The 59,231-nt window shown below is 41.7% G+C and overlaps 1 protein-coding gene across 1 annotated transcript; it reads right to left on the bottom strand.

Moving 5' to 3' along the window:
* Window positions 1-6,458: 6,458 nt before the first annotated feature.
* On the bottom strand, window positions 6,459-42,648 carry Kiaa1210 (KIAA1210 ortholog). The gene is made up of 11 exons (XM_029568832.1): window positions 42,588-42,648; window positions 38,023-38,191; window positions 34,252-34,375; window positions 29,802-29,957; window positions 23,282-23,458; window positions 18,927-19,032; window positions 15,881-17,442; window positions 13,138-15,775; window positions 11,911-12,089; window positions 8,732-8,819; window positions 6,459-6,736 (listed from the first exon to the last, which is right to left on the bottom strand). The coding sequence occupies exons 1-11, from the start codon at window positions 42,646-42,648 to the stop codon at window positions 6,567-6,569; spliced, it is 5,430 nt and encodes a 1,809-aa protein (XP_029424692.1). The 3' UTR covers window positions 6,459-6,566.
* Between the last annotated feature and the right edge of the window lie 16,583 nt (window positions 42,649-59,231).

The raw sequence follows: 59,231 nt of genomic DNA on the forward strand, positions 1-59,231 counted from the left end.
ATTTTTATTTTATGTGTATACATGTATTGCCTGCATGTAGGTAAGTGCACCCATGTTGTGCAATGCTGGCAGAAGAAAGAAGAGGCCATCAGATCCCCTGAAACTGGAGTTACAGACAGTCGTTAGCTGCCATGGGGGGTGCTGGGATTTGACCCCGGGTCTTCTGCAAGAACAACCCATGTTCTTAACCACTGAGCCATCCCTCCAGCCCCAACAAAGGCTGCATTTTAAGCTGAAATCTAAACTTGATAATATGTAAGTCTCCCATGTGGCACTGGTTTCGCCAATGTGAAAGGTGCAGAGTAAAATTGGCTTGGAGAGAAGCTGAGGCTTTGTGCACTGAGAGGCCAGGAGAGGCCGTTGGTGAAAGTGCAGCCTCAGCTGCAGTGGGAACCCCACCAAATTAGAGATGACAGAGTTGTGGGGGCACCACCACGGACAATGTCAGGTGTGGAGTGGAGCTGGCCTAAGTCTACTGAACTAGTTGTGTATGTTGTGGATGATAGAGCCAGAGAATTGGGGCTGCCTTTTAGAACCCAGAAGATCATGAGTGAATCCCAGATGTTGGATACTGAGGTATTGACACTGTTTGATTTTGATTCTACTTTAATCTGATTGTGCCCTGGTTCCTCTCTCTGGGAGAAAGAAACATTTAACATATTTACTTTATAGGAGCCCACAGTTAAGAGACTTTGGATTATTTTAAATACGCATTAAACTTTTAAGGTATTGAAATTTTTAAGGACTGTGGGACTTTTAAAATTGTACTATGTTTTATATTGTGATATTAATATTAACATGAGAGCTTGAGCATAAGAAATGGAAAGGTTATGGTTTAATAGTGATGTTTTTGGTGTATCAAGTTGACAAGGGGTCAACTGTTCTGGATAACTTCAGTTGCCAACTTGACATACCAGGGAAGAAGAAACCTCAATTGAGGTATTTCCTCCATCAGATTGGCCTGTGGCCATGTTTGGGAGGCATTTTCTTAATTGCTAGTTGATGTGGGCAGGCCCAGTCCATTGTAGGTGGTGCCACCCCTTGGCAAGTGGTCTTAGGTTATAAAAGAAAGCAAGTTGAGCACAGGCCAGAGGAGCAAGCCAGTGAGCAGTATTCCTGGGTTATCTGTGCCTCAATTCCTGCCTCCAAGTTCCTGCCCTGAGTTCTTGCCTGATTGCCCTCAAAGATGAACCTTCATTTAGAAGTCTAAGATGCAATAAATCCTTTCTATCCCAAGTTCTTTTGGTCAGAGTGTTTTATCACAATAGAGAACCAAACTAGAACACAAGACAAAAACATATCCTCTGTCAGTTAAGATTAAGCAAACAAATGTATAAAAATTGTTCTAGTTTGCTTTCTATTGTTGTTATAAAACACCCTGACCAAAAATAACTGAGAAGGAAAGGATTTATTGCATCTTACAGTTCCAAGTGACAGTCCATCATTGAGGGCAGTCAGGGCAGGAACTCAAGGCAGGAATCTAGAAGCAGGAGCTGAAGCAGAGACCATGGAAGAATGCTGCTTACTGGCTTGTCCCCCTGGCATGCTCAGCACTTCTTTTATACAGCCCAGGCCTACCTGCACAGGCATGGCATTTTTCACAGTAAACTAGGCCCTCCTACATCAACCAGCAATCAAGAAAATGCCCCACTGGACAGGCCAGTCTGATGAAGGAAATTCCTCAGTTGTGGGTCCCTCTTCCCAGGGATCTCTGGTTGTTGTCAGGTTGGCGAAAACTAAGCAACAGAGATATACAGAGCTGTCTGCTTTCTTAGGTTTAGAAAGTCATTGCTGCTGGCGAATGTTTAATTACTCACTTTCTCTCATCTGATTCTGCAGTTAGAAGATATCAAAGAAAAGAAAAAAAGAAGACTGCTGTTCATTGTTTTTAGGGTTTTTGATTTTCAGAAGGCCTCAGAGATTTTGACACTGACATCATTCCATTTTTCGTCACCCAAAAAGTGGTTTACAATGATAGATGCCTTTTTACTAACCTGCTACAGATGCATTTGACAATGTCTGATGTTAAAAAATTTAATCAACAGAAATGCTGTCATATTTTGCTTACATAATCTCAACTCAAATCTGCCTTTTTCCTTTTTGGACACTTTACTCCCATTGAAAAGTAAACTTGTTTTAAATTATTTTATTGTAATCCAAAGTAAATTAAAATGTCATGCTTAAAGCAATTTTGTAAAGAAGGAGCTTTGCTGTTAACTACATTAGTCTCTAACCACATGTGGCAATTGAACGCTTGAAATACAGCTCCTCGAATTTGAGATTTGCCCTTTGGAAAATAATGTAATTAAAAAAATTAATTGTTTTAAGTTAACATACAAAATGGTGTGTTTCATTTTGACTTTGCATGTGTCTGTGAGTGTGTGTGTGTCTGAGTGTGTGCCTCTGTGTGTTATGCTAATCCATGAACAGAAATTCTATATCCTAGTATTTTCTTTAATTTCTTTCTTCATTGTCTTAAAGTTTTCATTGGAGAAGTCTTTTCCCCTTTTGAGAAAATTTAGCCCTAGGGGTTTTTAAAGGCTATTTTGAATGTGATATTCCCCCTGATTTCTTTCCTCATAATTTCACTTTTAGTAAATAGAAACAGCACTAATTGTCATGTATGGACTTTATAACCTGCTCCTTTCCCAAAAGCATATGTCAAATGTGAGAGTTTTTCTGATGGGGCATTTCAAGTCCTTTAAATAGAAGATTGTGGAATCCGTAGATATTTGTATTACTTTTATGCTGATCTCCTTCTTACTGCTCTAGCTAAAAATTTGAGCATGATGTAGAGAATGACCATCTTCGTCTCATTCCCAATTTTAGAGAAATGCTTTCAATTTTTCCCCATTTAGTATAATGTTGGCTATAGGTTTGTCACGTGTCGCCTTCATTATGTTGACATATTTTCCTTCTATTTTTATTTTCTTCAGACCTTGTATCAGTGAGACGTTGAACTTTGTCAAGGCCTTTTCTATGGCTATTGAGATGGTTTTGTGATTTCTGTCCTTAGGTGGATTTGTGTTGTCACATTACAGGTTTTGATTTGTGCATGTTGAACCAACCCTGTACCCCTGGTATGAAACCAAATCGGTCATGATATATGATCTTCTTAATACGTTCTTGAATTCAACTTGCCAAGATTTTGGGGGGGGGCTGGATTTTCGCATCTCTGTTCATCAGGGAATCTTGTTTATAGTTTTCCCTTTTGGTTATACCCTTAAGTTCTTTTGATATCAGGGAAATACTGGCTTCACAGAACATGTTTGTAGGTTTGCTCTCCACTTTGTGGAAGTTTGAGGAATATTGGTATTAACTCCTCCTGAAAGGTTTACTATAGTTTGGCAGTAAATTCATCCACTTGTGGGCTTTTCCTTGTGGGGAGACTTAATTACTGCTTCAGTCTCATTCCATGTTATGGGTCTATTAAATGCTTTTATTTGTTTTCCCCTCCTACAACTCTAGGCACTGAGTTTTCCACTAAGTACTCTTCTCCTATCTCTTTTTATTATCCCTAGTGTTGACATTTTATTTATTTTTATTTTTAATATTTTATTGCATGTTTGTACATTTCATATAATAGATCTTAATGAAATTTAGACCCCCCCTCCTCTATCCGCATCCTTCATGGCCCCCCACCAGATTTCATGCATTCTGTCATATATGTTAAAGCCTATAGGGTCAAGCATTTGTATCCTGATAGCCCTCGGTGCATGTTCATCCACTGGAGTCTAGTCAATCTATCTAGAGTCACTCCCTGACATTTTAAAATGTACCATTACATAGTGTTTCTTATGGCTAAACCATATAGGAAGGCAGAAGCACAGAGCCCCTTGTCACAGTTAAATGAAAAGGCAGGCCAACTGACATTTTTCACATAGTGTAATTTGTCTTAAGCTCCATGCTTTTGTGGTCCCACCTTGGTCATCTTCCAGCCTTGGTCCTCTCTAGAGGGCCAGGAACCCATGGAGACAATATCTCCTCTCCTGCTAGACTATACTCCAGGTAGCTAATGCCTCTAACTAGTTTTGAGACTACTTCTAGGTCCTACAGTCTGTTCTTGGGATGGGCCATCCTTAGGAAGTCTATCTTACCAGACATAAGTGTGATTACGTGTCTGAAATAGGACCTAGGGCCTGGTCTAGTATGTAGGCTGGGGCCCAGAGGGTGACCAGGAGTGTGAAAGAAGGTCCACATCATGAGCAGAAGGTCTTTAGCAGTCTGAATGGTCTAAACTCCATTCTGGCCTCTGGCCATTATTAAGATACATGAAAAAAAGAAAAGTTACTGTATTAAAAATGTTTTATTGGTTGGTTTAAATGTAAATTTCCCCAACTGAGCTCCTGTTCTGATCTCAGCTAATTGTCTCCTTAGCCAGACCAAGCAAATGTTGGTGCTGTTAACCCCTTTCTCTCCCTCACAGTATACCATCCTTTCTTGTCTGAGCACAGTGACTCCATGATTTTGAAAATGGCTGCCTTCAGAAGCCCTTGTTGGCATACAGCCACCATGGACCATGTCCCTTCTCACTCAACCCCACCCCATTCTCCTTGTCTGAGTGTTCATACAGAAAGCTTCTCAAAAGTTCTTCTCCCCCTCCCTTAAGGCCCGTTTAGGGGTCATCAGCTTTGTCAGCCATGCTTGTTTGGAGGCCTTTTGTGTGCAAGGCAAACTCTTAAGAATATTTTGCTCTCGTGACAGCTTTCAGTCTGGGTTGTCAGTATTCTATTTCCCTTCATCCCCCATTTCCTAGACAAAGTGAGTTGGACAACAGGAAGAGCTTTATTGAATTTATTTCCTTTGCATGCATAAAATGCTAAGAAAGTGAAAAGAGACTGAAAACATATCAGAATACATTCCTAGGCATTGCAAAAAACCAAACCTTATCGTTAAAAATTGAGCCTTGTTAGTAGTGGAAGAGATATAATTAATGGGAGTTCTCATAGTGAGCACATCCTAATGGAGGTGCAGTCAAAAATGGGGAAGGGTGCTGTTAGGGTTAATCTACTGGAGTTACTCCTATGTTAGAAACATCTATTTAAATGAGCTATTCACTATGGGACCAAACAGGGAATGGAAATTCAATCAATTAAAAACTTAACATTATCAAAAAAGCAAAGCTACAGTATCAGAATAAGTGAATGCTTTACAAAGTAAATGGACAATCCAGCATGTGGCTTACAGTATGTTATTGTACCATCATCAGCAAAACTCAGCATCAACTATTTAAATTAGCTTGAGAATCCCATTGGTTTTCTAGACAACTTTTTTACATGGGGCCTCATCCTGCTCAGAATATAAAGCCACAGAAAGATGTCCAAGGCTGCATTTCTGTTTAAGCAAAGAAGGCACAAAGTGAGGGAAGTAGATATTCTTTAGTTTCTAAGTAAATGAACTAGGTTTAGTGTTAAGGCAGCTAAAAGGAGCTCTCTCTTAATGTTTGCTGGACTCAAGGATTAAAATAAATGGGTAGGATTTGAAAATGGAAGGGGGACCACCAGGGGTAGGAGGGGTTAAGTAGGGATGGGGGATGGGAGACAGAGATGGGGGAAAGGAGAGGGCCAGGTGCAGGTTGAACAAAAACTAAGTATGTATGAAAATGTCATAAAGAAACCTGCTGCCTTTAAGCTAATTTTTAAAACTTTTAGGGCTAAGCATGGTGTTGGATACCTTTAATCCCAACACTTGGGAGGCAAAGGCAGGCAGCTGTCTGTGAGATAAAGGCAAGCCTGGTCTACATAGGGAGTTCCATGCCAGCTGGAGCTACAAGGAGACCATATCTCAAAAAAAAATTTTTTAAAGAAAAAAATTGATTAAATGAAAAGGATATTTAACTTCTGGTGAACGTGACTGATACTCCAGGGCCCCTATACTTTGGATCCTGGCTTCTTTATTTCTGGCTTGAGAACCATATAGAGTAGTAGAATAACATGCAAACAATGATCTTCCCATAGGGAGTCAGTGACAGGTAGGACGGGCACATGCTACTATCACCCAAGTTAAAAGCACTGGGGTGTCACCAGGGATATGTGGAAGCTGTTTCAAGGGGTAGTGGGCTGATGAGTGGATTACTTGTACAAAATTTTTCTTACAAACCTAGAATTGACCCTTTCATTGTACCTTCTCCAAGCCTTTGCAAAACTTGGCTCTTCAACCACATAATTCAGCATTTATTTAGGCCTATAAAACATAAAAGCCAATCTCTAGGCTAAATCACTTGACTCCTCATTAAAATTAATTTATTGGGTTGGGATAAAAATGTTTTAGTTGCTGTAGCAAAATATGATTGCTGTCTTCCTTCTAAGGCACATTGACTAAAGTTAATGAATTCACATTCTACAGCACAGTTTTAATGGTGAAAATGCTGGATTTGAGGATGTTGGCAGTGTCTATACAAAAAGATATTTATGGCTTTTATTTTACTCAGATAATTAAAAGTGTTAAGTCCTATATCCAAGATTATTTTACTTAATAAAAACTGGTCCTAGTAAAGATTATTACATGAGATTACCATAGCTATTTGCAGTTATCACTGAAAATAGGATGCTCCACCCAAAAGCTACTTATTGCATGATCTCTGCTATGTGGCTCCATGCCTTGGCTTTCTTCTGGGCCATGGAGAACCAGACAGGCTCCTCAGGCTGTTGGAATCTGGGTGGAAGATTTAAAGATCTCTTGGTATCTCTTTCCCCAGTAAATGGGCTGCGAAGCATCCTCTGATCTTGAAATGCAACTGGAATCACAGCAAATAACACAAATAAGAAACCCCAGAGGTGCTAGAGTATGTTTAAAAGATAAAATGACATTCACCATGTTTTCACGTTTCCTCTGATCACCCAGCCCTTATTACTTTCTAACTCCTGATCTCTGGAAGTCAGGCTTCTAAAAGTCAGTGCATGGGTAATGTCGTAATCAGTATGTCACAGGGGTAAAATCAGCACGGATGTGGCTACAAACATGGGACGGGCTGAGACATAAATCTTGTAGTTGTAACATTCAATCTTTTGATGGTTATTATTTGATTATCTTTCACTTTAAAATTGTTTTGAATTTTAAAATTTTTATTCCATGGGTATGAGTGTTTTGCCTGCATGTATGTAAGTGCACCCATGTTGCACAATGCCCAGGGAGGCCAGAAGAGGGACTTAGATTCCCTGAAACTGAAGTTACAGATGGTTGTGAGCCACCTTGAGGGTGCTGAGGACTGAACCTAAGTCCTCTGAAAGAGCAGCCAGTGCTCTTAACCACTGAACCATGTCTCTAGCTCTAATTTTCTGACACTTTCCAACTCAGACTAAAAGGGAAACGTACTGTATCTATTCATTTTTATAAATTTCAAATTTTTTTGCCAATCTATGATATTGTATGACATTAAATGACTGAATATTCAATAGATCCACCTTATAAAAGTCCATGCTAAACAATATTATGCCTACTACCCTTGCCTAACAGACTGCTCTATTTCCCAACTCCACTCCCTCCTTCATCGTATTATATGGTTTATTAACTCAGTGGCTTAGAGTAAACCAGTGCCTTTCCATTCTAGTTACACATTAGAATTACCCAGGGCTCTTTTAAAAATGCCAATGTATCTGGGTATGGTGGCACATACCTATAATCCCAGTTTTTGGGAGGCTGAAACAGGAGGATCAGGAGTTTGATGCTCTTACTTGGCCTACATAGCCAAACAACAACAGCCACGTCAATGAAAAACCACAAACACAAAAGAGCAATGCTCATGGCATTCTTGGAACCAACTGAATTAGAATCAGTAGGGATGGGAGCAGGGCCACCTGTCGTTTTTACAAGCTTACTGGTGATTCTGATGTTTAGGAGAGTTGAGAACCACGTGACAGGAGTATATTGCCCATGAGGCATGGAACAGGATAATGGTTGCTGTTTCGTGGACAAACAATGGGTTCCTGAGTTTCTAAGTCTAATTTCTTTGTGAAGGTGATTGATGGAGAAGACAAGGTTAAATGTAAATCCATCTGCTTTTCTTTCTGCCCCTGATGAGAACATCCTTCTGGCATACAACTCTCACTGATGAGGTCACATTCTTTTGTTTAGAATGTAAAATTCATCTTTTATTGTACTTTATCATGACTATGTCCACCCAGAAGTCCATCCTATTTTTGACTGTGCATGTCAGACAGTAGTTGACATTGGTATATTACCCTTGGAAATAGTCAAGCACGCATCTTGATGTGGTCATAGTCTATTATATCCTGTTAATTTTTTTCAACTGTCCATATTTCCCCACACGTCACATGCCTGCTCAGAATATGGAGGGTGTGAAACAAGACTTTTAAATAGTTAAAAAATGATTCAATGGTATTGGGCCTTGAGAGTGGATATTTTTAACAGTTTCATTGAGGATATAGTAGGTAAGAAAACACTGCTTTGCTGGAAAGTAACTTGTCACTTTCCTATTGCATACCTAGCCACAGACTGTTTAAGGGAATGACCACAGTTTTGTGCCTTGACAATTTCTTCAGTGAAGTGAAAGACTAGAAATGCCTCTAGATATTTCCCACTGGACTTACATTAGTTATAACAATTAGATTTTCCTAAAATGACCTAATACCTATTTTTTCTCATGGGACACAAGAAACTCATGAAACTGATTTATATAATAAGAGAAATGTATTAACTTATCTTGAAACCACAAAAGTTTCACAAAATTCCTCCAGGGCTATTTTTGGTGGATCAGAATTTATGCCTTTACCTGATATTTCAGATTTAGGCTGCTTTGTCTGTAGCCTATCCTGTGCAGGGACAGAGGAAGAAAATCTTCTTGGTAGGTCTTCAATTTCCTGTAATACAAAATGAAAGTGAAACCCTTGTAAGTTCTGACAATAAAGACAGCAAATTACTTAGGTGATCACATGGTGCAAGCCCTGCCCTGGGTACTATATGGTCAACAGTAATAATAATAATAAGATAAACAATGTACATATAGATATTGATGCAGAAGTACATCTAGATAGAAGTATATAGATATAGATTATATATCACTGTACAAGAAAGGGCAGCAATAGAGTTCTTTGGCTTTGGAATGTATTATTATTAACAAAATCTAAGTTGGCTCAAGTTTAACACCTTTTAGACTTGGAAGAAAAGGTTGTGTAATTATACGAATGGTATAAATAAAATAATTATTTAGATTGAGCACAATCGTCTCCAGCATTCTACCACCACCTAACAGTAAGCTAACAGAATGTGATAGTTAAGGACAAATACGATCAGTTCACTGAAGTAAGCTCTGTAGGATTTCTGCTTTCTACTTGTCGCTATATCAGTCACCTTCACAAAGAAGTGCTTTTTCCATTAGGAAACGACATAACTGTAGGTCTTTAAAAAATATTTTCTTTTAATTATTTTTATTTTACATGTATGAGTGTATCGCACCCATGTCATGAAATGCCCATGGAGGGCAGTGGATCCACTGAAACTGGAGTTAAAGAGAGTTGTTAGCTGCCATGTAGGTGCTGGGAATCAAATCCGGGTCCTCTGTAAAAGTAATAACCACTGAGCCATTTTCCCTGCCCAGAACTGTAGGTCTTTAAAACCTTTTTATAATTTAGGCCTTTTTAAAATTTTTATTTGTTTATTTATTTGTTTATTTATTTATTTATTTATTTATTTTTTACACCCACTTCCCAGACAGCACCCTCCTATAGCCTCCCTGCCCCCACTAGATCCCTTATACTCTGATATCCCTGCTACTGTCTGCTGTGTTGTCAGCACCCCCAGTCATTCCCCACTACTTACCCTTCTCGTGAATCTAGTCAGCCTATCTAGAGGGCTTTGTTTTAGGAGGGTCAGCTGTTCCTCATCTAGCGGTAATAAGTTGTCAATATTCCTTTGGATAAGATTGGGGTCTGCTGTTCATTTTCCCAGATCTGTGCTGGGTTACTATCTGGGAATCCCTTTGGCCGCCCGGCCAACAACTCAAAAGAAAGTATCGCCTGTCTGGCATTGTTGCTTGTTATGTTGCCTTTAGGTATACATATGGTCTCTTATGAAATTATATTGGCCCCTTTAATCTTTGGTTATACTTTCCTTTTTGGTGTTTAAGGCCATACATTTGGTCCAGATAAACCGATTTATTTTTACTCTTAAGGTCATTTGAGGATCTGTTCCTCAGGGGTCACATGGGCTTGGGAGGAGCCCCTGGCTCCTTTCTTTTACCAGTTCTGCCTATGTGAAGATAAGTCAAAGGTCCTGCTCAACCATGGTTGGCTTCACTTGGAAGCATGAAGGAAATGATTCCTCTGTGTTGACCCTCCTCTTTATAGACTGGACACTGGTTCAAGTCCATCTGGTGGGGTCTCCTCGGCCTCCTTGATCAAGAGGACAGGTGACCGACCACCATTATAGGACATTTTGAGAGATTCTCATAGTTCCCTGGAACTAGTCGACCTAGGAGGGCAAGGAGCAAAAAGTGTCCTTTATGTCCCTCTGACCAAATTATTATATCTACATGACAAACAGTAATTAAAAATACCAGACTGGCGGAACTAACCTTGGGTGTTTAACAGACATACTTTGAGGCCTATAATAATTTAGGCCTTTTAAATTAACCTCTACACAATTATTTCAAATCAATGAGTTTATACATACTAGGGTTATTTTCCCCCTGACATAAGATTTAACTAAATTGGACTTTACCCTTTTATGATCTCTCTTTCACTTAAATACCAATGATATAAAAGAAAAGATCCTTAAAGCAAAAAGTTAAATTAATCCACAATTCCCTCAATAAATTTAGTAAACACTTAAAATTCTAGACCCTTATGTGTGTGTGTGTGTGTGTGTGTGTATGTATGTGTGTGTAAATTTAATGTTTTCTTGAGTCAGTTTTTTGTAGTTTTTCTAAGAAGAAAGCAAGGCATCATTCCATGCTCTCTGATCCACATCTAGTCTATTATGTAACATTTAAAAACTTATGAGTAGGTGCTAAACTAAACCAAATCAATATATAAAAATACAGACATCAACACATAAATGTAAATATTTAGGGACTGATATGGAAAAACATTCATAAATGAAATGTTGGATGAAAAGAAACTACGTGGTCACCATTTCTCCACGGTTTCACTTTCCAGATTTAGTTATCCATGGTCAGCCACAACGCAAGAATATTAAATGGAAAGTTCAACAAATAAACAATTAACAAATTGAGCACTATTCTATCCCATACCCATTGTGTTGTGAGTCATCTTGTCCAGCATCCCGACACTGTGTATCCTAATGCTACCTGTCTGTTACTTAGCTGTCTTAAGTATCTGATGGCCTGTGATGGTATCAGACTACTTGTGTTAAAATAACCATTATTTATCTTAGTAATGGCCCTGGAAAGTGCAGGAGTACTGATGCTGGCCATCACAAAACAAGAGAGAGGACCTATAAAATGCTTCCATTAGTTGAACAGGCAAAAATTCTCTACATACTAAGGAAAGAAAAAAAAATCTTGTACTAAAGTTGCTAAAATCTATGATAAGAACAAATCTTCTAATTTTGAAATTGGGAAGAATGCTGGTTTTGAAGCTCAGATTTGAAAAACTACAACCACAGTGCATAAGTGTTTAATAATTCATTACTATATGCAGTTATACACAGCCACAGGAACTCTTGTAATGTATCCTCTGCGGTTACAGGGACCTACTATATTTATATATTTATAGTTTGATTTAAAGTTATAAAAATCATATGCACATACTTATAGGCATAGTCATTCAATTTTTATCCCAGTGGTTATCTTTATTCTTTTCTGTTACTGGTTTTTATGGTGGTGGTAAAAATTAGGACCCTTCCTTCCTTCCTTGCTCCCAAACAGAGAGGGCAGCATGTAGCTGGCATATGTCTGGCATTGCTGCAATGGAACTTAGTGACTCCACCAACCTTTTCTAGTGCTTGCAGGGTTAGCTCATATGCTACCTCACATCTAGGTTCCTTGGTCTCAGCCCTGGCTTCAGCTCTGCTCCTAGGTCTTTCCCCATAGCTCCTCTGCTTCTGTTTTGCCATGGATATCCAAGATGGTTCTGTAGTGGTATAATCTGACTTTGATCCAGGGGGCTTTCCTGAGAAAGGAATGAAAGAAATTAGAACCGAGGCAAGGCAGGAATGGTCTTCAGTTTGGTTGGAGTTTGCCCATAATAATGTTCTAAATAAACAGGACCCTTGTTCATTGTAAAACCAAAAAGAAAAGAAAAAAGTACCAATTAAAGAAGGGCTATTCTCTTTTGTACCCATCCTACAACCTGGAAAGCCAGTAGTTCCTTGAATAGTTAAGTAACCATACATAAAAGTGGGCATACTGTCCCTTAGTGAACCCTTTACTTCCTTTATCTGTCCCTCTTCCCATCTCCAAATCAGAGCAAGACAATAGTTGACAGGTGGGCTGAGAAATTTCCCAAGAGGTTAGAGGCTCAGACCATTAATGTAATTCATCCAACTTTAAGGAAAATCATATAGAATTTGTTACTTTTTTATCCCTCATGAAAGTGTGTGGTGGTGTAGTGATATAAGTGTGATCAGAGGTACAGACAAGATTGTATGTGGACAGAAGTGAAGGTTCAAAGGTGTTAGGAGAGAGTAATACTCAAAAGTCCACTTTGCTCTGGATTCTTAGGCATTTAAGGAGGCATTTAAGGTGAATGAAGCCAGGAAAGTACACGTATTTACAGTAAATTGAGATCTTTAGGCTAAGAGTATGAACATACTGTTTTTAATGAGCCAGATTTTAGTGATGCATGTGCTTGTTAAAAGGGACATAATAGCAGGAAAATTATTTTGAGGAAAGCACAAGATTCCGCCCAAAAGTATTATGTATATCAGACAGATGGAGAAGGAAGGGGAGATGATCATGTGCCTATTAATGGGAAGTAAACAGATATTCTGACTGGTGCTTCTGTGGGAAAAGGAAGATTCAAAATGAGTTACCTCCAAATCTATTAATGCAGAATGGGGCACCATCCCACCTCCAAATTCACAAACCAGGCCTATCAAAGTAACAGTGCAGTTGGAAGGCTAAAATAGACTTCAAGGCCCATCTATTCTAAGGCTTTGCCTTAGAGTTCTTCCCTCTAATTGGTACCTATTTGCCATCTGGAGAGACAGAACTCTCACCTGGAAGCCTGTAAACTCCTTGCTTCTTGACACTGCCTTCTGGTTTGAGTCTGCCCTGCAGCTTTTCGGCAAAGCTATCTGTTGAGCTGGGCTTCTCCAAGGTTCCATGGAACCCTTGGGAAGAACTTTTTCTCATGCTCTGTTCTTTGTTTATTAAGGATAAAATTGGGCCAAAGGGCACCGAAGGAGGTGGGGTTACATCTTCTGTTTTCTCATAACCTTTCTCACTCTTCCGTGGGAGGACTGGTCTCAGTCGGACTCCAAAGACATTTTCTATATCAGCTTTGCTGGTGCTTAGGATTGGAGGACTCTTATCTCCATTAGGACTCTTAGGAACTTCCTCCTTAAAGTAAATGTCCCTAGAAATAGATGCTTTCTGGGTAGGAACAGCAGTGAATTTGCCAGGTTTGATAGTAGAAGTTGGGGTGCTCTTAATGAGCTCTTCAAAGGCTTGGATGCGTTCCTTGGTTTTCTTTGGAGAAGCTGAGCTTTTTGGCATGTACCTGCTACCACTACCCTTCTCAGAAGTGGTTCCTTCAGCAGCAGCACTGGTGGAACTTGGAAAAACATGTTGCTTATGATACTCAGAGATTCTGAAAGCCTGAGTAGGCTGACTGGGAGTCAGATGCTCCTCAGGAGGGCTCCATTCCACAGGAACATTCACAGAGGCTGCTGATAAAATGGGTGGCTGCAATTCAGACACATTTAAGGCTTGAAAAGGCTGTGTGGAAGGCAGCTGTCCTTCAGCTCTCTTCCAATCTTCAGGATAACTGACAGAAAGTGAGGCTTCCTGCCTGTACTCAAGCATCTCCAATGGCTGGGAGAGCTCCCTCGCAGACATCTGACCTTTTGAACTGCTCCACTTCACAGGGACACTCTTGGAATACGACAGAGCTTCTTCTGGCTCTTCAGGCCTTCCAGATGACTGGAAAGGATGCTTCATAGGCAGTTTCTTCAAAAGAATGTCTCCTTTGGAATCATCACCCCAGTGAGATAAGAATTCTTGCTCCTCACGTTTAGGCTTTATCAAACCTTTGGGAGGGTGACTTTGAGGCAGAGGTTTTGCATAAATGGCCGTGTCCTCGGGAGGGCTCTCTGAAAAGATTTGCTCTGCCATAAACTTCACATATGTCTTGGAAGGAGCTTTAGTAAGCTGTGGTTTTTTAGAGCTGTCTTTTTGAGCAGTGGCATTCTCTAGACGTGCGGTCAGCTCTTGAACTTTCGATCTCATTAAGAATGGGGTGGGACATTTGGGGGGAAGCGGCTTCCAAGAACTGCTTCCCTTAATAGCAGAACCCTCAAAACTTGAGGCTATTTTAAGGACTTTATGTTTGATAATGGCTTGGGAGGGATGTCTGGAAAGCTGCACCTCCCTAGAAATGCCCTCTTCTGTGGCAACACCCTCTGGATTTGAAAAGTGTTTCTGCTCAAATTCAGGACCCAGGCATAGCTGAGAAGGGTATTTTGAAGGCATTGGCCCCACAGGACCACTCCATTCTCCAGAAGCTCTCATTGAACCTGGGGCAACTTCTTTGGCTTCTGAACTCATTGGGGGCTGAGAATGATGTCTGCGTGGCCTCAGCTTCACAGACGTGCTGTCCTCTGCTATATAGTTCTCTGGATCTGCAGATACTCCCTCCTTGAACATAGGGATTCCTCTTGACTGTGAAGGGAATCTGGAAGACATTGGTTCCACAGAGCGTCTCTGCGGTGCAGAAGTACTCACTGACTTTTCAGAGACTGGTTGCTTGATTACTGATCCCATCAAGAGCTTAGGGGGAATTCTGGGAAGTAATGAAGTGTCTGGGGAGTCAGAGATTTGCTCAAATGTAGGGGTTGGCCTTGGCTGTGAAGGGCATCTGGGAGGAACTGGCTGCACAGAAATGTTCTCCTCAGCCTCGGAGCTTTCTGTAACTGCAGAGACGTGTTTAAATTTATGGGCAGAGGTGCTCATTGAATCTTTGGTCATCTGCAGCTGGGATTTGGTCTTCACTAAAGGCTGAGAAGGAGACAGCGGTTCCATCAGAGTAGCATCTTCAACAGAGGTGCTTTCTGAGATTTCTTGGCCTTGAGGATTTGGTAAGGCCTGGGAAGAAGGCAATGGGTTTGTGGAAATGACCTTCGCAGCAATGCTCTCATATTCTGAAGACACACTTTGGTAAACTTTAGGTTGTATCATAGACTGAGAAAGATGAGAGAGCAGAGGCTCCATAGAGCTGTCCTCTTCAACAGCTATGCTTTCTGGCAATGAAGGCAGCGGTTGATTTGCTTGATGTTTCACCCATGGCTTGAAAAGATGTGCATGAGGCCTTGGATCCAGAGAAATACCTCTCTCAGAAGCAGATTTCTGATACGGAGGATGTTTCTTAGAAGACAAGGGCTCCATAGGAACACTTTTCTTAAGTGCAGCACTTTCTGCACCCAAAGATACTTCTTTGATTTTGGGTCTCACTGAGGGTTGGGGAGAATATCTGGGAGGCTGGGTATCAAGGCTTTCCTCAACAATAGCAATCTCTGGGCCTGAAGAGACTTCTTGCTCAAATATTGGTCTGGTTGGAGGCTGAGAATGATGTTGGGGAGGTGGTGCCTCCATAGAAACAATTTCTTCCATGGTTGTGCTGTTTGGATTTGAGATGTCCTGCTCAACTTTGCACCTTATTAGGTGCTTAGAAATCTTTCTGGGAAGCACTGGCTGCATAAAAGTGTTTCCATCATCAGCCATGCTCTCTGGATCTGCAAAGGCCTCACGTTCAGATTTAGGATTCATCCATGACTTCACAGTGTGGCTGGGTGGCACTGGCTCCACAGCTTGGCTCTCTCCTGTAGAAATGCTCCTTGAAGTAGAGGCTTGCTGCTGAATAGTAGGACTCACGGTGGGTGGAGAAGGGTATCCGGAAGGCTTCATCTTGCCAGAAACACTCCACTTTTTTGAAGTGCTCTTGGAAACCAAGGACACTTTGTTTTGGCCTCTGTGCTTAGGCTGCTTAGGGTGCTCAAGAGGCTGATCTCCCTCTGAGCTGCTCATATCCTCAGAACTTTTGTACTTCTCAATGTAACTACTTGATTTGGTGGAGACTTCTTTTTCTTCAAACCCCTGTAAGGCCTGGAAATGGCTTTTGGGGGCCAGCTGGTCTTCAGGGACAGAAGCCATGATAAAACGTTTTGAGTCTGAGCATTCTTCAAACTCCAAGGACTGGGAAGAGTGACCAGATGTCACTTCTGCAGAACTTTTGTGCTCTTCTGAAGAACTTCGGGGATCTGAGGAGGCTTCTTCAGTTTTAGGTTTTCCTACGAACTGGGAAGAATATTCAAGAGGCACCTGCTGCTCTATATTGCTCAGTACCGTATCTAAACTTCTTGTTTTAAGGAGGATTTCTTTATCTTTAGGCTTCCGCGTGGCTTGGGAAGACTGTCCAGGAACCAGCAGTACCTCAGAACTACTCTCGTACTCTGAAGTACTCTTCGACTCTGAGGAGGCTTCCTTTTCTTTAGACTGTGTCAAGGACTGGGAAAAGGTTCTCTGAGGCCACCTCTTCATGGAAACTTTACCTTGTGCTGTAGTACTTGTCATTCTGGAAGCACTTCTTGGAAAGGTCTGTAAAACATTTCTGTGATGCTTTTCTTTGTATACACTTGGGGCATCCAAGGCTAACTCCTTTCTAGAGTGAAATTTGTGCAAACCAGGTCTGGATGGTTCTTCCTCTTCTGACGAGATATTAGAAGGATGCATATGAAGCTGGGCCTCTGCCGCCCTTGAGACTGTGGTCTCTTCCTGGGTTGTACGACTTCCTGCCCATGGCAAGAAATAAGCTTTATCTTTTATCTTCTTGGTTCCAGAAGCCTCATCTCCATGGTGTGGTGGTGGAACACTCGCCATGGACCCTTCCACATCTTGAGGGATAGGTTGTGCTGCTGATCCTCTTTTGGTTTCTAAATCTGCCCTTTTTCTTTCAATATCTCTTTTATCTGAAAACACCTTCTGAGAAGCAGTGGTTTCTGCCTCTGGAGCTGTGAGCTGCCCTGTGACTTGCTTTTCCATTACATGTTCCATGGAAGAGTGCTCCCCAGAAGCCTTCATTTCGGTAGGTGTGAACTTAGCTTTAGGACCCATATCATGCATTTGAGTGGACTGTGAGAGGCCTCTTTCTATGTATCCCCACTCATCTTTTGTCCTTCTATGTCTTCTGCCATTTCCTTCTAAAATTGAGTACTCTGTGCTTATGGCAACATGTGTAGTTGGAGCCTGATCATGTGTTCTCTTTTCCTGACTCGCAGTTTTGCTGCTCTGCTCCTGGTTTGAGGTTCCTGTGGAAAATACGAAAAGGAAAGGAGAAATGCATGTGCTTTAGCCTTCCTGAAAGAAGGAGACTCTTCCCTGACTATGTTTGCTACCTAATTCCCTATTATGAAGAAGCATCAGCTATGCAGTAGAGAGAGTGATACACATGCAAACCAGTTCTTTGAATATATGCAAAGCAATACTTTGAACACCAGCAATTGCATCAAGTCCAGCACATGGTAGGTAGCAGGGGTATAGACTGCTGCTTTCTCTTTTTAATTCCATCTCCAGGTGGCAGACCCCCTGTGGCTTTTCTTCCCTCAACAGTCATTCAATCTCTAGCTCCACCTAGTGGTTTCATATGCAGCCTACAGCACTGAGAAGAGCTGGTTATGTTCTGACTCAGGCCCTTTTTGTGGAACACCATCCAAGGTATGTGCCCCTATGGGTATTGACTCAGTTTTGTGTATGAAAGACACAAGTATAAAAATATAGATTACAGGGCTAAACAGATGGTTCCGTGGTTAAAAGCACTGACTGCTCTTGCAAAGTACCCGGGGTTTTGATTCCCAGCATCCACGTGGTGGCTACGAACTGTCCTTAACTCCAGTTCCAGGGGAATCCAACGCCCTCTTCTGACCTCTGTGGCATTGCATGACATGAGATTACTTTCTTAGTCTATCTTCCTTTCTCCCTCCCCGCTTCTCTTCCTTCTTTGCAAGTTTTGTGGGGGGGGTGTTTTCCTTGGGAAAATGTGTTTAAGGATACCCTGTCTCTGAACCCACATGTAAAATCATTTGTGACAAAACTCTGAAATAACTGCTCAAATTAATTGATGGAACCAAAAGTTTATTTTATAAAGTATTGCATGAAATTAGCTTGCAGTTAGATGAAGTCAAAATCCACCTGTGCACACATACAAACACACAAATTTTTCACTGTAGTGGCATTTGTTTGGAAATTGGATAGATGGTAGCTGCCAAGAACACCTGGCTGCAGTAGTGCAGAGCCCTTGTAGCCATGGATATGGGAACCGGTCTCACTGGGAATACAAAAGCACTTGCTCTGTATTGGAAGAGAAAGGTAACATCTACTAAAAAAATTTTTTTTGGCCAATCCGGTTATTCCTTTCTTATTCTGTTGTTGAATTTGAAGAATGATGAATGGCACCTCACTAGCTGCATTCACACCTCTGGGCTTAGGGCAGAATTCATCATGTACATTAATCTGAAAGGACTGAACACATTTACAAACAACACCTCTCTGGTTAGAAATGCATTTAGATAGGAAACAAACCCATGTGTGATCTTTCTCTAAATCCTACACAAGTATTAATTTGCCAATTTAGATAAAGAATCCTGGACTACACTTGTGTGCATCTTAAGTTGAAAGCCCTAAGAGGATCACGGGCAGCAGACCTGGGGCCTTCTTGTCTGTAGCTCCTGCCACACTGCTCTGTGCAGTGAAGCCTGTGATACACGTTTCTGAGTGACAGTGAAGATGTACCAACCTGTGCCATCTCTTTTCTTCTCCTTTTGGTCAGCCTGTTTTGACTTGGTTGTAGCCTTTTCTTTAGAAATCCCTGGAAGGTGTGGTTCTTCCTGCTTTGATTTCACCTAAAACAAAGGTGTTTTGTTTTAAGAGCTTGAATCTAACAGACGTGCTCCTCAGGGGTCCTTGGAGAAAAGCTCATTCATGCTAGGTTAATAACAATACCTATGAAGACGGAAATTATTTCCAAAGACATCCATCAAGAGGACCGTGGGGGATCATTTACCTATTGGAAGTGATTCATCCAGATCTGGAGTTCCTATTCTCCAAAGACATGCTATAGGATCACTCTAAAACACTTCTGAATCCCACTGGAAGGCCATAAGTCTGAAAATGAGGCTTCTGGGCCTGACAATAATCATGCATCTTGGCAACATTAAAATCTTCAGGTTTACTCCTTTGGACCATGAACCATATTCAAATTTTATTTGGCTTATTTTCAGGAAATTTAGTGAAAGCGTGAATTACATATGCCTTTCTCCAGCTCAAGAGAACAAATTGCACTGGGGTCTTTTTGGGTGGGAAGATGGAAAAAAGATGAAAGACCCCTACACTGGTTTAGTAGGGAACAGAGTTTTCTTATTATTATAGTGATGCTCTGGGAATAGCAGAGTAGCTGCACACTGCAGTGTTGGGAATATGCTTAGCATGAGTCCTTATGACAAACATCTAAAGGCTAAAATAAACTTCTTTAAACTTCCATTCAAAATGTTTGTGCAGGGGCTAAAGAGATGGCTCAGTGGTTAGGAGCACTGGTTGCTCTTGCAGAGGACCCGGGTTTGAGTCCAGCTCCAGGGGATCCGATGCCCTCTTCTGACCTCTGCAGATATTGAGCAACATGGGTGCACTTATATACATGCAGGCAATACACTCATGCACCTAAAAATAATAAATATTTTTAAATACCTGTGCAAACAAACGTGGCTCAAATCATTTAATTTTGAGTAAATGAGGTCAGATGAAACTAGAACCAGATTCAAATCTCTTCCCTATTATTTACCATTTGGGTGACTTTGGACAAGTTGTTCTCTAACACTCTGTATCTACATCCTTAATATCATGAATCAAGGTCAGGACTCTTGTGAGATTTTCAGGAAGAAAGTAGTGGTGGTCCTTGTACCATGAAGAATTCCAGGTGTATTTATATGCATTCATGTGGCAGGGACAGAGTCACAGGGACAAAGTAGATGTTCTGGCCTTCTCAGAAGGTGCTGCTCAGACCTTTGCTCAAGTAGGCTATGTAGAAAGCAGAATTCCAGAAGGGTTATATGAAGTCTTTCATTGTCAATACCCTGTCACCCAAGTTGTGGCGAGGTCTCCAGGAGCATAATGCATATATAGGTTTGCCACCTAGGTCCCCCTACTCCTGTAACTGCCCTCTCAACTCATATTTCATCCATGTTTTAAAAAATACTATTTATTATTTTTATTTTAAGTGTATGAATGTACTTCCTCCTTGTATGTAAGTGTATCTGTATTGTGCATTGCCCACTGAAGTCAGAAGAAAGCATTGAATCCCCTGGAACTGGAGTTACGGATGGTTGTTAGCTGCCATGTGGGTGCTAGGAATCGAACCCAGGTCCTCTTCAAGAGCAGTCAGTATTCTTAACTCCTGAGCCATCTCTCCAACCCTCATCCATTTTTGAAAGTAAAATTGAGATGTCTAAGGTAGGGACAATTTTGGTTGAGTACCTGAATTTTTGTACATTAAAGTGTCTGTCCCTATAAAATGTGCTACACAATCTTTTCATCTCTTCCATCTGTGATTTTTTTTGTTGTTGTTTTTTGAGACAGGGTTTCCCTGCAGCCCCAGATGGCCTAGAACTTGTTATGTACACCAGGCTGGCTTTAAATTCACAGAGATTCACCTGCCTCTGCCTCCTGAGTGCTGATATTAAAGGCATGTGCCGTCATGCCCGGCACCTGTCTGTGATTTTAGATATCTTAGTTTTAGCCCAAAATACTCAAGAAATTGCTTGTTTAAAGAGTTAATTTTTCAACTGACACATCCTTTTATTTAGACTCTTAATTTTTTTGGTCTTTTTGAGACAGGGTCTCCCTGTAGCCCTAGATGTCCTGGAACTCACTATGTAGACCAGGCTGGCCTTGAACTCATAGAGATCCACCGGCCTCTGCCTCCCAAGTGCTGGGATTAAAGGCATGTGCCACCATGCCACTCTTAATTTTTATTGAAAATATTTTACAAAATCATTGGCTCTCTATTTTCTTTAAAGTTTTACTATATTTATTTATTTAATGTGTTCATGTGCACATAGCCATGTGTGCATGCAGTTCAGTGTGTGTGTGTGTGTGTGTGTGTGTGTGTGTGTGTGTGTATCTATATGCAGAGGACAACTTGCAAGAGTGAGTTCTCTCTTTTTACCATGTGGGTTCTAGGGATATAATTCAGATTGTCAGGCTTGGTGTCAGGTGCTTTTACCCACTGAGCCATCTTGCCGGCCCCTAGCTAGTTCCCTATTTTCTTTTTTGTAATTTATCTATTACTTTTGTCTTATGTGTGTGTGTGTATTGCCTGCATGTAGGTAAGTGCACCCGTGTCGTGCAATGCCCATGGAGGATAGAAGAGGCTGTCAGATCACCTGGAACTGGAGTTATGGACACCTGTTAGCTGCCATGCGGGTTCTGGGATTCAAACTCAGGTCTTCTGCAAGAATAGTCAGTGTTCTTAACCGCTGAGCCATTTCTCCAGCCCTAGTTCCCTGTTTTCTTAAATATCAATTGAGGATTATAATAACATTTCTTGATGAATTGGACAAATAATGCGCATGTTCTACTACACTAGAGTATGACGTAGTGGCATCCTGAGGGATCTACTGAGGCAGCAAGATTCCTGGCCTCCTAAACTAAATGACTCCAGGTTGTTTCTGTCATTTTTTATTGTCATCAGCTGCCATTTCTTTTTCTTGTCAGCTCTCTCTCTCTCTCTCTCTCTCTCTCTCTCTCTCTCTCTCTCTCAGGAGCCGTTTACCTTGTTTTTTGAGACAGGGCCTTGTGTTTACCAATGGCTTTGGGTTTAACAAGGAGGCTAAGTTTGCAGGCCAATGAGCCATTAGGGATCCTCTTATCTCTGCCTTCCCAGCACCATGTTTGTAAGCATGTGCCACCATGCCCATCTTTTTTTCATGGGTGCTGGGGAATCAAACTCAGGTTCTCATGTTTCGTGATAAGCACTTTACAGACTAAAGAATTTCTGAGCCCTGTTGCCATGGGGTTTTTTTGTTTTGTCTTTTCGAAGCAGGGTCTCCCTGTAGCCCCAGCTGGCCTTGAACTCACAGCGATCTGCCTGCCTCTGCTTCCCAAGTGCTGGGACTACAGATGTGTGCCACCACACCCGGCTGCCATGTTATTTTTAATTTTTAAAAAGGTTTATTTTTTATTATATGTATATGAGTGTGTCTGCGTGTGGGTCTGTGTATGTGTGAATGCAGGTACCCACAGTATTTAGAAGAGGATGTCAAATCCCCTGGAGCTAGAGTTACAGGTAAGTTGTGAGCCACCAGACATGGGTACTAGGAACTGAACTCGGGTCCTCTACAAGAGCAGTATGAACTACTAACCACTGAGCCATTTCTCCAGCTCCTATTGCCATATATTTAACTCAATATATTTCTTTAAATATAGCTCTAGCTCTGCTTGCTAGAAAGTTCTGTAGCACAGCTCTGTGGCTACCAAGTGGAGGAGGCCTTTGGAATTGCTGGAAGACTGGTCTTCAAATGAGTGGAACAGTGCTATAATTTGTGACTCATGAGCCTTATGTGATTAATAAGTAATATAATCCTCATCCAAACTAGGCTTGAATATCCTCTACAAAGAAGACTAGGGGAATTCCAGATGGTAAAACAGTAAGCAAATTCTGCAGGGTTAAGTCAGCATTTCTGCTTTCTACATTCCCTTTCATGGACGTTCCAAATGGGATGTCCCATGCAACATGTGCAAGCTTGCTTACCCCCTGGGAGTATCAAGGCTAGGACAGTGCTCTATACATTGCCCTCTCTACTTAGGGTATGGATCATCCATCAATCATGTCCAACCTGTGGCAGGCTGCATGTAGCCATATGTGGCCAAGGATAGCTATGAATGTGGCCCCACACAAAATCACATGTTTATTTAAAACACTGTGAGATTTGGGGGGTGGGAGGCTAATAGTTTGGTAATTCAATAAATGATGATGGCACTTCACAATGTCAAAAAAAAGTTGAATATACCTGTACCCATTCATTTCCTAGGAGCAGTGAGCATAGGTTGGACTCATCTTTTCTTATAGATTATTCCAGGTTCTCTTAAAAGACTTACAGTTGTGTAAGTGGCCTTCTTCTTTTGTTTATGAGGATTTAAAGTCATCTTGTGTCGAGCAGCTGAAGAATCCAAGCACTTCTGTGTACTGGCTGGAGTACTGAAATCCAAAGGCTGCTGGGCGCTGCTTGGAGAGGACTCTGATTGATCAGGCTCTGATGCTAGTTCAGAGATGCTCTTAAAAGAGTTGGAGAAAAGAAGGAAATAAACCCACACATAGGCTGTCAATGGTCTTAAAGTTAGAAATGCTTCCTTCTGGTTAAAGAATTCCTAAAGAAATATTTCATGAATGACTGCTCTCTTTCTTTTCCTTTTCTGTTTAAACTCCACACTTTGGTTCCTTTGTAAATGGAAGCAAGCAGTAAGAAATTTGTGTTGCACCCTTACTCAGAAAGCATTCAGGGGTGCCCAGTTGCCCTCAGGATTGGAATACAAGCATTTAACAGAGTTTACAAGGTCAAAGGTTTGTATGTTCTCTTGTCCCATCTACCCTTCTTAGCAACAGAAAAGCATCTATTTAGGGAGAGAGACACATCCTGTGTGAGTGAGTGTGGGGCTCTGGGATTACTGTATTGGAGTTTTGGATGGAGAAAACCCAGTTGGAATAGGTCCTGTTTGTAAGCTGTGTTCTTATAGTGAGCACACTACCTTTACTTATATTTACTATTCATGAGTGCAAGGCTGATGTGAAGACCCCAAAGAATTGACTTCTCCCACCTCCAGTGTGACAGTCATAGAGGCTGTAACCTTGTCCTGATTATGGGCCTCGATTTCCCCAAACTATTTGTTTCTGGGACGCCTGGTTAGAATCCTTGATAGGAGTTTCAAAACAGTCTCTTGGGGGTTCTGGATATAGTGTTTTTCAGACCTCCACATGCCAGAGCTCCTCCACTCTTTATGACCTGCAGGCTTCTTCTAGCAGAAGCCACATTGAACATCAGGTGATAAGTCGTCTCACTTCCAGCCATCAGTAGGCAAACGATGCAATGTTTCCTTTGTGTTTACCCACTAAGTCCTTTTCAAAATAGTGTTTCACAATGCTAGGGACCCCTTGGCTAAAGGCAGCATTCATATGCCCTCACATTTTCCATCACCATTATATGAAGATGCAGAGGTAACCCCAGCTGCTTATTTTGGTTCTAAATATCGTTCTTTTATGACCTGTGATTTCAGTGTCTGGGAGCTGAACAGTGCTAATGGGGCGGGCTGCTGACTAACCTAGTTCATCTTTCAGGTTTTGTCTCCATCAACTGGAAAGGATGTTAGAGCTGTCATATGAGGTCAACCACACAGCATTAAGGGTGGTCCCAAGCCTTTCTTAAACTTCTTTATGCAGTTGTCATCCAAGGATTTATACAATACTCCTTCCCAATATTATCTATTTGGCTTGTATGATCACTTTCAATTATTAATTGAATACTCAGTGTATAGAATAATGCCTTTTGTTGTAATGTTCTGAACTTTCTTCTTACACTAGGGTCATCTTATGGTTCTGGTCTCTTGGGAGTGTATGATCACATATATGTCCCTGTTAACCTTACACGATATGCCTCCCTGTTGCTTCTCTGCCCACATCTTCCTACCATTTACTGCTCCAGACACACTGCTGGTTTGCTGTTGTTCAAACAGTCCAAGCATGCTCCCCAAGGCCTTGCACTGCTACGCACATTATTCCCTCATATCCATGGAGTTAGATCCCTTACTTGATTAAAAAATTCTATCTTCTCAGTGAGGCCTTCCATGGCCAACCTATTTAAAATTTTAATGTATATTTTTATTGAAATTTTGTGCATTTCATACAATGCATCTTAATCATATTTGGATCCCTCCTGTAGCTGCACCTCCCACAGCCCACCCACTGGATTTCATGCATTCTTTCATATGTATTAAGGCCTATCTAGTCAAGTTTGTGTACCCATATGTCCCTCAGTGTGAATTCATCCACTGGAGTCTGTTTAACCTATCTAGCATCACTCCCTTAAAGGAGATCAACTGTCCCTCACCTAGTAGTGATCAGCTGCCGATAGTTCCCTGGCTAACAACCTATTTCAATTTTTTAGCACTGAAGTATATGCCTCTCTCTGTCTCTCTGTCTCTGTCTCTGACTCTCATGTGTGCGTGTGTGTGCGTGCATGTGTGTGTGTGTAATATGTGTGCTAGTGCAGACATGCTCACCCATACTGCACCTATGGAGGCCAGAGGTCAACATCAGGTGTCTTTCTCTATCACTCTCCATTTCAATTTTAGAAACAGGGTCTCTCAATGATCTCAGAGCTCAACATTTTGGCTAGACTGAATGACCATTGAATTTCTGGGATCTACTGCCTCTGGTGAAGAGAGCATGGGAGAGGGAGAGGGAGAGAGAGGAAAAGATAGAGGAGGGGATCAGGGAAGAGACAGAGAAAGAAGGGGAGGGAGGAGGAAGGGGGCAGAGAGAGGTGGGTTAAAGGGGAAGGGAGAGGCAGAAGTTGGGAGGGAGAGGGTGAGACGGGGAAGTCAAGAGGGGGGAGAGAGGGAGAGGGAGAGATGGGAAGAGAGAAGATGGGAGAGAGGGAGGGAGAGGAGGAGAGAGGAGTGAGAAAGAAAGGCATGAGAGCAAGGGAGAGAGTGAGAAAATGGGAGGGTGGGGAGGGAAAGGGGGGAGAGGGAGACAGGAAGAGTGAGTTGAAGGGAGAGAGGAGGGAGAGAGAGAAAGGGAATGACATAGAGGTGAGAGAGAGGGGGAAGGAAGAGAGGCAGGGTGAAAGGTTGGGAAAGGGGTGATAGAGAAGGAGAGAGGAGATGCAGAGGGAGGGAGACAGAGGGAAACAGAGGTGGGAGAGAGGAGAGAGAGTGGCTGGAGGAAAGAAGGGTAGAGTGAGAGATAGAGAGACCAGAGGGGAAGAAAGAAGGGAGAAAGGGAGAGAGAGGGAGAGAGATAAAGATGGAGAGAAGGATGGAAGAAGGAGGGAGACAGAGAGGTAGGGACAGAGAAACAAGGAAAGAGATGTGGGAGAGAGAGTCAGGGACATCAGGGAAAGAAGACGAATGAGGGAGAGGGAAGAGAGGTGGGGGAGTGAGAGACAGAGTAGGAGGGAGGGTGAGGGAGTGAAGATGAAAGAGGGAGAGAAGGAGAGGGATGACAGAGAGGGAGAGAGAGGTGGAGAGAGTGATAGAGAGGGAGGGAAATAATGTGGGGAGAGAGGGGAGAAGAGGGGTAAAGAGAGGAGGAGACTGAGTGAGCCAAGGAGAGAGAAAGGAAGGGGGAGAGAGGGACAGAAGGAGAGAAGGAGGGAGAGAGGGAGTAAGAGGGGCATAGAGCTAGAGAGAGTGGGGGAGATAGTGGGGAAGAGAGGGGAGAGGGAAGAGGGAGAGAGGGATACAGGAGGGGAATAGAAAGGGAATAGAGAAGAGAAAAAGTAAAAGGGAGAGGAAGAGGGAGAGAGGTTGGGAGAGGGAAACAAAGGGAGTCGGGTAGAGAGGGAGGGAGAAGGTGGAGAGAATGGCAAGAGAAAGAGAAGGTGGGAGAGAAAAGAGGGGGGATGGGAGAAAAAGATGGAGAGGGAAGAGAGTGAGAGAAAGTGGTGGGGAAGAGGAGGGGAGGGAGAGAAGTGAGAGAGGAAAGGAAAGGGAGAGGGAGATGTGGAGGGAGAGAGAGGGAGAGATAGGGCAGGAGAGTGGGATGGATGAGGAACGGACCAAGAGAGGGAGAGAGAGGAGGAGAGAGGGAGAGGGACACAAAGAGAGAACAGAGGGGGATGGAGAGAGGGAGATAGAGAATGGGAGAGGGACAGGAAGAGATAAAAAGAGGGACAGAGGAGGGAGATGGGGGAGAGAGGAGAGAGTGAGGAATAGAGGGGCATCAAGAGACGGTGGGAAGAGAAAAGAGTGGAAGAAAAGAGTAGAGAGGGAGGTGGGAGAGAAAGGGGAAGAGAATGGGAGAGACAAAAGTGTGTGAGAGATGGGGAGGATGAGGAGGGGGGAGAGGGACAGTGAGAGTACAAGAGAGGGGGAGGGAGAGAGGGAAGGAGAGGAGAGGGAACGAGGGGTGGAGAAATAGACAGGGAGATGAGGGTGATAGATGGGGGAGAAGGGAGAAAGAGAAGATAGAGGAGAAAGGAGAGAGTAGAAAGAGGGATAGAGGGAGAGAAAGGAGAGTGGGGAGGGGAGGGAGCAACAAATGAAGATGGAGAGAGAGACAGGGAGGGGGAGGTAGAGGGAGTGTGAGAGAGAAATAGAGGGTGAGATGTGGGACAGGACTGACAGGTGAGGGAGGGACAGAGGAAGAGGGAGGGAAAGGAATAGGGGAAGAGATGTGAAGAGAGGGGAAACAAGGATGGAAAGAGAAGGGAGGAGGGAAGGCAAGAGAAATGTGGAGAGAGAGGGAGGAAGAGAAAGTGTAAGAGAAAGAGGGTTAGAGAGTGCGGGAGGGGAGGGGGAGAGAGAAGGAGGAGAGATAAAGATGGAGGAGAGATAGAGTGGGAGAGAGAGGGGTAGGGTAGAGGAATAGAGATACACAGAGCAAGGGAGGAGATAGAGAGGAAGAGGGAGAGGGAGACTGGAAGGTTGAGAGAGATGGAGGGAGAGGGAGAGGGAGGGACAGAGAAGGCAGGAGAGAGACTAGAAGAGAGAGCAGGGGAGGGGCGGAAGTGAAAATGGGGGATGGAAAGAGGAAGAAGAGAGACAAAGGTTGAAAGAAATAAATGAAGAGAGAGAAACAGCAGCAACAAAAACACCTGCAAAGTATTCCTAGAGGTAGATTTAATCGTTGCTTTTTGTGCCCTCTCTGGATCTTTTCTTCTTTGCTTAGTTTTGTCCCTGTTGCTCAGTGAGAAGGCAGTAGGAACTGGGTTTGGGTTTTTTTTGGAGGGAGGGGGCTTGGGGAATATAAAAGTTTGGAGGTACAGTGGGTAAACTGAGTCATCTATCTGCTTGAACAATCATCTACCCAGGCCAGCTGATCTGGCTGAGATGTCGATAATTGTTTCTTGGGAAGCTGCCACTGCCACCATTGCTGTTAAGTGCAGCCTTTGTTTCACCACAGCAAAGTAATAAGCCTGGAATCAGCAGAAAGAGCTAAGATACTCTCATGCCTGGGGATGGTAGGGATTATATTGTAATACCAAAGACTTGACGTTCCAGGTGACAGCCCAGCAACTAATTCACATTTTCTTGACTTGACTCAGTTCTATTTTTGCGGGGTTTATTTTGGTTTTGAGACACAAATACCCATCGGTGAACAAATGGCTAAACAAAGTGTGATATCTCCAAAGGACTATTACTCAGCCATGAATAGGAATGCTGCAATATGGATGAGCTCACTGAAAACATTATACTAAATGAAAAAAGTTGTATATAAAGGCTACATGTTATTTCATTCTATTTATATAACATAAAATAAGAAAGTAAAGATATAGAAATCAAAGTAGCTATTGTCTGGGGTTCATAGAAGACAGGAATGGTGATTCACTGCTTAACACGAATTGGGTTTCCATTTGGAAGAACCAAAAAAGTTCTGGACCTAGATAGTGATGGTACTACACAGCATCAGCATGGTGGATGCATGTAACTCCACTAATCCGGTCTTCCACCAGTTCAGACTGCCCCACCCAGTCCATGTGATTTAGTGTTGTTCTGCAGAAAATGCTTATAATCATAACCCAATTGCATACATTAATGATCTTCCATTGGCCTAGTACCATCCTGTGCTTTAACTTTGGACCCACCCTAATCACCCTGACATATGTAGCCATAGCCGAAGGTGACTTTTCTTTATACTGTCTTTTTCTTTTTCAGTGCTGGGAATTGAACCCAGGGCCTTACAAACACTAAGCAAGTGCTGTGCCACTGAGATACACCCCCAGCTGCCTTCCTGGAATATTTTAACATCAAAGCAGAGTTTTTCTTTGACTACAAATTATGTTTGTTTATTGTTAGCTCCCAATATTAATTGCTCTAAATTTGACAACACTCTAAAAGACTCCTTAAGTTCCAAAACAACTAATTAAGCCAAACACAAATTACTTTGAGAATGGAACTGTTGATATGAATACAATCTACTAATTTGCCAATCATTAATGAGTATTATTTGGTTGGCAGATATAAACATGCAAAATACACAGACATGCATGCCTTCTCCTGTGCCAACTGCTTTTTCATATGAGTACGTAGCTATCAAACAATGCTACGTGACCTAACCTTTAAGATTTTGGTATTTAAAAGTGTAGAGGATTTTTCTTCAGTTAAAAAATATTTAATTTTCATAAAATCACTTAATAGATCCACAATGATTCTTTGTTTCTGAAATAATGCCTTCCACTGTTTAGAAGTTAAAATGCTGATTAATTAGTTTATAGATCAGGGTGGAAGATGTAAACCCACCATGCACATTAAAATCCAAAAATGATAGCTCATTCCCCAAGCAACCACCCTGGTCCTACCCCTGAAGCTGAGGCATGGCAAGAGAAAACAGAACAAGAAATTATGTCTTGGACAGGTGGCCACCCCAGAACCTGCCCCTCAGGATAGGACTAATCCTCACCTTCATTGGTGTCAATGGACGATATGGAGAAGACTGCTTCTTGGGGCTCTTTGGTGCCTTATCACCAACATGCATTTTTTCAAAAGCCTTAGAGGTTGTCTCAGTTTGAATATCAGTGGGTCTGACTCTGGGTTTGTGTGGGTGCAGAGGTGGAATCTATCAAAGGAGACAATGGAAGGAAAAAGTTCAAACCTGAGTGCTTTCCCCAAGATTTGTGTTCTTTCGTTTTTTTCTTTTAATTGTTGAAACACTAACAAGCCAATAAGGAGAAAAAAATGACATATAAAAATGTCATAATGAGAGCCCTGGAGAGATGGTTCAGTGGTTAAGAGCAGAAGACCCGAGTTTGATTCCCAGCATTCATGTGGTGGCTAATAATTTTCTGTAACTCCATTTCCAGGGGAATTGACACCCTCTTCTTTCCTCTGCAGGTATTGCATGACATAGGTGCACTTACACACATGCAGGTAATACATCATACACATTAAAAATAAAAAAAAATAATAATAAATAAAATATTTTTAAATTTTCATAATGAAATCATTTATATATAAGTAATATACAATAATAAGGGCTGGGGAGATGGCTCACTGGGTAAAAGAACTTGCCATGCAAGTGTGAGGGCCTGAGGTCAAATCCCCAGAACCCCATAACACCGGATGGGCATCAGGAGTGTCTGTAACCCCAATGCTTCTATGGTGGGATGGAAGGCAAAGACAGAACCAGCCCCTGAAGCTTGTAGGCCAACTAGACTGTGTACACAAAAGAAAAAAAAAAGAGACCCTGTCTGAAACAAATATGGAAGATGAGGACCAACACCCCAGGTTGTCTGTCCTCTGACTCCCACATGAATATGATGGCTGGTATGTGCCCTCATTCACACAGATAAATGTGGGCACACTCACATTGTGCTCATATACATAAATAATATTCTACTAAAAAAAACCTTAAAATGGGACTAGGAAAGAGTGTCCTATCTCCCTACCTTCACTTCTAATACCTACTTAAACCAAACACTGGCAACCTTGGCTTAATCTTTGGGTTTATTTCTATATACTATTTCTAATCCCCAAATAAACTCAGAAACTTCCATTTTATTATTTGATTAAAACCAGAGTCTTGGTGTTAGCTCCTTCCAAATTCTGTCTACAAATCATGCTTAGTTCTGATCTTTGTTTGAACTTTGATCATGTCTTTGGAGTACAATTTCTACAGAGGTGTATCTTGGGGTTATGATCATAGACTGGCCTCCAAACTACAATCCTTGCTATTTTTATTCCAAAAAATATCTGGACTGGATCTTGACTTCACCCTATTAATGTTGGTTTTTTTGATAATGTGAAAGAAAAATAGAGATTAAGCCTGGGGTGAGGCTCATTAGTACATCACTTTCTGAGCATGAGTGAGGATCTGTGTTTGATCTCTAGCATGAGGTAGGTAGGTAGGTAGGGAGTTAGGTAGGTGGATGGATGGATGGATGGATGGATGATTGATTGATTGGTAGATAGATGATAGATAGATAGATAGATAGATAGATAGATAGATAGATGATAGATAGATAGATAGATAGATAGATAGATAGATAGATAGATAGATAGATAGATGATAGATAGATGATAGGATCTACAGATTTGGCCTTAACTTTGTAAAAGGTAAAATTATTTATTTGGGTTGGGGTTGGTCAGCAGACTAATTAATTTCAGACTGAGGACCATGATACACTTGCCTTCAAGATACCATTCCTAGTGTGGTCCACTTGTTGTGGACCGGAATCTTTGATTTTATCTTTAATAAATATTAGATGAACACCTACAATGTGCTACACCCAATTTTATTAACTGAGCCTACAATGATTAATGAGACAAAATTCTTTCTTCATTGGAGTTAACGTACTTGCTTTTGTTTTAGGCTATGCACAGCATAAGACACATAGTCTCCAGAGATGATGTAACTGGTCATAATTCTATCAGTGGCAAGGCAAGAATTTGAACGGTCTCTCCAGATTGATAGTCTGTTCTTAATCACTGTACATACTTATTTTCCTCATTATAAAGGCCAAGAATGGGAGATCTCATGCTGAAAACCAAGTTGAGGAAGTTCAAAAGCAAAGACCAGAACTGATGGTGTGCCTACTTCCTTAAGAGCAGCTTCTGATGGGGCTGGAGAGATGGCTCAGAGGTTAAGAGCACTGATTACTCTTGCAGAGGACCCGTATTCCATTCCCAGCACCCACATAGTGGCTAACAACCATCTGTAACTCCAGTTCCAGGGGACTCAAAGTCCTCTTCTGACCTCCATAGGTACTGCATGACACAGGTGCACTTACATGCATGCAGGTAATATACTTAGACACATAAAATAAAAATAATAAAATATTTTTAAAGGAACACCTTCAGAGGAAGAGCTTGGCCTGAGAACAGTGAGAAAAATGGCTTTTGGGGGTTGGTTTCTAAAATGATGAACTTAATTCAATTCAACAGAAGGAAGATGCTAACAATACACTATCACATCTTAACTATTTGTAACCAAATAGAAAGAACTCATCTAAGTGTACACATTCCTAACACTTCAAAGAGGCCAGCAGGTGAATATCTGGAAGGGAATAACTGGCTCCATCTTGGTATTTCTGACACGACTGTGAATCTGAATTTCTTCTCTTACAATTTCCTAGTTGCTGTGAATTTCATTTAAGAGTCCGTCAAGGACTCTTCCTCCTCAAGGAACTCAAAGATGCAGCACTGGGTGTCAGGACCCTCTGTGTGTGTGTGTGTGTGTGTGTGTGTGTGTGTGTGTGTGTGTCCCTGTGTCCATGTCCGTGTCTGTGTCTGTCTGTCGTTTTGAGACAGGGTCTCACAATGTAGCCCAGGCTGGCCTAGAACTCATTATGTGGAATAGGCACATCTTGAACTTGTGATCCTCCTTCCTCAGTCTCCTAAGTGCCAGCATTATGGGAAAGTGCCACCATGCTTGGCCTCTGGGACCCTTGTTATCAATTATCCTTCATTTAGTGTTGTCACCTTGGCAATTAAGGGAGGTTTTCTACACAAAAGTCCATCTGGTTGCTGATGACCCATTAGCGCCCTCTGCTGTCCTCAGTCCTGTTTCACAGGAAAAAGCCTAAAGGATTGGGCAAAAAATGTGAATGAGGTGTGGAACCACACAGAACATTTAAGAAAACTTGTCTTTGGACTACTGTGGTTTTCCCTGTCCCCTTCATTATGAGAAGTAAAGCCCCTAGAATCTTTTCCTGTAATCTTTTCAAAAACTAACTACTTTATTTTTAATGGAATATCTCTGTTTTATGAGTTTCTCCGTTGCTGGGACTTAGGGAGGCGGGGAAGAATAAGGAGCCTAGGAACTAGGTTTCTTCTTTCCAAATGTGTAAGAAATGGCCATAAGGGATCAGGAAGAGAAAAATGGGTGAGATCGCTTTTGTTAAATGCAAGCTAGTCAGCTCTCTATTGTGGAAAAGTCTTCTTGTGCAGAAATTGCATCTCCAGTTTCACAGGGATGTTTTGAGCATAAGCTCACCCATAACTGAAAAGAAGAGCTGCTAAGGGTTGATGCACTGCCATTTACTGCAGCTCCATCATGGCCCTTTCTGGATCAGGCTGAGGATGGATGCCTCTTATAAGTTTAGGATTAGCTGGAGGTAGGAGACTATCCTATGTAAATGCTACATGTTATTGAGGCTATGAGTGCATCTTATCTGGGCAGACATAAAAAGGAGAGAATCTAACTTTGAAGTTAACACACATAAAACACATCTCCAATTCTACAACTTACTACCTGGGAGATTTTGAATAACTTCTTTAACCTTTTGGTTTTCACTAAATCCTCATGAACAATTCTTTGAGGGAGATAGTAATGCTATAAATTGTAGATGAAGAAGGCTCAGAGAGGTAGAGCATCTAGAAGATGGTCTTAGCCATTAAGTTGCAGAGTGAGAATTCAAACATAGATCTATCTGACTTGGAAGTCCATGTTCCAAACAATTCTACTCTATTTCTTCAGTGATTTTGGAAGAAAATCCAAATCCACTGTTGAAGCCTACAACCCAGATTTCACTTCTCTGTGAATATTGGCCTGTAACTCCACCCGAAAGTATATCAGCTCCCTAAGATCTAGGCAGAGTTCTGGAAAGAGGATATCTCTGTGGAACAGAGAGAAAAATTGGGGGCTTTATATGCTAGCACATATATAGTGGACTTTTCATTACCAAAATAATGATAGTATTTTTGGAGTTTGTTAAGAGAAGAGAATAATGGCAGCTAACACTCTGTTGGGCACATAAGCATATATTTACATAGTTTGGTTATTTGATGTTTCCAGTACCCTGGTGGGTTAGGATCAGCTGAGAAGCAGGACAAAATTCCTCCTTCCTTTGAGGAGGAGTCAGGATAGAAGAATAGTGGTCTAATTAGGCTCTGATGTTTGAGTTCATTGTTACCTGTGTAGCTCCGCCTCCCAGATGTTCTGAAGAGGGGTCTCGTGTACTTGATTTTTCACGTTCAGGTTCCAGGCTGAAGATGCTATCATGGGATATGGCTTTGGTTCCCACACTGCTCTTGCGTCTACAGAGAAAGGAAAAGACTTGTAAAAGCAGTCTAAGGGCTCTAAGACTTGAAGGCCAAAGTATTTCACAATATGGCCTGCCATATTCAGAAGGGGTGCAGGGATGCATCTGTGCTGACATAGAAAGTGGTTCATGGGAGGAGGCGCAAAACTATAAAGAACAGTATGGACCCACCTAACACCTGCACACATAGTACATACACACATACTTCATGTTCAGAGAAAAATGTCCAGGAGGGAATCTATCAAACTGTTAGTGGTGATTCCCTTTGAAAATAGGCCCCAGAGAAAAGGGGATTTCTATTTTCTCTCTTGTGCTTTGTTGTTATTATTTACATATGTTTATATACAAATTGTATTGAGATGGATTAGTTACCATACAATTCACCCATTTAAAGTATACAATTCAACAGCTCTCATCCTAAAGAAATGTGAGGGTTATTAAAGATATTTCACATTCAAATTTCATTCTAGTGAGGGAAAATCAGTTTTTTCAGGGACTACCTCTCTGAGAAGTTATCTAATCCCGAGTGTACACCCTCAAACACAGGTACATACAAGCACTTTCAAATGAACTTGGTGCAGTGTGTGTGGGGTGTGTGTGTGTGTGTGTGTTTATAAATGTATATATATGCAGCAATAATAATCAGAAAAGAGGATAACAAATTGAAAGGGAGTGGGGTGGATATGGGAGGAATTGCAGGGAGACTGGGAGGGATGGAAATGATGCCAATATTCATGTATAAAATTCTTGAAAATAAAATAAAATAAAAATTTAAAAATTCCCTCTAATATTTTGTTTTGATTTGTTTTGAAATTATCAATGATCTGCCCAGATGTAGGTTTTTTTATTTTTTAAAACTTTACATTAGTCTTTTTATCATGTATGTATGTGCATGCATGTGTGTGTGTGTGTGTGTGTGTGTGTGTGTGTTTATTTTATGGGTTGGAGCATGGACATGCTATGGTGTGCATGTAGAGGTCAGAAGACAATTTTGGGGGTGGGTTCTCTGTTTTCACTATGTGGGTGCTGGTTATGAACTCAGGCCGTCAGGCTTAGTAGCAAGTGGCTTTACCCATTAAGCTAACTTGCTGGACCTCATGATTTGTTATCAGTAAACATTTGAGTTGTATACCTATTTTATATAACTATACACCCGGGGTCATGTGTATTCTTAGGTGAAAAGCGTTGCGAGTGGAAAAAACTTAAACCCTGCTTCTTAACATTTAAATACTTAAATGGCATATCCAACTGATCCAACAGTAAGAAAGCAGTGTTTCCAGACATTTCTGTAGACACACATATGTTCACTGTGCATATATAAGCACTCTTTCAGTGTTTCTCTATAACCAGCTGGCTCAAATCAGGCTTGGAACCAGTGTGGCATCTGCAAGTCACCAAGAGCAAAACCCAGAGGAAATCTCAAAGTATGGGTAGGCTTAGACTTTGCTCTCATTTGCATGCTGTTACATTACAGAGTGCAGCAATTGTAGTGGCCCTGTAGTGCCAAGCCCTCCCTGATCCAAAGATCACATTTGCCTCATATGTGACCGTCTCTGCCAGAAACCAAACCCTTGACCCACCAAATATATCTCCTGCTCATTGATCCGCTCCTTGGAAGCAGGATGAAGAAAAAGTGTCTAAGACTCCAAACAAAATCTCCACCTTAAGGCCAATAAAGCACTTTATAACAGTAGCCATTAAGGAATTACATGATCGAATGTAATATGTCCACTTCCACCAAGTATGTATATTGTAATACAGTCTTGGAAATTCTACTAGTTCTATTGTGCAGAAGGCTGGTTACAGGGTTTTTTTTTTTAATTATTTTTTTCATTCAACAATTTCATACATGTACATACTGAATTTTAGTCATTTTTACTCTCCATTACCCTTTCTCATCCCCTCTGTTTCCTGCTGAAACCCTTCTTCCCCACAAGTCCTCTTCTATTTTGATGTCTTGGGTAGGGGTATCCACTGAGTTTAATTAAGGTTGCTTGCACGACCATGAGTGGGCAATTATTTACTGGAGCTTGAATGACATTTTCTCCCCTAGTAGCTATTTACTGCCTAATATAGCTATACATTTTATAATTGACTATTTAGATGGATGAAAACCATGGTCTCTCTTCCAAACTCCTGAGTGGCATTTTTGTAAGGTTTCTGTCCTAGCACATTAAGCAAGGGACAGAGGTCAAAGATGATCTTCAGGCTCATATGTTATATTCTTTAATTTATATTCCTCACAAAAAATATCCCCCTCAACACTTTTTAGTATGACGAATACAACATAGTAAATGGAGCATTTTGGAGAGGGAGGTACGATTTTGTAGAAAAGTCAAACAATTTGCAGAAACAATTCAAGGTAAACAAAACTGCCCTTCCCTCAAAAACTGTTGTTTAGGCAGGCTAGTTTTAGTCTAACTTCAAGCTCTAAGGCCTTACTTTTGAGGTTTGAAATAAACCCCTTTGTCCAAAACCATCCCTCCCACTGGCAAAGTAATCTGAAGTCCTCATAGTGGAAATACTTATTAAAGATCCATAGGCCCTTAGGATCATTATATCACAGGAAGTATTGGAGGGAGGAAAGTATTGGGGGCAGCATAGCTTGGAAGTTAGTTACCTCATTACTACTAAGCAGAGCCTCAGGGAATGACTAACTGCACTGGTGAGCTCTGTGGGGCATCACTAGATATCTGCGGTGTAAGACCATGAGAATATGCCCAAAGAGCACTCCACAGACTGAGATTTCATTGATTCTGGGACAGCTGAAGGTATTGGATATCCCAATGAAGAGAAATATGATGTGTAAATTGGAATACCAAAATGAAAATTTTAATGGGGGCATCAGTGGCTGAGAAACAGTCTTCCCCACATCCCTGTGAGTACCCAGTCTCTTGAAGTGGAGGGAGAGACAGATTGGGCTTGTTAGTGTACGTGCTTTACAGCTACGCCATGATTTTTTTATTTAAATAATTTGGGGGGGCATGGTCTTCCCGTAGCCCCAGCTGACCTAGAATTCACTGTATAGACCAGGTTGACCTCCATCTCACAGAGATCCGCCTGCCTCTGTCTCCTGAGTGCTGGGATTAAAGCCATCTACCACCACACCTCACACAACCATGATTTATATTCTTAAGCTCTTCTTTATTAAATAAATTTTTTAATTTATTATTTTTATTTTATATGTATGCGTGTATTGCCTGCATGTAGGTAAGTGCACCCATGTCATGCAATGCCCACAGAGGACGAGAGAGACTCTCAGAGCCCCTAGAACTAGAGTTATGGACAGTTGTGAGCTGCTACGTGGGTGCTGGGATTGGAACCCGGGTCTTCTAAAAGAACAACCAGTGTTCTTAACCACTGAGCCATCTCTCCAGCCCCCATATTCTCCTATTGTACAAAGCTCTTTTGGAATTGTACCAGTTATTATGAGATCTGAATTCCATTGGCCAGACCTGCAGTCTACGGATAAGGCAAGCAAACCAGACCAAAAGACCAAACTTCTGCATGACATAGGCCATTATGACTGCACAAAATGGCCTCCAGCTCCTCATGAGCAGCAGACCTAGAGTCTCTGATTATTCTACTTGAATGTCCATGTTCTGGCTCTGACCCCACCCCCTGCACTTTGTCTGAGCTTACTTGGAATCCATTGCTTCAATTTCTGGAACTGGCTTCAGAAAAGACAGGCTTATACTGACACCCGACAGAGTTGATCTCTTCACTCTCTCTTCCTGGAACTCTTCTGAGTCTCTCTTCTCCTTCTTGCCAAAAAAACTCTTTAAAATTTTAAATTTAGATTTCCTCCTCCCTGAAAGTGAGAAATGGAAGTAAGGTGATGGAGTCAGGGAAGGTAGGCGGGGAAACAGAGCTTTCATGACAGGAACAGTGCTATGATCCCAGGTATCCTGCAGATCATGCCTCCAGTGCCCACACCACCATTTCTTTGTTTGTACCCATTTTCAAAACTCTGTACCCAAGTATCTGAATTCCTATGGAAAGAAACAACCAGGACACAGCTTAGAATCTTAAGGCATCCTTGATTCAGGCCAAACTCTCAAGATACACACACATACAGACACACACCACTAGCACCACCACCACCCCTCTCCTTGACCTATGAATCAAAGTTCACTCTTTGAAGTGACGATTGAGCCAATGTGAGCAAGTACAGTTGGATGATGTAGCCAGTGAGCAGTCTCTTTTTGGGGACAGGAGTTTATGTGCAAAAGAGAAGGCTGACAAAGATCTGCCCAGGCAAAGAAACTGCTTTTGCAAAAGCTGTGTAAAATTCAGGTACCAGAGATTGGTTTGTAAAGGTTTTTCAAGGGGTTGTTGCCCAGCCTCTTGGAATTTCATTAGTGTGTGTGTGTGTGTGTGTGTGTGTGTGTGTGTGTGTGCGTTATGAGCATTGTGCCTGTTTTTCAACTATTCCCAGTTGGTTTGAATTATGAGCAGAGTTGCACATGCAGGTAAATCTCTTGGAATTTCATTAGTGTGTGTGTGTGTGTGTGTGTGTGTGTGTGTGTGTGTGCGTTATGAGCATTGTGCCTGTTTTTCAACTATTCCCAGTTGATTTGAATTATGAGCAGAGTTGCACATGCAGGTAAATAAAGTTTTGCTCCATCCCTAATAATTACCAGGGAAGCAGTGAGGAATGTGAGCATTAAATGGTCCTAAGGCTCTGGTTGGACTTCTTTTAACTTCTTTTTAAAAAATAATTTATTGAGAATTTCATACATGCATATAAAGTGTTTTGATCAAATCCATGCCCACTTCCTCCCCTCCAACTCCTCCCATATCTCCCCATCACCTTTTTTCTGATTCCTCCTCCTCCTCCTCCTCTTCCTCCTCCTCCTCCTCTTCCTCCTCCTCCTCCTCTTCTTCTTCATACAAATTGTATGGGCGGGACTTCTTCTCTGCCCCCTCCCCCGCTCCTTTTTCTTCTTCTTGTTGTAGTCCAGGCTGGCCTTAAGCTCACTATGTACCCAAGGATGACTTTGAACTTCTGATCCTCCTGTCTTCTCCCAAGCGCCACCACGCCCGTCTTTTCTTTTTTTTTTTAATGGGGCTTTTTGCTACTCTAACAGTCCCCCATGCCCTCTAACATGCCCCACGATGCCCTTCTCTCAAAATATAAATCTTAGAAAATGGTTTAAAAATTTTCATGTATATATGTGTCAGTGCTTGTGTGCTTGTGCTGTGATGATGCACATGTACATGTACATTTGGAGACCAGAGGAAAACCTTGTCTGCCATCTTCAAGAAAGTCATTGGCACTCTTTGTGTGGTGGGAAATGCTTTTAATCGCAACACTTAGGAGGCAGAGGCAGCTAGATCTCTGTGAGTTTGAGGCCAACCTAGTCTATGTAGCAAGTTCCAGTCAAGATGTGGCTACAAGGAGACACTGTCTCAAACAATAACAACAACAACAACAAAAACAAAACAAGAAAATCAAATAAATGAAAATTTTCTTTTTTCTTCTTCTTTGATTGATTTAGTTATTTTTATGGGGCTTTTGGCTACTCTAACATCCCCCTCTCTGAAGAGGTAACCCTAAAATCTTTTAAGGATTAGATACAAGCTCCCAAATACTTTCGACATTTTTGGCCTTTGGAACAGAGTATGTTGTTAAGAGGCCCAAGGACACTGTGGGTTTTAGCCAAGACACTGGCTACTTTTCTTTGGGGTCTTTTTACCCTAACTACCTAGCCAATTCCTACCTCCTATTCTTATCACACCATCCTCTGAAGAGGTTACCCAAATTGCCAATAGAGACTCGGGACGCAGACCACTCTGGCTTCTTCCATGCTGAACGGAGGATGCAGGGTGAGGCAATTGGGGTATCCCTTCAGTGGGTCTATCTAAAAGACTCCCAAATTGCATAACTCTTATCTGTAGGGGGAAAAGAAAGTTCTTGACTGGTGAATAGGAGATGTGAAGGAGAAGTAAATGCAAGAGTAATTAGCATTACAAGTTCTAGACAGGGAACTAGAAAAAAGAACAGCGCAAATTTCAAATGTTCACATGAGAATCCATTGGAATTTCTTGACGAGAATTTTCAAAAGCATCCGTCCTTTAATTTCTTAATTAGCACACGCATATATCTTTATCAGGCCTCAGTAGAAAAGAATGGAAGTGAGGCTTATGACGCATTTTTCAGAGGGGTTGCTTTCTCATGCAATAATTTACCAAGTGTGTTGCGGGGGGAGCTCTTTCTAATTCTTCATTCTGCTGTCTAGAAGGGCTGCTTAGTGGAACAAATCCATGCTAGTGGCACAATGCCAAGCCAAATGCAGCAGCCATTATGAAAGGTGTGGTGGTATAATGGGAAACACTGCCCACATGGCTGAATACTTTGGAATTCTAAAGTTGAATGTTCTGTGACCTTACCTGGGGTAAATCACTGGGTATGGGACTCAGCAGGAACATGAGGGGCATGCACCTGATCAGCACTTCCCAATGTGTATATGGAGGGGTGCTCTTGTTTTGATACTTGACAAATGGACCTGCAGTTCTACCTATCTGGGAAATGTTGGATTAGACAAAATTCAGTGGTCTGCATTCCAATAAGACTTTTCAGAAACCTTACGATGCTTATATGTCTGATGGGGTTCATTATATAACAAAGACCCAAATAAATGTGCCACATGCCATGAAACAACCCATTAAAAGCAACTCCCTGCTACCTGCAGAGAGATTTTAGATTTTTAGAAGAAATTGCAACTAAAGTTAGAGAAGAAACAGTTGCTTCTGGGTTGTGTGTTTACTTAGCCACCACACATACAGGCAACCTATCCCGGGTTGAATTTAGCTCTAAAATGCATAATAGAATGATGACCTTGTTCTCTTGCACTGCTACTTAGGGGAAAAAAACACATCTAGCTAACTTTTCTTCTTCTCCTCCTCCAAGTAGCTATCTTATTCTCTGACTAGCCCTGACTAGTTCTAAAAAAATGATCTTTAAAAAATTCTAGAGAATAGATCCAAGGCAGTTCCTTATTGCCACTCTTCATCAAGATGTACTGCACTGCCTTAGCCAGTTAATGGAGTAGCTGGGGCTGCTTTGGTGAGGAGCCATTTCATTCATTCATTCATTCATTCATTCACCCATGTGTCAATTTATTAAATATTTTGGAGTCCCTAATAGCTCTCTTTGAGAGCCTGTACTAAGCACTGGCAACCCAGAGGCTGGAGGCCCCCAAGACTCCATGAGCAGCCTCAGTATCCTGTACCTCACATACTCAGTGAGCTTAGGCCTCCAGGAAAGTCCAAGGAGGATCTTCTCTGACCTTCTGGATAAAGTCTTTTGCACTAAATACTACTAAAGAAAACTCAACAAATAACAACCTGGTTGACCATTAGATTTAGTTCTGTCTTTAAAGTCAATTCTGAAAGAGAGATGGGTTGCGGGGGGATGTGAACGAGGACCTACATATGAGAATTCTTATACATTGAACTTATTTAAAAGATGGTTGTGGTGGCCTCTTTAGTTTCTAGCTCCTTTTTTTCCATCACATTACAAATTCCTCCATTATTAAATCTGAATTACTATCTACAATAAAACGTTAATTAAATCTGCAACATTATGGTCAGTTCTGATTAAGCAGAAATAATTCTGCCTTGGTGAATTGAATCTGTTGTCCTCAAAGATTTCAGGGTTTAGACAAACCTGTAGGCTATCAATTGGAGATGACAGGAGGTCATAAAACTGAAAAGTAAATGTGGAGTCTAGTGCTGCTGGAATTTTTTATTTTCTTTGTTCTTTCTTTAAGTAAATATACAACGTAATGGATTTCAATACAGTGTCTTCAACAAACTTTTTTCTGCTGATCTTCTCCTCCCCTTCTCTTGCAGCTAATCTCCTCCTGTTCTCTCCCTTCCTCTTTCCTGAAATCCCCTTCCCTCCAGTCCCTCCCCTTTTCTCGAATCCCTTCCCCCTTCCTTCCCCTCCCCTTTCCTCTCATCTCCTTCCCTCCTCTTCCCCCTTCTCTTTCCTCTGTTCCTGTTGTTACCCTTTCTAGGCCTGGTAGCCTCCATTTTACTTTCATGTCACATGTAGTCTACTGCTTTCTTTCTCTCCCTCTCCCCTCCTTTAGGACCTCTTTCCCCCTCTAATGGTCCCTTTTCTGTAAGACTTTTTTTTTCCTGGTGGTTATTCATAGTAAATCTAGTTCTAATCATCAAGGTTTGATTGGATGACTTACCCTCTTCAGTAGCCTCTAGACCTTCTACACTGCTGAACACTTCACTTAGCGACTCAGCCATGGCAGAGTCACTAAAACAAAATCCAAAACAAAAAAGAAAAATGTCATCACTTGATATACAGGACACAACACAGTTACTTTATCCTGCTCCTTGTCCTTCAATTAGATTACTAAATTATTCAAGAAAAGACACACAGATGCAATTGCCACTAAGGAGAGGCATCCTCTCTAAAAATAAGAATAATTGCAATGGAGAAAAATGCCCAGAAGAGGTAAATATATGGACACAGATTATCACATAGAGCTAAGGGGAGGGGTGGAGTTGGGGAGTGATAGCTGAAGAATCACTGCGATACTAGCAGCCACCTTAACAAACATGGCAGCACACCCACCCCTCCCAATGGAGTCATTTTAATCATCTAGGGAGATAAGTTTATGTCTGAGCTTTAGAAGCCCATGGAAAAGGACTCTGTTACCCATAATGACAAGCCACATTAGACTAGCCTTGCCCTTGACTCATCAGCTCCAGCAGCAGGAGAACCACTAAAGAGAAAAATACAAAAGAGAAAAGGCAGAACAAAGAGAAAGGGCACCTTGGCACCCTTACAACTCATCATCACTAAGAACCAATTCATTTGAATCCTGGGCTTCAGAGAGTCTAGAATTCTTTCTTTCATACTTGCCTTATTTCCGGCAATTGATCTAAATGTCCTGAAGACTTTACCACCTGCAACCACTCAGCCTGGACTCTTAGTACAATGTCTCCCCTCCTCAACAAATCAGTCATCTCAGCAAAACACACCAGCATCACGTTTCTCACAAGTCTTTTTCTCTTACCTTCCCACCTCTGCATTTGTTAATGCAAATAAAAGAGTTGTCTATAATCACTCTTTTTAGGGGCTCACTTCAAAATCTCTTGCACTCTCTTTAGCCAGAGCTTCCAGCCCACCTGCTGTCATCCCTGCAGTAGAATTGTTCTGGCTAAAGCCAAACTTCCCACGAATCTCTCTGCCTCTCTTCGCTCTCTTTTATAACAATTTTATCAGTTTCTGTTCAGAACATCACCACCCCCCAATTTCCTCCTTTCTTATTGGCTGATTCTTTGCCCCCAATTTTCCTCTTTCTTTATTGGCTGATTTTTCTCCCCATATCCTCTGCCAGATCTTCCCTCTCACCCTGATTTTGAAACATATGACTCAGATCTTTGTCCTTGGCCCTCTTCTTTATCTACAATAATGTCCTAGCTCAGTGCCGTCCAATACAAATTTTAACAAGAACACAATTGCAAGCAACATGCACACTTTAAAATTTTCTAGTAACAACATTTTTTAAAAGGAATGACAGCAACCCCCTAAAACAGATGAAATTATTTTTAAGAATGTGTTTTCTCTTACCTAATTTAAACAAAATATTACTTCAACATGGAATCACTATAAAATAATATTAATGGTCTGTTTTATATCCTTGTCACACTTAGCTGTCACATCAGTCTTGTCAGACTGTTGATTTGCTTAAGCTTATTCACCAGCTCCCTGCTGCTTGAAAGATAAAATCCAAGCTCTTAACATTCAAGAGCGTTTTGGTGCTCCCTTGGTTTCTCAGCAGCCCACCTACAGGTACTCACATTCCCACTCTCTTGTCTCCTAGAATCATGAGCCAATCCCCAAACACACCATGTTCTTTTGATTTATCTATGCTGTTGACAGGATGTCCACTTGGCCTAGAACACGAAAGTCCACATCCTTAAATTCTCTCACATTCTTCAAGGCCAGCTCAAAGATAGCCATGCTCTTGGCCCTTTGCACATACTTCTGCCATAGCTGATATTATCCAAAAGACAGGGACCACATTTTGCTTATCTGAGTACCATTCTAAGTTAACAAGATACCAAGCACACAAGGTGCCCACTGCGTGTGGTTGGGAAAGATGGATGCAGAAGTAGACAGGACAGGGTATTAGACTGCAAATTCTGAGTTAGTAAGGAAAGTGGTCCTCTTGTTTAGACATATGGGGACAATTTGAGACATATTTTAAGTGAAGGACATCTCTGCATGTGGTCCTATGAGAAACTGGCAAGACAAGCAAGGATACTAAGAAGACATTTTTATGCAGTTCATAATAAGGGACCTTCAAAGACACATCCAAGAAATATAAACAGTCATGTAACAATGGTCACTAGCAAGTCCGGCCCAACAGAGATATCAAATTGCATTATCGATCCATTATTAAAACATATGCCAGACTGCAGTGTACCTTGGTAGGAAAGCACTTACCTAGCATGCATATGACCCTGGGTTTGATCCCAGCACCACAATTATACGAATGGGGATAAAATGCATGCTTGCTTCTGTAGGCCATCTCCAGAGCTTTTCATTCCTTATCAGTTTTCTTACTTAAGGGTTGAACAAACGCTCTAGAGGTAAAACAAGGAAAGGGAGCCCATCTTCCATGGTTATTGACATTGTTTAGCTGCAGCCTGATTTAGGTTCAAGCATTGAGAAAACTTTGTTTAAAAGCTTTGATGCCTTTCCAAATGAAGAATGCTATTGGAAAGCAGCTGACCTCAAGTTCTAAAAATCATTTAGTTAGATAAAATGCTTTTCATGGAGTCTGTGGTAGACAGAATTCTCAGATGGCTCTCAAGGTATTCAGCCTCCGGATACATGTCCCATAAATCCCCTCTCCTTGGGTGTGGGTAGGCCTAACTTAATCATGCGAATCATTTAAAAAGGGGTCCAGGCGTTAGCTACAGAAGTCAAAGATTTGAAGCTATACCAGATGCTCTCCTATTGGCACTGAAGGAACAAATTTTCATGTAGTAAAGAGCCACATAGAGAATGGCAGGCAATGTCTGATAGCTGAGCTCAACCCTTGGTTAAGAACCATCAAGAAGCCAGAGTCCTCATAGGCAGTCATGGTGGAGCAAGTCTGTAACTCAAGAGGTTGAGGAAGGAGGATTGCTTGAGCCCAAGAGTTTGAGGCTAGCCTCAGTACTAAGGCTTGAAGATGAAGTGTCCCCTCAAAGGCTCATGTGACCAGCTAGAGGAATGAATCATTGAGTGGTTATTGGACCCCAAGGGCTTTGACCTAATAAATGAATTAATCCATTGATGGATTTATAATCTGATGGTATTAAGTGAGAGGTGGTAGAAACTAGGAAGCAAGACCTGGATGAAGATTTTACTGGGAGCATGTGCTAAGAGTTCAGTTCCCACACTCCCCACCAGTTTTTACCTCTATCTCAAGCAGACCTTTTACTTTATTATTTATTTGTTGTGTTGTTGCTATTACTGTTTCCAATAGCCAATAATACATAAATTGGGAGATGGAGCAAAAATCTCCAAAAAGGGTAGAAGAGTAGAAGAGAAAAGAGTAGAAGAGAAAGAAGTAGATGCTTGCACATAGTGTGACTTGCACTTAGATTATTAAATTTCATGGGATTTGGCACAGATATTTCTTCTCTGCCCTTAGAATTCCAGAGGCACTGGGGAGAGGAAGAACCTGTAGCTACTCCCTGGCCCTCAGATAAAGAGGAGACACTGGTAGCACTCCCTGGCCCAAGGATAAAGAGGATGCATTCCCTGGGCCTGTGGATAAAGCCTTCGGAATAGATAAAGAAGCAATAGAGAGGATGAGAAAGCAGACTTCAACAATGTGCCTTCAGCCCACACTGGACCATCTATACCTTTGTTAAGATAACTTGTAACTTTTGGTTTCATCTCAAGACTTCAGTCCACAATGGAAGAAACAATCTTCATGTCACCCCCTGACTGTGACAGATAGCTTTGTTCTCTCAGTTCTGGGGTGAAATAGAGCCATCTCTGAGAGAACTTTATCTTAACAGAGACAGAATGGCCTAAGGAGAGGTGATGCTGTTATTCTCAAAGGGTGAATGCACACAGAAATAAAAATACCTCCTAGAAAATGAGAGCCCTAGGCTTTCTTAGAAAAGGAGATCACTGTGAGCCTTTTGGGCCTCAAATTTATGTACAGACAGACACTACTGTAACTGGGCAAACACATAGCTACTATCAGAAATATGGGAAAAATGATTTCATGGTGCGCTGGCCCCTCGTGCTTTCTTTTAGCCCATCCCTGACATTGCAGTCGCTCTATCTTGCCTTAAATACCCACTGTTAGATTTTCCCTTGAACCAGATAACCAAGTGAGAACATTATTCCTCAGAGCCTCTCTCCTTCGAACCCAGAGTCCGTGAATATATAATACGTCCTCAAATCAGTTTTTGATACTGTGGAGGCAATGACAAAATAAAAAAAGTAAGCATTTACTGGACACTGAACATGTGCTGGCACTGAAGTTTTCTTTTTTTCCAAAAGTCTTCTCACATAATCCTCACAGCATTCCTGTGAAGTAGATATTATTTATTCTCACCCCTCCTCCATGAGGACAAGGAAGCTGAAAGGCTATGTAACTGTCCAGATTCACATGGTAAGTATATGACACATTCAACTTATGAAGGTAGAATTTGAACCAAGGACTTCAGAGCCCAGGAGTGCTGCATAAAATGATGTACTCTCTAACGACAGAAAGAAAGCACATGAAAACAAGGCTTAGTGGCACATGCCTGTGGTCGCAAGAAGGGGTAGAGACAGAAGGATTGTGAGTTCGAGGCTACCCTAAGCTACATAGTTTCAGAACAGTCAAGGCTGTATCGTGATATCTTGTCTCAAGGAATCCCCCCCCCCGGAAAAAAGAATAGGAAGGAGGGAGAGGGAAGAGAATATATTATGAATCAGAAGGCCTAGGTCTTGATTCTGCCTTTTGAACAAATTATCTTTATAGCCTTGCCCAGTTTATAATCCCCTCTGCTGGCCTCAATTCTTATTTGTAAAATTAGGAACTGAGACATTATCATTTATTTATTATTTTTTAAGTTAATATACAAAGTACGTTCCTCATGACACTTTCATACATACATACATACATACATACATACATACATACATGTAATATTGCTTACAGTCACATCTCATTGCTTTCCCCATTTATCTCTCTGACTGGTCTGATGCCCCCCAAAGTAGTTCCCCTCTTGCTCTCATGCCATAGACATAGCTCATATAAGTCAGGTATAGGTGTGGAGATATAGATGCTAAGTATGAGCTAAATGATGCAACATTTCCTTTCATTTCCAATTCCCACAGTAGCTGTCCACATTTACATTCCCACCAGCAGTGCATAAGGGTTTGTTTTTCCCTACATCCTTACCAAAATTTTTTTTGTCATCTGTTTTCTTGATGACAGCCATTTTGACTGGGGTGGGATAGAATCTCAAAGCATCTTTAATTACCATTTCCTTGATGGCTAAAGATGTTGAACAGATTTTCAAATATATATTGGTCATTTGTGTTTATCTTTTTGAAAATCTTCACTCTGCTGCTGGTTTCCTTTTTATGAAGAAGGTTTTTAATTTCATGAAACCTCATTTTTTAGTTCTTTGCTACTTTGCTTAAAGTGTTTATTGGGTCTAAGAGTTTTCTGGGAGTCTTTAGGATTATTTAAGTGCAAGATAATATCATCTGCTAACAGGGATGATTTAAGTTCTTATACTCCCGATATCATCTGCTAACAGGGATGATTTAAGTTCTTATACTCCCATTTGTATTCCTTTTCCTTCTCTTGTCTTATCACTCTAGAAGGCTTCAAGTCTTCAGCTGAGTAAAAGAAGAGAAAGTGGACACTCTTGGTTCATTTCTGATTTTATAGGAAATGCTTCCAGATTTCTCTATTTAATGTATTATTGGAGATGGGTTTGTCGCATATAGCATCTGTTGTCGCTAAGAAACCCACATACCTAACATAGAATCCAAAAAATGAGAGTCAAATGTTGGAAATCATCTCCCCAAACAAATGGAAACCAAAGGTAAGCTGGCGTAGTAATTCTTCTACCTGATAAAGTAGCTCATATATCAAAATTAGTCAGAAGAGAGAGGAGAATTATGGCATAACAGTAAAAGGAACCATTAATCAAGAAGATAGAACTACTATAAATATTTACACTGAATTGGGGGGCTCCCAATTTCATAAAAAAAATGCTAAAAGGCATAAAAGTCCATACCAGTTCTGACACAATGATAGTGGGAAAATCCAATATGCACTTTTCATATTTTAATATGTCTTCTAAACTAAAATCAGCAGGGAAACCTCAAAGTTAGATACTGTCATAACGCAACAGAATTTAACAGGCATCTACGTATTATCTCACTCCACAGAATGGAATATACACTCTTCTCAGCGTGGAATCTTCTGTGAAATTGATCGCATTATAGGCCAAGAGCAAGCCTCAACAAACACGAAAAATTGGAATAATTCCTTGTATCTTAATAGACAACAGCAGAATACAACTAGAAATGAATAGCAAGAGGCATTACACACACATTTGCTTAGTAAATAGTACATTTTTAATGCCATTGAAGAAACAAAGGAAGAAATTTTTTTTAAATTCCTAGAATCAAGTGAAAACCATAGCACTGCTCACCAGAATCTGTGAAATACAGCTAAGGCTCATAGCTAGAAGCACTCATGTTAAAAGAAATTAGAGAGGATCCACAACATGAACCCAGAAAGAATTCACAAGGTGTGGCCAGGTCAGAGACTCCACCTGTGAAATGCTGCAATGATAATCCAATCATGTAAAACAGATTCAAAGGGGAGAATTAGACTGCCTATCACAGAGGCTCTCTCAAGAGTACGGAAAGAATGGCAGAGAGGTCAGGCAAGAGCCAACAATCAGGGTCTCCCTATAGCCCCAGCCGGCCTGGAACTTGCTTTGTAGACCAGGCTAGCCTTAAACACACAAGAGATCTGCCTGCCTCTGCCTCCCAAGTGCTGTGATTAAAAGCGTGTACCACCACGCCTGGCCTTGTGTCCTCTTTTCTTAAAAAACCCATCAAGTCCAATTTGCGCTGCCCATATGCTTTGGGTATGTGGCCATCAACTGGAGCATGATTGAGCTACCAGGGGCCACACTTAGAGAAAACTGACTGTCCATCTCTCAGTAGTAGTCAGTTGCCAATAGGTCCTCAGCTAGGGGTGGGACACAGAGCCCCCTGCCCTCTCTATGTTAGGATTTTGCCTGGCTTGAGCTTGCACAAGTCTTGTGCACGCTGTCACAACTTCTGTGAGTTCATACGTGTACCTGTCCTGTTGGATCCAGATAACACACTTTCCTTGTAGTTGTCTACCACCCCTGGCTCTTGTAATCTTTCTGCCCCCTTCCACAGTTATCCCTGAGCCTTGGGAGGAGAAGGTGTGATATAGGTATTCTATTTAGGGCTGAGAATTTTGAAGTCTCTTATTCTCTGCACCTTGACTGTATATATGTGTGCATATATATACAAAATTAAACACTATAAAACAATCGTCCAATCAATAAATTGGCTAATGAACTGAATATTCAGTTTTCAAAATAAAAAATACAAAGACTGGGCATGGTAATGCATGCCTTTCACCCCAGCACTTGAGAGGCAGAGGCAGGAGGGTCTCTGTGAATTTGAGGCCATCCTGGTCTACATACCCAGTTCCAGGACAGCTGGAGCTACATAATGAGACCCTGTCTCAAAAAAACTCTAAATAGCTAATAAATACTCCAAAAGTGCTCAACATCCTTAGCCATAAAGGAAATGCAAATTAAAATTACTCTGAGATTCTATTTTAACCCACTCAAAATGGCTATCATCAAGAAAACAAATGATAGCAAATGCTAGTGAGGGTGTAGGGAAAGAGAAACCTTCACTCATTGCTGGTTGGAGTTCAAACTGGTGTAGCCACTATGGAAATCAACATGGAGCTTTCTCAAAAGACTAATAATAGATATCCCATATGACCCAGCTATACCACTCCTGGACACATTCTCAAAGAACTCTGTATCTTTTGACAGAGATGTTTGCACATCCATGTTTATTGAAGCTGTATTTACTATGCAAGGAAACTGAATTAGTCTAGACATCCATCAACAGATGAATGGTAACAAAAATATGGTACCTATATACAATGGAATTTTATTCTACTATAAAGTAAAAAGAAATTATTTTGAAGGAATTTTGCAGGAAAAATGGATGGATATGGAAAGTATTATATTAAGTGACATAGCCCAGAATCATAAAGAGAAATAGTACATGATCTCTCTCATATGCAGATTGTAGCTTCTAATTTTTAGGTATGTATATTTATGTGGGAATGAGTGTGTGTAGAGGTCATGAAACTAGAAAGCAGCCCGTGAGGAGAGAAATAGGAGTTTTAAGGAAGGGAGATGGGGAGACTAACCGAATGAAATAGGAAAGTGGAAAGGACAGGAGTTAGATGGGTACAAGCAGGTGTGGGGGAGATGGAGGAGGGGAACAAGGAAGGAGGATCAACCAGAACAAAGTATGTATAAAAATGCCATAATAAGGCCGGGCCTGATGGCGCACGCCTTTAATCCCAGCACTCAGGAGGCTGAGGCAGGCAGATCTCAGTGAGTTCTAGAGATCTAGGTCTACATATTAAGTTCCAGGTCAGTTGGGGCTAAAAGGAGACCCCCGACACACACACACGCGCGCGCGCGCGCACACACACACGCGCGCGGGCGTGCACACACACACACACACACACACACACACACAAAGGTCATAGTGAAACCAGTTACTTTGTTTGCTAATTAAGAAATATAAATAAACAAAAATTAACATGAACCATGAAGTTAAAATTACTTAAGATAAAAATAGAAATAATAATTGAATAATAATTAAAATAAGAGTGCAAAGAAAGAAGAATCCTACTTTGAATAAATAGAAATAAGCAGAAGATGGGAAAGAATGGTAGGAAGAGTGTGAGAATAGTAAAAGATACAAAAATCTGATCTCACAATAGAGAAAAATGTGTGTGCTGGACAGCTTTAGTGTCAACTTGACACACCTGGGTTGAGGAAGCCTCAATCGGGGAATTTCCTCCATAGGACTGGCCTGTGGCCATGTCTGAGGGGTATCTTCTTGATGAGTGATGTGGGAGGGCCCAGCACACTGTGGGTGGTGCCACCCCTGGGCAGGTGGGCCTGTGTTGCATAAGAAAGCAGGCTGAGCAGGGGCCAGGGAGCAAGCCAGTAAGCAGCGTTCCTCCATGGCCTGTGCTCCAGCTCCTGCCTCCAGGTTCCTGCCCTGAGTTCCTACCTTGGGCTCCTGGATGAACTGTGACCCAGGATATGTAAGCTAAATAAACCCTTTCCTCCCCAAGTTGGTAGTGGTCAGAGTATTTTGTCACAGCAATGAAGAAACAAACCAGAACAATGTGTAAACAAAATTACACAGATATACAAAGAAGAGTAAAAAGCATAAACTGCTGGGCTGGAGAGATGGTCCTCTGTGTTTGCAGAGGACCCAGGTTCAAGTCCTAGCACCCACATGGCAGCTAACAACCATCCATAACTCCAGTTCCAGGGGATCCAATGCCTTTCTGACCTCCTCGGGCAGTGCATGACACAGGTGCACTTACATACATGCAGGTAATATACTCATATACATAAAAATAATAAATAAAATATAAAAAAGCATAAACTGCTTTTAAAAACAAAATACAAGTAATAGTAAGAATAATAAAAGGGAAAATACAGGGGCAAAAGAAAAATAAAACCCCCAAGCACAAAAACAATGTATTGGACCGCTTCATTCTGAGATCTCTAACAATGGAGCCTGTAAGCAAAAAGAGTGGTCAGTTCAAGTTGATGTCTCTTCTCTTTGATCCTGTTCAAACTGATGCTGAATCCTAGGTTGTCAATTACCCCATAGTGATTTACCTTTCCTGGTGTGTCAAGAACCATGTATGAACATCTTCAGCATTTTGAAGTCCTTGTCCCAAATAGATTCCCACTTCAGAGACTTCTCACTTTGTACACCTTTTGGTGACTAATGCTCAAGTCAAGCGCTATCTCCCAAATGTGTTGAAGTTGTTGGGGTGAGGAGGTAGTGAAGCACTGAGATCTGTTACTGCACGGCCCATCCTAACGTTTTCCGAATTTTTTCAGTATTAAACGTCTTACGGAGGGAGAAGACTGTGGAGAGTTCCCACTGGAGATCTCAGTCTTGGAGATCTCAGTTCTCTGAGCAGTAAACTGCACTGCAGAAAGGCTGTCCTGCTGAACTCGGTCCTAAGGCTATCAGTCTCCTCAGTCATCCTCATTGTTCCCCTTACAAAAGCACAAGGCAGGGAAAATAGCCAGGGTCACAGAGCTGCAGCAGCCCACTGAACTCTTGCTGGGGCCTACTAGTCTGGCTGAGGGCAGGACCACATCCTGTGGAGCACTTCACTGCAGAAGCCTTTGGTTGCCTGAATTTCTCAGAGTGTATCCATCCTTCCCCATCCAACTGCCTCCTGAAAACTATTTCCCACCCAGGCATAGAGGCAAGCTGACTCTAGATTCCTTAATTTGTTATTGTTTCCTGTTATCAGGCTAAAAATTAAGCTCCCTGTCAAGACTGCACACAGCCACAGCCCTCTAAGACACAGGCAGTGACAAAGTCAACCTCCTCATCCTCACTGACCAGTTAAGCCAGAAAAGTCACTCTTAGCAGAGCTTTCAACTGGCTTTGAGGCTTGTTAGAGCTATGGACTTGTCCTGTGGCAGGACAGTGAGCCTTTTATCATCACATGCCTTATCTTTTGGATGAGGATTCTGCTTCTCTTTCCCTAATAGGGAGCTATAGGGCTAAAGCTATGTTCTGCTTGCTCTTTTTTGCTGTGTTGCCCTTCTGTTTCACTGCACTTTCCAGCTGCCTATCACGCCATTCGTGATTTTCAATGGGCTTCCCCTTTCTCTCTTTGGAATACAGTCTGTTTTTTATCCCGACTTTTCTCATTCACCACATCACATGGAGACAGTGTCTAATTCACCCTCATCATGCATTGTGAAATAGCATTTTATGATAAGAATTCTCTAATGGTGATGGCGAGATGGCTCACTGGTTAAGAGTGCATACTGCTCTTGCAGAAGACCCAAATTTGACTTCCAGGACTCATGTCAGGTGGCACACAATTATCTGTAACTCCAGTTCCAGGGGAATCAGATACCTCTGGTCTCTATGGGTATTGAATTCACATGCACATACCCTTACACAGACCCACAAACATATATATAATTAATAAAATAAATCTTTAAAACAAAGAATCCTCTAAGATACAGGAAAAAAAATATATGTTCTTTATCCCCCAAGATTTTTATTCCCAAGATTTATGATATAGAAAGATAGATGGTACATTGCTTGAATGTGTCATATGGGGGATCAAAGGCCAGAAATGAGGCGGAGGGGCATGGGCAAGTCAGAGGAGTGTGTTCAAAATATATCACAAAGCCAAGTGTGGCAGGTAGCAGACAAGGCAGGCCAAGATATGGAGATTTAGGTATTAATGAAGATAAAGAAATGAAGGTGAGTGTCAGGAAAACAATAAATGGGGAAGAGGAAGCCTAACTGCAGGAAAAACTTCCAGGTATGTCCAACCCATGGCCTACAGGCTACATACATCTGAGGACAGGTAGGAGTGCAACCCAACACAAACTCATACAGTTGCTTAAATATGAGAGGGCTTTTGTGATTAAAAAACAAACAAACAAAAAACAAACTCTATTGAAGCCAGGCATGGTGGCGCATGCCTTTAATCCCAGCACTCCGGAGTCAGAGGTATGTGGATCTCTGAGATCAAGGTCAGCCTGGTCTACATAGTGAGGCAGAACTATAGGGAGACCCTGTCTCAAAAGAACAAATAAAGCAAAAAAACAAACAAAAACCTTGTATTGCACAGTTCTTGAGTGTCAACTTTGTAGATGACAACATTATGTCAGAGTGATGGAGTGAGTTTGTAATCCCAGTGCTGGAGACACAGAGACTCACTGGCCAACCAACCTGGCCTACTTGATAGGGTCTGTGTCAATGAGAGATCCTGTCTCAGAAAACAAGGTGGATAGCACCTAGTGAACAAGAAAAAGGTTGTCCTCTGACCTCAACATGCACGTACACATAGGTGCATGTACACACACACACACACACACACACAGAGAGAGAGAGAGAGAGAGAGGCAGAGAGAGAGAGGGGCATTTAAAAAGTTTAACATGCCTGCATGAGATGAGAGGGTGCTTTTGTGGATGGGTCCACTTAAAGCAGCAGAGGGGACTAAAAGGAACTTGTCAGTGAAGGTTGCAATAATCATGAAAGGTCTGATAGAGGGGACAGACCTGAAAATGGATCATTTACTAGTCAGATAAGTCTGTGGAGGTCAGCACAGATAAGTTAGAGAAGGGACAGAGAGGGCAGATGATAGCCACAAACCATGGGTGGCTAGGAAGAGCTTGAGAACTCTGGCTTAAAATGGTGTGTCTGGCACAAGTCATTTGGATATAACTGTGTCGCTCATATCCCTTTGTCCAGGGTCAAGTTTTCTCTTACAATATACTTTTGTGTGTCTTTGGTTCAGATATTGGGCAGCATCCAGAAGCCCCTGGGAAAATATTGGCAGGCCACAGAAGGAGGCAGCAGCGTAATAGACTGGAAAATAGAGTGGCCCGAGGCCTGGGGTTAGACAGGATACCAAGAGCAAAGGAGTCCACTTGAAACACAACCTGGAGCCGGACTAAGATACAGGGCAGCTAGTTAGAGAAGAGAGAAAGCCCCAGAAACCCAGGCACGGTGAAGCACATCTGTAACTCCAGCACTCTGGAAACTGAGGCAGGAGGATTGTAAGTTCAAAGCCAGTGTGAGGCTCATAGTAAAATCTTGTCTCAAAACAAAGGAAGAAATAAAAGAAGGAAGGGAGGGAGGAAGGGAGAGAGGGACCGAGGTGGAAGGGAAAAGAAAAGCCCCAAAGACAAGGACGGAAAGGAGATTTCTGCTTCCCACCTCCTCTGCAGAAGCAGAGCTGATCCATGGGGCCACATTTTAAGTATTTTCACACTCATTCTACTGATACCATTCTTAAGCAGGAAAGGAAATGCAACTGCCACTTTAAGAAACCATTGGTAGGCACAAAGCTCTTCCCTCTAGGGAATACTGTCCAATGGGAAAACTGCTAGTGAGAATCAGGAGAGCCGAAAATTATCGGGTTTCCTTAAACATTAGGCACAAGAATCCCTAGTCATGGAGTAGTGTCCTCACTGTGCACACAGCATCCAGGAAGAGCATCTGAATGATGGTAGGAGGTGGCTGGGCTTGCCCCACTGTACACTGCTATGTGGTCCACTTGACAGTGCGCGGGAAGCACATGAAGCACAAATAAGATCATGCATGGAGAGAACACAGTGCCTGGTACAGAGGAAGAACTTGATAAATAGTGGAGATTTACAAACTACTATTGCATATAAAGGTGATAGTGTGAGGAAAGAGTTCAAGGAGGAAGCCTGGAAATCAACAGCAAGCATCACAAGTCATAAGAAATGGATGAGAACATGAGACAGGTGAAGAAAAAGTCAGTTGAGTGATCTCTAGACACAACTGCGACCACAAAGGAAAGTGTTTTTTAAGTATTTTATTTTAAGGTTTATTTTATTTATGTGTACGTATGTGTGTCTCTCTGTGTGTATGCCATGTGTGTGCAGGTGCCCACAGAGACCAGAAAAGGGCATGGGATTACCAGGAGCTGTAGTTACACATGGCTAGGAGCTGCCGAGTGTGGGTACAGGGAACCTAATCAGTCCTCCGCAAGAACAAGTGTTCTTAACCACTGATCCAGCCCAGGAAAATGTTTTATAGTTTTCTTTTTTTCTCTTGAGACAGTCTCTCGGTAGTCCCAGCTTGCCCATAACTTGCTATGTAGACCATACTGGCCTCGCTCTTACAAAGAGCTGCCTGCCTCTACCTCCTGAGCGCTGGGATAAAAGGCATGTGCTATGACACCTGGCTTCCAGAAAAATATTTTTTAAAATAAAGCGTAAGGGGCTGGAGAGGTGGCTCAGCGGTGAAGAGCACTGGTTGCTCTTACAGAGGACCCAGGTTCAATTCCCAGCACCCACAAAGCAGCTAACAACTGTCTGTAACTCCAGTTCCAGGGGATCCAACACCCTCCTCTGACCTCCGCAGGCAATGCATGACATGGGTGCACTTACATACATTTAGGCAATACACTCATACACAAAATAAAAAATAATAAACTATTTTAAAAAATAAACGTGTAAAACTTGAGTCTCCAATGAGGGCTCTAGGAATTTTTGAAGAGTAAAAACTGCAGCTCTGCCATCAGTTAGTTGTGAGGCACTGAACACATTAAGCCCTTTGTCTGAGCCTCAGTTTCTTCACCTAAGAGCTGAGAGAATGAGCTAGATTTGGAGCCTAGGTTTATTTTAGTCAAGACATTCTGGATTCTATGATTCACTGAGATCCTCTTTCAAAGTTCCCAGTTCCTCTTAGGCCACTTTTTGTAGGCTCACTACAAACTCTGCCTGAGCTGACTGACCAGGAAGTCCTGGCTCTAAGAGGAAGCCCTTTGGAAAGCCTGTCAATAGTTTCAGAGCAATCTACCTTCTAGTCGTTTAGAAATGTAAGCTATTTTTTCCAATAAAAAAAATGAATAGAGTTGCAAATTTGATGGAAATTCCTCAATTTTTTTTTCTACTTCTAAACAGATTTTATTTTTTAATTGTGTGTGTGTGTGTGTGTGTGTGTGTGTGTGTGTTTTGGGGGGGTTGCACACGCACACGGAGGCCAGAAGACAACTCCAGGTGTTGTTTCTCCTCAGGCACCATCTACCTTGGCTTTTGAGACAGGGTCTCTCACTGTCCTGGAGATTACCAATTAGACTATGCTGACTGGCCAGGGAACCCTAGGGATCCCTTTCCCTGCCTCCCCAGTGCTGGGATTACAGGCCGGTGCCACCACATCTCCATAAGTCTCAAAAGAGTCTCCCTTTGGTTTATTTTCCATTTTCCCAGAACAGGTGCATTTGTGGAAAAAAGAAAATGTAAATGCAGTAAGAATGTGGAAATAACACAACCCTCAGCTTGTAGAATGGGCTGGTTTGAGGTTTAGGAATTCCACAGGATGGGAATAAGAAATAAACACCTTGCTGGTGTAAAAATATAACACAACTCTCAGCATTAACCTTGTTTTTATGAAAAAAATGCCTACTACATAATGATTCATTTCTTATCCATATCTAGGCTTTCTCATGCTCACATCTCTTTTCTGTGACACTTGTTTTTTTCTATCCCTCATATTTTTAACATCTCCCTTTCATGTTATAGTAGATTTTTTTAAAAAATTTGTTGCCTGCAACAAAAAATTCAGTACTAAATGTTCAGACCAGATGATTAAAATGTTTTATATTTCTGCTTTTAAATTTTGTTAGCTGCTCAAACAATACAAAGCCTATTGCTGAAATTTTTTCCCACTGAGCGTGGCTACATTAGATGAAAGTTTCCTTCTCCCTATCAGACTTGGAGGTTTTTGAGGACAAGAGCCTCTAGTTAGTGCAAGTTGTATGGCCTTGGACAAGTCAAACAATCTCTTTATGCCTCTATTTTCTGCATAATAGACCATGTCTACGGACAGAATTGGGGAGGTGGAGGGAATAAGTGGGAAGAAAGATGTATAGAAAATATAAAATCATGCCCTTTGGCAATGCTCTTGATTCTCTGATCCAGCAACTTCTGAGATGTGCCTTTGTCAAAGACAAAGCAATCCAGCACAGTGATCTTCAGAGGAGGAAATATATAGCACACTTGCAAAGGGGCATAAGCTGTGGAGTTGGACAAATATAGCTTTGAATCCTGCCTTGGGTGAATCACTTTTGTATATGTGTGATCTGGGGCAAAACATTGAATTCTCTAAAGCCTAAATTGTCTTAAAGCATAGTACCTAATATATATATATATGTGTGTGTGTGTGTGTGTGTGTGTGTCTGTGTGTGTTAATGGTGATGACTAATTCATTTAATAACAGTTTATTGAGTACCAACTAAATGCTAAGTAAATTTCAGAACAGTGGTCAAAACAGATAAAGGCCCTTTCTACCACAGATAATTTGATGAATTAACTCATGTAAAGCTCTTGGCATGGTCAACAACATAGTGCTATTCCATAGATGTTAATGGTTACTGTTACTTTCCCTTCCCCATAGAAGGACTTCCCTCTACGTTGTATAAATGATCCCTCTTCTCTTCATAGGTTTCCCGAAAAGAAGGTATGAGACTTCTTACAGTTCTCCATCTTCTCTCCAGAAGTCCCCCTGATGATCAGCAGATTTAGAAAATAGTTATCTGCATTGAAAGCTAGGGCCCGCGGCTTGGTGAGTGCAAAGCCAACTGGATCCAACCTATATCCTTGGCTCATTATGTAGCACTAGTGGTGGGTCACCCAACCACTGATATGGCTGGAGATTAAATTTTGGAATCTTGGATAACCCACTGTCTCCAGAAAGCCCTTCTTCAGTGCACAGAGTGCAGAGAACTCTTTGAGAGAACTCCCAAGGTCAGGCAAGGTTGCTAAGGCTCCTAATTAGCTGTGTTTGTGACTACCTCCAAGCCCCATGACTTGTAGTTCACTGTGGTCTGTTTCTAAATAGCTCATATTGCTCTTTCGAACATGGTTAAAAAATGTCCGAAAGATAACAAGGATCTCTCTTACACACTCATATTCTCTCTCTCTCTCTCTCTCTCTCTCTCTCTCTCTCTCTC

This window comes from Nannospalax galili, unplaced genomic scaffold (assembly GCF_000622305.1).
Source record: "Nannospalax galili isolate Female #2095 unplaced genomic scaffold, S.galili_v1.0 scaffold311, whole genome shotgun sequence".
In the NCBI taxonomy this organism is placed as follows: domain Eukaryota; kingdom Metazoa; phylum Chordata; class Mammalia; order Rodentia; family Spalacidae; genus Nannospalax; species Nannospalax galili.

Coding starts and splice junctions, on each gene's coding strand:
- Kiaa1210 (XM_029568832.1), bottom strand. CDS start 42,648: ATGGCTGAGTCGCTAAGTGAAGTGTTCAGCAGTGTAGAAGGTCTAGAG. Junction 38,192..42,587: donor TCTAGAGGCTACTGAAGAGG/GTAAGTCATCCA, acceptor TCTCACTTTCAG/GGAGGAGGAAATCTAAATTT. Junction 19,033..23,281: donor AGAAGGCCACTTACACAACT/GTAAGTCTTTTA, acceptor CCTTTGTTTTAG/GTGAAATCAAAGCAGGAAGA.